This window comes from Sphaeramia orbicularis, chromosome 15, assembly GCF_902148855.1.
Source record: "Sphaeramia orbicularis chromosome 15, fSphaOr1.1, whole genome shotgun sequence".
Taxonomy (NCBI): Eukaryota; Metazoa; Chordata; class Actinopteri; order Kurtiformes; family Apogonidae; genus Sphaeramia; species Sphaeramia orbicularis.
This window is the reverse complement of record NC_043971.1, coordinates 42704267-42776000: the sequence shown is the minus strand read 5'-3', so window position 1 is coordinate 42776000 and position 71734 is coordinate 42704267. Positions and strand designations below refer to the sequence as shown.

Below are 71734 nucleotides of genomic sequence, written 5' to 3'. Positions count from 1 at the left end.
CCATTCAGCCGAGTGTATTTACTTCAACCCCGTTTATGGAAATGACTTCAAAAATGCTCCAAACATAGCTAATGAATTTTGTGTAAAACTAGCATGATGTGTTGTCTGTCTGTTGCATCTAGTCATTAGTGTGGCTGCTACAGTTTAGATTTCAGTGAATTTGTTATAGTTTTGATGTGCAGCATGAGAGAGGGGAATACTTCAGTAGTCTAACTGTGATGAGATGAATTACTGTTCCTGTCTTCACAGATAAGAGATTGTTTCTTTATTGGAAAAAGATTGGACATGTTTGATGATTGGATCAATGTTCTCATCAAATTAGGGGGGTTATTCCAATAACACCAATGTTTATGAAATAGTTGGTAATGTTAGATTAGAGGGGACCATAAGTTCAATCTGTATCTATGATAATAATTTCATTTTTAACTGAGTTTAACTGGTCACTAATATCTGCAATCCACATGTTAACTGATTAATTGAATTGTTCCATTAAAGTCACTGGCATAGAACTGGCAACTGACAGTGTTTTGTGAATAATACATAGCCAACTGGCAGCATGTGTAAATAAATAAATAAATAAATAAAATAAAATAAAATAAAATAAAATAAAATAAAATAAAATAAAATAAAATAAAAATAAATAAATAAAAACGAAGGGCCCATCAACAGAACCCTGTGGAACTCCACATTTTCAGCGGTGTGGGATGAGTTCCACTTTCTGCACATACTGAGATGAATGCTGAATGGAATCAACCTGAACAGTTTTCTACTTTTGAAGAAATTTAGATAAAATAATACCACCAATTTTGCTGAAACATGCTCAACAACAGCTTTTTGTCACAAAAAGCAAATGAAAATGGGTAGAAAATGCAGAAAATGATTCTTATGTACTGGAATGCCTCTAATAAAGTATAAGTCTGGTTGACTTTTCCAGTGTTAGGACATTTAATGGGGGAGCATGTGCAATAGGAAGGGCATATGTGTAAGATTTTTTACAATATTTATTGGATGGAGTGTACAACATTGCGTGTGAAGCATCTGTGGAATACTGGTACATATGTTTTTGGTATAAATGGATCTGACTGTTATTTAATGCAACTGTAGACTGGCCAAGATTTTTCTTTCCTTAGGGAGACACTAAAGCTCAGTCTAATCTTGTAAATGTACTTTTTACTTTGTATTTCCCCAATTCAGTAAAAAAATGAGGAAGTACATAACCAGCATTTAGTTTTCTTAACCCATAAAGACCCAGAACTATTTTTAGTGATGACTTTTCTTCATATTTAACCATTGCCATGTGATTTATCACCATTTATTGTAATAGGCCTGTTATTCATTGCATTTTTTTCAGTGAAAATCAAGTATTTTCCCATATTTGATTTACTGACCATGTAGCTGTTAAGAAAAGCTCAGAGAAATTTAAAAGTTTGTTATACCGATAACCTTTATAACCTATTATAAGTTGAAAGAAACACTACTTTTTCAGCCAAATATATCATCAATTCTACATAAAAAACAATCATCTACTACCACTGGGATTTTTCGAACTACATGGGTTTTACTGATGAATTAATATTGCAGAAAATGAAGCTGTTTCCATATCCACCTCAGAGACTATGGATGCATCCAAAAAAGGCGTCTGAAGCTGCTTACCTGAATTATTTGACCGTATCGACAGGATTAGTGGTTAAAAAGTTAAAACATTTTGGATCAGTACATACTTTTGGGTCTTTGAGGGTTAAAACTAATAGTGCTGCAAAGCTTCGAGTTGACATCTTTTTTCCCAGATACTGGTTTAGTTAACTGCACTTGCATTTTGTTCACAGCCTACATTATCCTGTCACTGTATCTGTTACTTTTCCTGAATCTCTATTCCACCAAACTAGACGAAAACTAAACTACCTCATTAAAAGCTAATGGTCAAAATACCAAAAATGAGGCCCTGGTTGTTGAATAAAAATGGGACATCTTCTTTAACAAATTCTAGATGTGTTGCGCACTGCATCACTGGCCAGAAACACACAAATATTTCCACACACACACATCTAAATACGCAAACACACACGACTCAAGACACTCCTACTGCCCACACACTGGCACTCACACAGACAGAGGCGCACACGTGCACACACACAAGCAGGCACATGCACAAACACACACTCCAGTCTTCACCAGCAGATCTCTGAGCTGGGAGCTTATATAAGGGAGAGTGGGAGGCTGAGAGCTATTTCAGGACCAGAAAAGATCTAAGTGTGTGTGTGTGTGTGTGTGTGTGTGTGTATGTGCATTTTTACTGTACCCATATGGATTTGTATGTGTGCTGATGTGAATGTTGGACTGTGGCGAGGACGATGAGGACTCTGATTCAGTGCGTTTCATAACGAGTCAAGTTTGAAGTGAAGTTCGGTTCAGAACCTCTGGCAGCTCAGAGAGTCTCTGTGCCTACGATGCGTTCAGTCACACCCCGGAGCTGCCCGTCCACACACAGATTAAAGGCAGAGATCCCACAGAGCTGCGTAGCCGCTGGAAACTGCCTACATGTTTACTTGTTGTCGATGCAGACATGCCAAGCGCGCCCGGATGTTGTGGCAGCGGCATCCTTTCTCTCCAAACCCTGATAAGAGCCTTTCCAAACTCACTGTTTAATTGCAGTCTTCTCCCAAAAAAAGCCCACTGAACCTCCTGTGATTCCAAAGTTTTAAAAGGTCATTACTTTCAACTGAGGAAACAGTCAGCAGTAAGCAACCACAGCATGTTTACTGTGTTATCTGGGGAAACTGCCTCCTAACATACAAGAGCTGCTGAGCCTTTTTGGGCTGATTTTTGTGCCTTTTGTTGAAATAAAGTTAAAACTGCCCATAAATGTACTTGGTGTCTGTCAGACTACTGGATGTAAATCACAGACTAAAAACAGTAAATGTCACCACCATGATGTCACCTTCCACTTGTGCCCCATGGGATTTGATTTCAGAAAAAATAGAAAAGCAATCGGATAGCGCAGACCTCCACCAAGGCGGATCAGCCCCCCCACCCAATCACCTACAAAATGTAATCATTTGTTCCTTGTGCCAGTATCAACATTTCCTGAAAATTTCATCAAAATCCTTCCATAACTTTTTGAGTTATCTTGCTAACAGACAGACAGATAAACAAACCCTGATGAAAACAACCTCCTTGGTGGAGGTAAAAAGGCATGACAGCCAACAACCAAAGACAGATCATTTTCTGATGCCATTTGCCATCATCCTTTCTTGCTTCAACATGACCAGCTGTGCTGTGATTTTCACCTCTTTTAACACTTTTTAACACCTAACTCTTGAAGACCAAGGTGAAATATGTTAAGGAAACACTTGTTTTGGTGTTAGTGATACGCAGTCCACTGAGCTGTTTCACATAAAACTAGATGCTAATTTACCATTTAATACTGGAAACGGAGACTTTCTCAGCTCATAAAATGATCTTTTAAGGTGATAAACATCATATGATGACACAAGTCAATCAGAATTTAAAAAAAATTGAACACCATTCATATTTTCTCTGAAGTTAGGTCCCATGGGGCAGAACAAGAGTGGCAAAACTTCACCTTTCTATCAGGCACACCTCTGTGATACTGTCACAATTGTGGTCATCTCCACCCTGGCTGCTTCCCAACCAGCATGTCCATGTGGGCCCCTGAAGGGTTCCATTTGGGCTGCATATAAGGGTCCTATTTGAGTTTGTCTGCAGTTTCCATGGTGGCCCCACATGTGTTTGACCATATCAGAATCAGAATCAGAGATCTGAATATCTCACATTATTTATTCTTCACTATTTATCCCACAATATATATCTTTCATGTCATTTGCAATACTTCTCGTGTTATTTGCACTTCTTAAATTCTGTTTTACAAATATCTTAGTTTGCAATACTTTTTATTTTTTAATGTAAATAACTGTGCCTTTATTTATATTTGTTGTTGTTTTACTGATATTTATTGTCTGTCTGTAAATTCTTGCACTGAACCTGAAAGCTTTACTTCAATTTCGTTCTACTTGGTACAATGACAATAAAGAGATTCTGATTCTGATTTTGATTCTGATTCTGATATGGGCAAACACATGTGGGGCCACCATGGAAACTGTGGACAAACCCACATGGGACCCTTATATGCAGCCCAAATGGAACCCTTCTGGGGCCCACATGGACATGCTGGCTGGGTTAAAACCAGAAATGTCCATATGTGGACAAGTAGGTGGAACTGAGGAAGAGCAAGAGGAGAAACTCACCAAGCTACAAGTAACACTAACTGAGACACTGGTCACTCTACCAGCAAGGAAATGACATGTTAATCCAAACCAAAGCTGACGTACTGTCACAGTTACATATTGTTAGCCTCATAACGTAATTGCCTAAGTCATATTTTTGGCCAAATTGTGATATCTGAATAAAATGAAGCAGCAGTTTTAGGAGAGCAAAGTTGCATATATCTACAATGCAGATATCACAATTCGGCCAAATGTGACTCTGGCAATTATTCTGTGAGGCTAATGATATGTCAGCTTTGTGTATCATAAAGACTACACACAAATTAGCAGGTTAGCTGATATATATTACAATATAGTACACTACACAGCCAGTTAGAATAATTTTAAATGTTTAGTGTGTTTGATTTAGGGAGATATACGAGGCTCTAATTCCAGAAACAAACTGTAATTCCAGTCTGGTACTGTACAGTCATGCAAAATAAGAATCACTGTTGCCTCAGAAAGAACCATTTATATTTACAAATGGTGTTTGTATTAGCAAATCCACCATGTTATACTGACAGCTCAATACAGTAGAGCAGAACAGACTTTCTATTGTTTTATGATGAGTTGCATTCATCATTAAAATGGATTACTGTCACCTAGTATGTGTCTGAGTGTGGACCACAGTTCATATCCCCTTAACTAAAAAGTCAGTACAGACAAAACAAACACTGGTTCCAATCAGGGCCATTTGCATTTTTTGTGGCCACGACAGGGAAGGAACAAAACAATGTTCAGTTATTTGCACTCTGCAACTTCAGCACTAGATTTTACTAAATGTCATACACTGAAGCGTTACTGCAATAAATGGGGTTTTATGACGTACTTCTATGTAGTTATTGTATTATCTGCAACAGATCGCAATCAATGAACTGGTTTACATACACACTAATTCTCCAATCATTATCCATTTTCTGGAGTTATCAGATTATTCAGGTGATCATGTAAACAGCATAATCTGATCTGCTTTATCAGATAACAGCAGTAATCGGATTATGAGAAATCAGATTAACACACCTGGATTTCTCCTCAATACTATGATATCATCCTGCATGTATACAGGTTAATCTGATTAATTTCTTTTTTTTTTTAATTCGCACATGTGCAAAAACAATTAAAAAATGGTAGAAAACGGACATAGCATAGTCAAATGTGAGCAGCAGACAGTAACAGGAAGTTTGAGTCGAACATCACTATATGTAAGTACTTCGAAAGAAATCCGATAATGGACTGGAGCGTCTAAACCAGGGTTTTCAGTTATTGCATTTCTGAAGTGCATGTAAATGCATCAGATCTGATTATTACAATTATCTGATTACTGCCAGTTATCGGAATTTTATGGTCATGTCAACAGGCTCATTGTCAGCTCAGGTGTAATCTAAACTCTGTTTATAACATTTACCCTCTTCCTTTGGTATTGTTACTTCCGCCAGGAGGTATTGTGATCACTTTGCTTTGTGTGTTTGCGTGTTTGTTTGTTAGCAAGATAAATCAAAAAGTTATGGACAGATTTTCATGAAATTTTCAGGAAATGTTGATACAGGCACAAGGAACAAATGATTAAATTTTGGTGGTGATGGGGGGGGGGGGGGGGGGGCACACCTGTCTTGGCGGAGGTCTGTGCTCTCCGAGTGTTTTTCTTGTATTTTCTTGGAAGGAGTGCAGTGATTTATGTCGAAAATGAAAAACGAATATGGGTTTTATCTCCTGTATCTTGTCAAGTGGATGACAATCAAAATGGCATCTTGGACGCCTCACATGGTCCTGACACAAAGTCTAGCATGTATATGTGATCCTGAAAAACTGCAGACGACACTCTTCAGTCTATTTTACCTGCAGTTTTCTTTGAGGTATTGACGATGTATAATACCAACCCATGAATACTACATCCTATGCTGGCTGGGAGTTTGCCATTTTTTTGGGCTATTCCTACCCATAACCCTCTGCAACAGATGATGAATAATGAGGGACGAAGTTTGATACGATATGACAAAGTGGGATGTGTCGGTGGTGCGTATACTGTATGAACCAGTGCTCACTTTGTAAGGACAGCTATAGCACATTCTGAGGTAAAGTAGATGATCTGGAGCACAGCCTTAGTGTTTCTAGAGAGAATATGAAGTGGAATGGAACCAGGATTTTTTTGGAGCCATTTATAGCCAACTCTTACTTTAATTTCAAGTCCTGGTTGTTACTCCTCAGTGTAGACGGCGACCTGCCTCTTGATGACAGTCTGCTGGGACAGGCTCCAGCCTCTTCATGACCCTGCACTGACGAGGATGTAGAAAAATAGATGGCTGGGCTGTTGTAAGTGAATTGCATGAGTGAATGTGACTGTTTTTTTTTAATTTGTCAGTAACATCATGGTTGTTTTACTGAACAAACTAGAACGAGAAGCAGGATAACAAAGCACGTTTTTATCTGAAATCTGATTTTTCACACTTTGGAGGAAAGAGTATCCTCAGCTTGATGAGGGGCTGACTGCAACAGTGAAGGGTAGCTGAAGGGCTGTGCTGACATAAGCATACAGATCTAAGGTTTGTCCTTGTTAGTGTGATTTAGCCTGTCTGTGGGTTCTGGAGAGCCAGCCTGTGAAGTGTGAAGGCATAGGCGGTTCTCGCCTCCATCACCAAATCATCTGCATCAGCTTGTTCATGCAACTGCATTTCCTCAGTTACATTTTTAAGATTAATTTACTTTGCCATGCATGTAATAAAAATATCGCTTTACATAATAACATTTTCCAAACCTAGGTTAAAGTAGAACCAACACTAACATAATGAGGAAGAGTAACTGTCACATCTGTCCCCAGATGTTAGTCTGGTTTTGTCTGTCTTGTTCGTCTTGTCTGTCATTTCCTGTTTTATTTTGTTAAGTTCTCCTCATGTGTCATGTCTGGTGTCTTTGCTTCCTGTCCCTAATCTGTGTCACCTGTGTGATTACCTGTCCCCGCCCTGATTTGTTCCACCTGTGTCTCATTGTCTTCCCTCCCTCTTGTGTATTTAAGCCCTGTGTTTCCCCTTGTCTGTTGCCAGTTCGTATTTGCCTCTGTGCTTTACTTACCAGTGTTTTTTGGATCCTGTCTGTCTGTCTGCCTGTTTTTGACCCGGTTTGCCTTCCCTGACACCTGCTTTTTGCCTAACCCTTGTCTGTGCCTCAGCCTCCAACGATTCTACATGTGTTCGACCAATTCGCCTGTTTAACGGTACGTGAGCTAGCCTGTTCCCCATGTTCTTTTGCCTTTCTGTATGCCTGCCCGTGTATGACCTGGTTCTGCTACTGACTTCCCTCTGCTTTCCCCTGGTCGGACTCCCGACGTGTTTTACTGTTCCCAGACTGTGGGTTTTCGTCTCCGGTCCGGTTCACTAACCCTGAGAAGAACCCGGGACTCTGTGTTCTCAAGATTCTGTTCAATATCACAATCAGAGAATTGTCAGTTAACTGCGTGTTTAATAAACACTGAACTTTTACGTCTGTCTCTGGGTCTTGCATGTGGGTTCAGTTTTCGTACTCAGATCATCACAGTAACGAAAGGCGTGGTATACGATATTCTGTTCATGCTTTCTTTTCTTATATTTATCATTAGTAGGTCTTACGAATTTTATTGTTTTTTTTGTTTTTTGTTTTTTTTTGTAGTTTTTTTTTGTAGTTTTGTTTGTTTGTTTTCTCTCTCTTCCGCCCAGTTTACTCAGTTGTGGTTGTAGTTACTGTTACCATTATAATTATCTCCATGGTTATTACTGTTTGTATTGTTGATACTTCCTTGTGAGGGTCTTCGCCACCTTCTTCTCTCTTGCTCTCTCCCCTTCACCCCACCCCCCATGTCAGGTCCGGCATCGAAATGTGGTTCAACAAAACTCATAATAAACAGCAGAATATCAAGAGCAGCTTCATATACTTTATGAAGTTTTCCTTGGCAAAGCAAATTTGTTCAGCACCAAAAGGCAGCCAGACTACCGTTCTGCTGTTAGGATGCTGGACAAGACAAGTAGAAAAAAATAAATAAAAAGAGTAACAAAAGGCTACTAACATGTAATTTCCAACAAATCATCCAAATCATGGTCAGTTTCTGTAACTCTGTTGGATGTTGTTTATAAAAGAATGGCGTATGATGTGAGCGATGCTAACAAACCACTGCCTCTGAGCAGAACACCGACTCACAATACACACTGTGAACATGAAGGACACATGAATAGTTTATTGAATGGCCGACCATGAACCATTAAACTTCCTGTAAAATCATATCTTTAAAGGTTCAGTGTGTGTTCTATATTGTAATGTTTAGTGGTGAAGTGGCAGAATGCTTCAGTCTCCGCTAAACTGGCTCAAAGTCCCTGATTAGGCACAGTGTTTGGTTTGTCTGTTCTGCGCTGTTTTTCTCTCAAACCCTCCAACAGTAGAAGGTGGACGTCACCCAAAATAAAACAGTGAGCAGAAGAAGACAGACTCTGTACTGAAACACTGCAGAAACATGGTGGAGGTGACCAACGCCCGTGCAGATGGAAACAGCTCATTCTAAAAATCAGGGTAAATAATTTTATGAAAATGGCTTGCACTATAGACCATTTGGATGTTAGTAAACAGTGATGGTGTATTTTGTGGGCGGGGCCTAACTGGTGAGAGAGAGTGACAGTTGTGGTGTTAACAGTACATGGAGGCTGGTGTCAGGAGTGCGAAAATCAGGAGAGAAACAGAGAAATGGAAGATACAGAGGCCTTCTCTGATTATTTTAATGATCTGCCAACGAGAGACACGGTGCCTAACAAAAATAAGTTGACCATTAGCAGCGGGGGGAGGTGGTTTCCTGATCCATGCTCACTGTCGGCTCAGTGGGTCACAGAGCCAACTGAATGTCCAAAACTACAGTCACTGGACATATGTTTATATCTGGTTGAAAAACCCAGCGTCCTCGATCTCTTCTCCTTGGCTTACCAAATAAGTGTACAGGAGGTCCTCGGGTTACGAACGAGTTCCGTTCCTATGCTGGCGATGTAACCCGAATTTCCGCGTAAGTTGGAATTAACCCTTTAATACCCCCTAAATACCCCTTAAATCTTTAAATAAATATCCAAATACACGTATTATACTTCATATTAATAAAATAAAATAAATTAAAATTAAAAAAATAAGATACTGTGGGCGACACGGTGGTGCAGTGGTTAGCACTCGTGCCTCACAGCAAGAAGGTCCTGGGTTTGATTCCAACACCAGTCGACGGCGGGTGGGACCTTTCTGTGTGGAGTTTGCATGTTCTCCCCGTGTCTGCATGGGTTCTCTCTGGGTACTCCGGCTTCCTCCAACCATCCAAAGACATGCACTGATAGGTTAATTGGTTAATCTAAATTGCCCATAGGTGTGACTGTGAGAGTGATTGTTTGTCTCTATATGTTCAGCCCTGCGATGAACTGGCGACTTGTCCAGGGTGTACCCCGCCTTCGCCCCTATGTAGCTGGGATAGGCTCCAAGCGACCCCCGTGACCCTAGTGAGGATAAAGCGGGTTCAGAAAATGAATGAATGAAAGATACTGTACTTACCATCACTGCTGAGAGGTGGCTGGAGAAGAAGGAGGAGAGGCTGTGAGAGCTGCTGCTGGGGAATCCGGATTATCTGGAGGGGTAGCAGGTGCAGGATCTTCTGTAGATGTTGAAGGTACGGGTTCTACTGGCCTCTCCACCTTGGTGATGTACTTGGAGATGTCCGTCTGGAAGGAAATCTTCCTCTTTTCCTCCCAGATCTCACGGTAGCACTGTACACTGTCCATCACTCCCCTTGAAGCTTTCGAAAATCGTTCCATATTGGGATCCTCTGCCTCGAATCGTGCCATAGCCTGTTCTGGAAGTGAAAAGGCCACAGCTAAGGCGGACGAGACTCAGGCGTCGTAAAGTCGAAACAGCGGAGGTCAAGTACCGCGTAACCCGAGGACCTCCTGTATTAGTAATAAACATAATAGGAAACTGTATAATATTTTAACATTCTGTGCCCGAAAGAATATACTCCTACACTGGACTTCTAATAAACCCCCTACTATTTCTGGATGGAGGAAGCTAAAGTATTGGAGCACATTCCGCTTGACTTTTTGACATGCTTGGCACATTCTGTCATGCGTCGTCGCTTGTGTTGATTTAGTTTAGGGTTTTTGTTTTGTCTCTTCCTGTTTCATTTTGGTGATGGTGGTCATTTTCCTGTTTTTGTCTGCACTCTGTCTTGTCACTGTCTTCCCTAATTCCCTCATTGCTTGCACCTGGTGTTCCTCCTGTGATTACCCACACCTGAATGTGATTCCTCCTTCCCCTATATCAGGGGTCACCAATCCTGGTCCTCGAGGGCCGGTATCCTGCATGTTTTAGATGTTTCCCTCTTCCAGCACACCTGACGGTCGTTATCAGACTTCTGCAGAGCTTAATGATAGGCTTATCATTTGAATCAGGTGTGTTGGAAGAGGGATACATCTAAAACATGCAGGACAGTAACCCTCGAGGACCAGGATTGGTGACCCCTGGTATAGCACATTTCAGCAACAAGGCAATTCAAGGTGCTTCACACAGGACATTGAAATACAATGACAAGGGAAAAAGAAACACATTTAAAACATTGTAAAAGAAACATGTAAAAGGTGATTAAAACAGCGTGTAAAACTCAAAAATATAAAAACACACATAATAAAGTAAGAATTGCAGGACAGAGTTTTGAAAGAGAATATAAAATTTAAAAAGTCAAAAGCCTTTTAGTCAAAGGCAGCAGTGAACAGGTGAGTCTTTAACCTGGACTTAAAAGAACTCAGACTCTCAGCAGACCTGATATTTTCTGGTAGTTTGTTCCAGATATACAGAGCATAGAAACTGAACACTGATTCTCCATGTTTAGTTCTGACTTGTGGAACACAGAGCAGACCTGCACCAGATGGCCTGAGTGGTCTGGATGGTTCATACTGGACTAGAAGGTCTCTGATGTTTTTTGGGCCTGAACCATTCAGTGCTTTGTATACTAGCAAGAGAATTTTAAAGGCTTCATTTCAAACTGTTTGTTGTATTTACTTTTCATGCTAATATGTATCAAAGACATTCACCGGCTGGAAAATAAGAGAAAAGTTAGATTTTTTTTAAGTCTTTGACAGAACCAGTAAAAAAAAAAAAAATTAAAAAAAAAAAATCCAAAAACAAGAGCCACCTGGAGGGCATCATCTACTACTGTGAAACTATCCATCTCCCGTTTGTGTTATCAAATATGGACTAATGTTAACATTCTCAGAGGGGGAAAAAATGCACAAAAACTTCTCTAAACAGTCATTTAATGAGCACAGGTATGAATTTGTTCTCAGTGATGGATGTCTTATTTTGAGAATAAGGCTTTTTAAATTATTCAGCGAAGAGATAATGAGCAGACATCCCACACAGGGCCATGAAAACAACTCGCACAAGCCTGGCAGTCACTGGCGCACTGTCGGTAATGAAACCACATTACTCAAGTGAGCAGGGAAATAAGCGGAAGAGTTGAAAAGGTTACACCGACGTGTTTCTCTCATCGCAATGTTTTCTTGAGGGTAGAATCAGCAGCGGAGATGGAATAAAACCACCAGTGGGGATCGATGAAAACAGGTCCTCTAAGTTTGCTGGCGGTCTCCTCAGATCTTTACATAACCTCCAGCTTATTGGGTTTATTTACCCCTAAGACCCAACAACATGAAAGAGGTGTTTTAACATTGATTTATGATAGATTCGTACATAAGAGTGAGCATGAAAATATGGTTCAAATATGCACCTGAGTTAGACCTTTTCCAATGCCTCCACCAAGGAACGGCAGAGGTCATGATGTCATTGGGGTTTGTTTGTTTGTCTGTTAGCAAGATAACTGAAAAACTTATGGACAGATTTTGATGAAATTTTCAGGAAATGTTGATACTGGCACAAGGAACAAATGATTAAATTTTGGTGGTGATCAAGTGATCATGTGGATGCTCATAAAAGCTTAGATTAAAATTGACAGTTATATCAAAAACAGAGAAAACTGAAAAAAAAAAGTGACTTTTTCAGGAAAATGTATCCATATAACGACAAACGTATCATATTTGATAAATGAGTTTTGAAGCCCTCTACATGATCAATGTGATATTTTTTTTCTTGAAAAATCTGATGTATACAATTAGATACATGCAATATACAGATAATCCACCAGGGGGAGGAATTCACCAGAGGCCTTTCCAGTGACACTACAAGACTGTCATTAATGAGGAAGGAGGCAGAACTTTGCCAGTTTTGAAAAGGGATTATCAAGTTGTTAGACATTTTTGTGTTGTATTATGTTTTTGTTCGTTCAAAAATAAAAAAATAAAAATTTGAGCATTGAGACCTGATGTATCAAATATGATACAAAATTGAAACTCATACGTGGAAATTGATACTTAAAAAGAAAATTTTTTTGGTTGTTCAGAAGGACCAATAAAGGCTCCAGTTTCAAAGAACTGGAATTTTCTGTCAATGATTTAATGGTTCAGGCTTTACAGGGTTAAAATGAACATAATCTATGAGTCCATCCCCTCTCATTTGTCCGACTCCATGGGTTTTACTGGTGAATCAGTGTTGTAGAAGATGGCAGTGCTTCCACGTTCACTATGTAGCCTCTGAACTTCCAAATGGGTCATATCTGGTGACCATGAAAAGATGACAAACTACATTTTACACCAATTATTTACATCACAGGTGTTAAACATGCGGCCAGGGGGCCAAATCCGGCCCGCCAAAGGGTCCAGTGCGGCCCCTGGGATGAATTTGTGAAATGCAAAAATTATACTAAAGATATTAATCATTTTAGTTCAGGTTCCACATACAGACCATTTTAATCTCCAGTGGTCAGATCAGTAAAATACTATCATAATAACCTATAAATACTCACAACTCCAAATTTTTGTCTTTGCAAATGCAAACATTTTCATGTCATTTTACTGTATTAAACTAAAACAAACTAAATTTTCACAAAAACCCAAACAACCTCAACAAGTATGAACATTTTGAAATGCCTGAAGTGGAAGTTTAACAATATTCTGCCTGTTATTAAATGTTTTGTGAATTTGTTGATCCACTGTGATCTGTAAGTTGTAATTTACATGTGTAAATGATAAACTGAGACAGAATATTGTTAAAATTGCACTTAGTTTTCTTAAGAAATTTTCATTTGTTCATGCTATTCACATTGTTTTAAAGGATAGTTGTTACTTTTAAACATTTTCATTGCATAATTTTACTTTTTTTGCTCTAAAACATACAGGAAATTTTGGAGTTAACATTATTTATATATTATTATGTTGTTATTTTATTGGTCCGGCCCACTTCAAATCAAATTTAGTTGAATGTGGCCCCTGAACTAAAATGAGTTTGACACCCCTGATTTACATGTATTGACAGGATTAGTGGATCAGCAGGTATTAAACAGTTTACGTCAGTAGATGGGTTTAGTCGTTGGTGGCTGTTTGGGTTTTTATGAGTTAATAGAGTATTCTGATTTGACCTGCCCTGCACCACCTACTCATGCATGTGATGATATATTGCATTCAGAATCACTCTGACATCATTGAACTCTGCTAAATATTGTGCCATTGTTGAAATCCACCTCCTCTCTTCTTCACGTGCACAGTTCCATTGACGTCATAGCTGGATGTTTCAACAAGATGATGCACCTTGAAACACATCCATGTTGAAACTGTCAGTAATCTAGTTTTATTTTTTTCTTGTAATAATAACCCAAAAAAGTCCTTTGCATTTGTTTGCATCTGTCTGATGAAGCCACACCTTTCGAAACATAAAAAAAATAATTTCTGCAAATATTTCATATTTGAGGTTATGTAAAATTTGAAGGGTGTCCGATAACTTCTTTCCACCACTCTACACCCGTTGCTCCCTTACCAGTATGAGTATCACTCACCTGTTCTGTGATAACTTCTCCAACCTGCCCCATGATCATACACTGACCCCAAAAGACCTGAAATATGTAGGTCAACATTGCCGTCCAAATCTGATGCTTTGACCCCAGTTTGACCTTTAAAATGAAGGTCAAGGTCGAGGCCCGAACAAGAGCTTCCCAAGTTGCACCAAACATGAGATCGGACGATTTTAGTGAAGAGCGATAACGTTGACACAGCTGGACAGACGGACACACAGACGGACGCTGCAGCCAATGAGGTTGCAGCATCCGTTCGTTGAGTTGCCTCTTGGGGAAATCCTCTGACATTAAATCCAATCTTCATTTTACAGCTGTGGTGTAAAGTTTGGGAGTGACACCAAACTTTGCTGCAGTATTTTCCACGTTTCTGAGGTACACTGAAGGACAATTCTAATTATTTTGTCATTTCCAACCTCCTTCCAGAATGATTCTCAAATAAATCACACTTAACTGAAGAGTACATTTGTGTCGCTGCCAAAACGTTTGACCGTGACTGTTAGGTTTCAGGTGTTTCTTGTGAAAAGAGCCACAATGTCAGAACAGTTTATGATTGAGAGGATGCAGCTGAAATAAGTGTTAAATGTACTTCTAAAACATGTTATTTTGGAATTTGCACTATTAGTACTTTGTGGGTTAAACAATATTTCATTATATTCAAAGGTCCAGGGTGTAAGATTTGCATGGATTTGGGATTATCTTACCATCAGTGTTTAATCATCTGAAAGTGTGTCTTTTATTACTGTAGAATGAGTTTTGTTTTTTTTTATCCGCCTTCATTGAGTCTGTGTTGTTTACACCTCAGAACACACTTTGTCGTCCTCATAGTTACCGATCCTGGCGAGGCATACCGTCTGTGGCCACCATAGGGGATGGCGAGGGGTGTATTTGGTTGATTGCAATCAGTCACACATTGATGTCATACATACCTCGTACTTGCATATTTGGATATTTCTACTTTCACTTAATTTTACTTTCATTTCAACGGTATCTTCTTCTCACTACTTTTTTGTTTCTTTAAATTGTTTTCAGATGCTGTCGAGTTCAACACAACTATTTTACTGCAGTGAAATCTATTTAAATGTGCTTTGTAGCGAGTATGTTGTCTGTACATTTTCCTTTTATTTTGACAGATTTTACAATCAAGTATTTGCAATTTGTACAAGATCCTTATCTGTATTTAGGAAAATTTGGTTTTTTTTTATTGTTCAATCGCTAAAATGCCAGAAAATAATAGGCATTTAACAAATTATACTTAACAGAATACAACAAATGCTTATTTATATGGAAGCTAAAAATAATCTGAATATTTAAAAAAAAAGAGATTCAATCATAAATCCTTGTAAAAATAATATGCAGGCCTCAGATATAATATTCACCACATCAGGCCACACTAAGATCAAGATGTGCAGCTGTGGAAGCACGTCAGCATATTTTTACACTCCGGTTTTAAATCCTGATGATTGATTTCGAGTGGATAAACTGTCAGATAAATGCATGTCATGGAAGATTAAACATGTTTTTTTTTTCCCTGCAAGCTGAAAAAGGCAGCTCCTCCAGTGAAACATACACATGATGAACACAACTGAGGAGGTTTTCTTTTTTTTTAATCATAAATCACTGATTTACAAAACTGACAATCATGTGACACTGATGAGGCTGATGTGACAACCTCAACCTCTTGATTGAAATACTAAGACAAAACCATCGCTCCTGTCAGATCTGTGTGGTGGATGGCCCTTGTGTGAATTTGCTGTTTCTATTTGTACGTCTCTACTCCTCAGCCACTCCAGAGGCGTTTTCTTTAGTGTTGCAGCAAAACATCTGCGGCCGCAGTTTGTTTCCACGTGTCGTTGCCATGACAACTCATAAATGGTTGTCAAAGCTACTTGGGTTTGGCTCTTCGCGATGGCGCATCTGTCTGTCCAGCATCTGTCAACGCTGATCAGTGTCTCTCTCTCTCGGCTGTGGTTGTTCTGCTCTCTGTGTGGTTCCTGGTACGGTCGTCATGGTGATCTGGTGTTCAGCACCTGGACGGTTTTGCGGCCGTAGTGCCAGTAGCTGTAGCCTGATGCTGTTGTTGTCACTGCTGTAACATACCTGCAGAAGAACAGGTTTCATATATCACATAAAACATCTGCAACTGATCTATCCATCAGAATGAACAGAGATGATGTTTACTTTCAGAATTATTTTCATGGTTTTTTTAGCCTCCAACAATGTTATGTTTGAACTGGCATTTGAATGTCAAATCTAACATCCACAGCTTTGGTTCCGTCATCTTGACACAGGCTGTCTACATCCTGTACACTGATTTTTTTTCAAATGCTGACCTTAACATACTTGAGCCACTGCCTTCTATGCTCCATGAACTCTAGTAATTTTTTAGTGACAGTATATGGTGGAAAATGCTACGGAGGATCCAACTGCTTGCTGCTTACATTTGATTTTGGTTTAATGCTCTTTTTGTCTTTTTGAGACACTTTTATTATTGTAAATGCATCATGTAACGGTGGCTCCACTTATTAATTTATCATTTTCTTACTATTATTATTTTAAGAACACAAGTGCAAACAATTCTCTTTGAGAACATGTCATGAAATCCGTCTTTTCTTCCGTGGTGAATGAAGCTCAGTGATGTGCTGTATTTAATCAAATATTCACCAAAGCCTTCATTTCTCTGCAGGAGGTGCCAGACCTTTATTTGAAGGAGGTTTTTATTAGAGAAACACTTTTATTTCTAATTCCCTCTATATGTAATAAGTAAAATGGGTCATATTTATGTGAAACCTTGTTTGGTTCTGCTCCTTAAAAGTACTACATTACACTTTTAATACAAATCCAACACCTTCTGACCATTTTAAAATAAAAGCTCTTCTACACTTAAGTGGCGAGAAACCATTCCATTGATTTATTCATCTGCATTTTTCCATTGTTAACTGAGCTTTTACTATAATATAAATCTTTCCTTCATGTGACATTTGCAAATTTACAAATAACCTCAAGTATTCAGGCACACACCTACAGTAACTGAAATCAGACAATAACATTTTAGATGAGTGATGTAGAAGGACAAAGAGTTGAAAATAGCTGGATTATTGTGTTGAAATTATTAAATTGAACTTGGAAAGGGGAACACTGTGCTAAATTGAGAGCACTGTACTAGACAGACAACAGAGGTTTATCCTTATTAGTTTTTACCCAGTCTGTTTCTGACGCCTGCTCATTTTGAACCCATCCCTGGCTATGATGAGAGACCAGGACAGGAACTGATTCTCAGGTTTAATTTGAGGAAATACAGTATGTTCGTGTACACAGTATGGCAGTTCAACTGTCTACTAAGGTAGACCTGCACAGAAATGTAGGTTACTGTGACACAACCAAATGTTTGTCCTGAGTCTAATCTGTTCTGCAGCTCACTCTGCTTTAGACTGAGTGAGTCAGTGCTCTTGACCTGGACAGGTCTCTGATGGTACAAACATCATTTATGTGCTTGACAGAGATGAAACCATTTGCAGTCACAACCACTCCGAAAATGCATTTTATATGCTTTAACCACTATGGTGAACAATAGAGAAGGACATTATGGATATTAAGATCAAGTGGCTAAATCGGGGTGTATGCAGATGTGTTTTACCATAAACACTGTAGGAAAACGCTGTCTGTGTACTGGAAGACTGGAGCAGCCAGAGACGCTGCAACCAGAAAGAGCTGGATGGCTGTGTTCACCTGCAGAAAAAAGAAAACCACACAATTCAGAAGGAAAACAAGCACTAGAAATCACTGAACATTTGGCCTTTTATTGTTTTTCTGAAGAAATCAGAACCTGTCACAATTAACTGCAGATCTTCTGTCTCTGTCGACAAAACAGGCCTTTTCAGTTGGTAAAAGCTGACACTGTCACTACACAGGTTCATTTAAGTGAAACAATACTGCCACCTTCAAACTCAATGTAAAAGTTACAGCTAGAGGACACCATTTTCACTTTTTTACCACAGATTGTTATTTTACCAGTGCTTTCAGATGCAAGTGTGTTTTAAGGTTGCAAAATATTTGGGAAAAAAAATTGGTTTTGGAAAAAGAAGAGGAATTTTCACTGGATGTCTCGAAGCTCCATTTGGAAAGAGTGAGTTCTTCTAGAATGATTAAAGCTGCCACTCCTTGAATGTGTACACGTCTATTCATATGGGTGTTTTCCTTATGTTTATGGAAGAGCTGAACCAGTGGGCATTAGGGGTTCACTTGAACAAGAAATAATCAAAAATATTCAATTTCTTATTACCATATCTATTTCAGAGGACAACACACCATCCAGGGAGCTTAAAAACCTCCTGAAGAAACTCATCTACAACAGTCCGGTGAAAGTCATTTCATTATTTTGGTGCTTTCCATATTGATTTGACTGTGCCAAAGCCTTATAATGATAAAGAAAACCCTGGATTATGTTCTGTGCTCTAAGGTTACATTTCTGCTAGAACTCCACTTCAGAAGAGAAATGTACAAAATATCCACAGATCAGAACACACGGTGAGTGGGTGGTGCTTTGTGTGGCTTACCTTGCTGAAGAGAGTGGGTTTGAGCTGTGCTGTTGTGTAGCAGGGGTTAAAAAACTTACTAAGGGTCACCTATGAGGAAAAAAGAAAAAGATTAATCATAACTCTGTTAATTTATTCCCAAATATATGATATGGATGCCATCCAAATAATAATGCTCATGTGAACACAGACAAAAACATTACTACAGCAGAATTTGGACCAAATGTTTTGATGTTTTAGTGTCTGTGTAACTGCTAATTTCTAGTGGATTTAATTGTGTGTGTGGGTGTTTGTATTGTGAGTCTCACCGGGGAAGGAACAGTCTTGTATCTGACCCAGAAGACAGCGGCAATCAAACCAATATCTCTGGAAATCACTAGAGCTGTGAGAAGAACTACAACACAGGATATGAAATGTTAGATGAACAACAAATGAACTAAAACCATACGTAGATAAATCCACAGCTTTTACCTGGTATAAGTTGAGCATAGGTGAGACTGACGTATAAAATACTGATGAGAATCTTGTCAGCCAATGGGTCGAGAGCGCTGCCCAGTGCTGACTTCTGATTGGGCCATGTTCTGGCTATGTAACCGTCCAGCTGAGACATGGAGAAACAAGAGATAAGGATATTTTTACCAATACATTAAGGTTCTGAAAGATGAATTTGTCAAGTTTTAATATGACAAATTTCAAACAAGAAACCCTTAAAATGATAAACATCAACTCCCACTGTTTCCATGAAGTGCTTAAAGACAACAGTATGAACTCAGTACTAAATGTGTATAAGTTTTTAATGTATGTTCAAACTGCAGAGTTCCTACACATTCAATACTTGTGACGTTGTGTGTAAAGGAGAATGGTATGATCATGCTTTTGCCTTTGCATAAGGCCAACATTTTCCATCACTTTGATGATGAAGAACTGTGAACACTGTTAATATCCAGCTTCCTTTTTGTTTTCCCATTTAGAATCCAACCAGGCTTTATAGCTGGAAAAAATGAGAAGACTCAGAACATTTCTGTTTCCACAAACAGCTGGAAAACATAGGGATAAGAACTGCCAGATTTCTGATAATATCACTATTGAAGCTGCTTTTTGGTTTAGTTCTTCAAAGATTCTATTATTATTTCTTGATCAAATTTCTGTCTGGAATGAAGCAGCCTTTTATTACACTATAGAGCATGAGATGCCAGTTCTAGGTAACGTTTACTGTAAACCACACTGTGCAGAATGAATCTAATAAAGCTGGGCATAACATCAAAGTACACTGAATGATGAGCAACATAATGAACGATTATGCCCTGTCAAGTCAATATACATTAATAAAATCTCATCAGCATGCATCAACCATCAGCTCAGTTACAATGGTAAACAATGAATCAAAGCCAAAAACCTACAGCGCAAAACAAAACAAAAAAATCAAAGGAGGAGGATTCACAAAAGGTGGCCTGTATTTTTGTATCTTTGCTGAAGTCATATTGGTTGGTTTGTAAAAATAGTAGCAGTCACACTTTAACACTGTCAGGAACTGGACCCGAGATGTCTGTGGTCACAAAGTCCTAAACACTGGTCTTACAAAACACCAAGAACCATTCAAACATGTCATCATGTTTTACTATGCTTCAGAGAGTAAATAGTGGCTTCTCCATTGGACATCTGTACAAAACTTTACCAATATTTACTAAATGTGGAAAAACAGAAGTGCGTAATGTCGGTTTTTCCATTAAATCATAAATGCGATGATCTGTTTATTATCATGGGATAACACAAGAAGTCATTCCATACACATGGCAACGAACATAAATATCATATTGATTTACCGATATATTCATTATTATTATTATTATTATTATTATTATTATTACCCCTCTATCCTGTACTAATTTCAAATATGATTCAGTTTCCTGGTGTGTCCACACACACACACACCGCACCATGTTTGTTTTAAAACTCTTCTTCTTCGCTTACTGTAACATCCATCAACATCCATTTTTTGTTTTTGTGTTCACGTGACTACAGTTGCAGAAAAAGGTCTTTCCATTGCAGTTTTGCGCGATATACCAATTTCACTACGCCCGAAAAACCACCTCTTACCAGCTCAAACATTTTTCATTGAAAAATGAGAGTTTTGGCGAAAGTGTAGTTTTTCCATTAGGTAAATTTTTATGCGCAAGTTACATTTGCGCAATTTGAGGGTCAATGGAAAAACGACAGTTGACACTCATGTTATGCATTATGACATTTAACATTGTACTGATGTTTTCACCTTCACTTGAAATGATCATTCTACAGACACTATCACTGTTCCCATCCCTCTTTGTGATATGAAAACATGCTATGGTTTAATTATGTATTTCTGTCATGACGCCTCCTTTTTGACATTTTCTGACAGCGCTGATGAAAAATTTTGACATCATTATTTTGCTGTCAGAAAAACATGTGACATGGATAAGCTCTGGAGAAAACAATTTAAATGGAGTGGACATTTGGGAGCTACTTCTGAATTCTCATCCATAAATATGCGCTTGTCTAGGCTGACTCACCAGAAGTAGTCTGTTAGAATGACTGTTTTCAAAGTCACCCTCACTACATGAAAAAAACTGCCGAGCTCCAGCTACACACTGAAAATACCACATTTTGATAAAGATTTGGATCATCCAGTAATGAAGACCTGCTCCTTTTTTAGTGATGTCTTCTTTTGCTGGGATTCATCCATTTTAATGCCTCACCATAACAAGTCCCCCTTCCTTTGAGACTCTCTGCAAAGACACTGCAACAGGATCCTTGGCACCACCCAAGACCACAGTGCATATGAATAATGAGAACGGTAAAACAACGTAAAAGGGCTTGCATGTGTGTTACCAGGTCAGTGGCTCCTGCCAGCGTAAACAGAGCCAGACTGAGGTGAAAATGCTGCTCGATGATCAGGTAACCCAGGAATGGAGCCAAGACAATCCGACAGACACATAATAGGTTTGGGATCGTCCATGGGTTCTCATACTGCAACAAAACAGGGAAAATACGTGTTATTTTGTAAAGTGGACGAGTCATTGAACCATCTGCAGCTCAATCAGTCTAACCAAATGGACATAACTAACTAATATTCTTGCTTCTCATGGCAAGAATGGCAAACGTAATTGGTCAAAACTACCAAATAAATTAACTGATTTTATTATGGATTCATGAAAACTACACTGAGATGAGCTCCACCAGGGAAAACTGCACTGAATAAATCAAATTTGTTTTTATAAGTGATGTTAGGTTCACTTAGTTACAATATAGTTTATCTTTGACAGAGACAGACATCTGCCTCCAACATAAAATACAGCTAGAAAGATTCATCTTTTTGTTTTTAAACACTGTTTTGGTTTTAGCATCTCAAATGCAAAGTCTCCTACAATTTCTTTGTACACTATATAATAGCTACTCTTTACATTTTCATGCACAATATTAGTGCAACTCAAAGACGACTGATTTTGAGACGCTTCCATTGAAAATTGTTATTGGGCCTGGCCAAACGAAAGTGAACATCAGGGTCAATTTCTTTTTTCTCTAATACAATACTTTTGATTACTCAGCATGAAATACTTATATCTCTAGTTTCTAAAACTGTGTTTATTTTATTTGTACCTGAATTACAACTGGATATATAAGAAAATATATGAGAATACAGTGTAAATTAAGAACAGTAAAGGTTGTATATGAATGTATACAGCATGAATTCAGAATGTAAATAGCAATGTGTAAATAAATATGTTCAAAATATATGCCTGTCTAATCTTATATTTCATAATAATCAAATACTATACTGATTTGGAATGTTATTTGTTATTTAAAAAAAAAAAAAAAAAAAAAAAACAGCAGACAGATGTGTGTTAAATATAGTTATAAAACATGTTGTCAAAGACTGATAATTTTATCAGTATCTTAATAAAATCTTTGGTTATTATTATGGTGCATCACTGTTACAGCCCCTGGACTGAAGAAACACCTCACTCTGTTACTTTTTTGGATTCTCACTCTGTTACCATGAACTAATGTCTTTTAAAACTAAAATAAAAATTACACCAGTTTCATAGAATGTACACTCATATATTAAGAAAAGTGTGGTATGCTAAATATTTGCACTTTCTTTGAGGAACAGCACTTTTTGGTATTTTTTCCAAACCTTGAATAACTGCTGGATGTTTTTCCTCACTCCGTTACTCTGTCAATGATGATCAATTCATGTTTTCATTTAATATTTGGTTATTATTCCTTAATGGCATGTTAATGTACTTGCTCAGACCTACAATTTGAGCTATCATGGTTGCTGCTAAATTAATTTTTAAAAACAGATATGGAATGATTAGTATTGCTGCACAGTGCTTTCTCACTGTTACTCGCTAGGCCAGGCCCTATTGTGCTAAATATTGTGTGTGTGACTAGTACAACTCACCAACAACTGTATCTATTTATAACACTACATATTGACTTAAGGTTGAGAGGGTTGAGACTACCGACCTTCTACCCCTTAGAGCCTATCCACCTCACTGAATAATTCCACTGCATTGTGAATACATTCAAAGACACATAAATGAATATGTTATAAATCCATTGCCCTTCGAAAACATTCTCATAGGACTTAGATTCATGATTTTAACATCAGTTGTTTTCAGGCTGCTTGTGGTGGAGTCGTTTCTATTGCTACAGGGTGGGGAAGCAAAATTTACAATGAACATTTAGTTGTTTTTTCTCAGCAGGCACTACGTCAATTGTTTTGAAACCAAACATATATTGATGTCATAATCATACCTAACACTATTATCCATACCTTTTCAGAAACTTTTGCCCATATGAGTAATCAGGAAAGTAAACGTCAAAGAGTGTGTGATTTGCTGAATGCACTCGTCACACCAAAGGAGATTTCAAAAATAGTTGGAGTGTCCATAAAGACTGTTTATAATGGAAAGAAGAGAATGACTATGAGCAAAACTATTAAGAGAAAGTCTGGAAGATACTATTAAAGAAGAATGGGAAAAGTTGTCATCCGAATATTTGAAGAACACTTGCACAAGTTTCAGGAAGCGTGTGAAGGCAGTTATTGAGAAAGAAGGAGGACACATAGAATAAAAACATTTTCTATTATGTCAATTTTCTTGTGGCAAATAAATTCTCATGACTTTCAACAAACTAATTGGTCATACACTGTCTTTCAATCCCTGCCTCAAAATATTGTAAATTTTGCTTCCCCACCCTGTATATACAGTATTAACAGGTCTGATATGAGAAAAGAATGAGTCAAAGTGAAAAACCCAAATCTGGTTCTGAGAGCTGATCGAATATGGCATTTTGAGAAATTAGAAGAAAAGAAAACATGCACTCTATTCTGGATCAACATAAAATGTATCATGTTGATAGATATTTTTATGCAACATGTACAGGACTATCTTCGTAGCAATAACCGCCACACAAATGTCAAAAATATGTCCTGTTTGCCATTTAAAATGCTGGCTAAATCTGGACCAGATCATAATCTAGACCATCATCTAGGAGGCCCAAGATCTCGGAGAGATGTTGTGTAAAATGTTCAAGTCAAAATGAGTTGTAGTTTTTCAGTTAATGGTGCAACCAGGCAGAAATATTTGCAATACCCTTGAGAGATGTCTTGCTTAAAAATTAACCTTATGTTGCATTAAAATTTGTTTCGCCCATCACTAGAGAAGGACCCACTGTCTTTACAGAGCTTTTGCATCAGTAATGAATGTATTTTGTCCTTGTTAGCTGTAGACTTCCAAAAATATATGGACACTTTTGTTATTTTAAGTCAATTGATGAGGCTTTTAGAGTAAGGTTGTTACAGTGTGTCAGTAAATGGTCTGATCAGTTAGTTACCAGTGAGCACTTTCTAAACATTTAAAACCAGTTTAACACCTACACCTCAGAGGGGGACCAGGAGCCCCACTTCATGACAGACTGCACTATATTTGGCCACAAATCCCATTTATAAAGACAATGTTCCACATCTCACCTGTGAGTTTAAATGAATTAATGTCAGCTTAATGTCACTCACATTTTAATTCAATTTTCATAAAATCTGCAATATATACTCATGTCTATCCACTTCTGTTATACAAATGTTAATCTTTAGACATGTACCTTTAAAAAATTAGCAATTGATGCATTTTACAATTTGCTTACTGTTTTATTTAAACTGAGCCTAAACCAAAAAAAGTCCTACATCACATAGGCTACATTTCTACGCAATACACTTAAGTTGGAGTCCCCTGATTTCAGATACAGTTTTATGGATTTCATGCATATTTTGTGACATGAGTGCTGGTTGAGTCGTTATTCACCTTTCGTTTTACTTTTTATCAGTAGAAGAAAATACTATTTAATGTTTAGCAGGTCTGATATACAATAAATCCGGGGTGTCAAACTCATTTTAGTTCAGGGGCCACATTCAGCTAAATCTGATCTGCAGTGGGCCAGACCAGTGAAATAATAACATAATAATAAATACATAATGTCAACTCCAAACTTTTCTCTGTTTTACAGTGAAAAAAGCAAAATTACATTATGAAAAGGTTTACATCTACAAACTAACCCTTCAAACAATGTGAATAACATGAACTGAAAAAAATGTAATTTTGACACTATTATGCTTCAGTTTATCATTTCCACATGTACATTATAATTTACAGATCACAGTGGATCTACAAATACACAAAACATTTAGTAACAGGTGGAATATTATTAAAATTGCACTTCTCTTAAGACATTTCAGGTTGTTCATATTTGTTCAGGTTATTCAGATTTTTTGCGGAATTATACTTTGTTTTAGTGTAAATACATACAAATATTTACATTTATAAAGAGAAAAATAGGACCAATGACCCTGTAGCTCACCGGCCAAATTAAAAGCTTTGGGAAATGTATCCAGATGCCATTTATTATCATCCAGTTATGTGTATTTATTATATTACAGAAATAGTGCATGTTTTGGTCATATTCCAATCAGATCTGTAAAAAATTCAAATTCCAACTTGATACCATTGATACTTACAGATTCAATCCACTTCCTATCTCTTATAATGGGAACATTTTTCAAAGTCGCACCAAATCCAGAATCAGATCCGCATCCAAATAATTTCAATACCTCGTGTTGACATCATCATACAGAAGCTGTATACCAAGTTTGAAGTCAATCAGAACTGTAGTTTCGGAGAAGAAGACGATTGAAATTTTTTCCCCATAACAGCCCATGTTAAATTTTCCGCAAGTTTCCAGATCCAGAAGAAGATCCTGATCAGCATGTGGCCATTATGCTTTGGTCATCTCCCCATCAGGGCTGGACTGTAGAAATTTACACTTGATATCATTTATATTTACTGAGTTATTGCATCGATCCACTTCCTATCTGTTATAATGGGGAAATTTTTCAAAGTCGCACCAAATCCAGAATCAGATCCGGAGCCAAATAATTTCACTAACTTTTGTTGACATCATCATAAAGAAGCTGTATACCAAGTTTGAAGTCAATCGGAATTGTAGTTTCGGAGAAGAAGACGATTGAAATTTTTGTAACGGACGACAGACGCCGCATGATGACAATAGCTTACGGCCTGTTGGCCGGTAAGCTAAAAATTTGGAGTTGTGAGTATTTATAGGTTATTATGAGACTGAATTGGTCTGAATGTGGAACCTGAACTAAAAGGACTGTTAATATCTTAGTGTAATTTTTGCATTTCACAAATTCATCCCAAGGGCCGGACTGGACCCTTTGACGGGCCGGATTTGGTCCCCGGGCCGCATGTTTGACACCTGTGCTATAAATGAACGACCCTATGTTACATATATTGTAATGATAATACTCATATGAAAATACACAGTTTCAAATCACATTAAACCCCTTCAACATTATCAAGATTCAAAATGCATTCATCATTCCAGTAAACAGAATACACAGCTCCGGTAAGTAGCCCCTGCACCCTGAACCCTTTGGCCCACATTGAGCCTGTTGGTCTGGTCCACAGTCTGCTTTAGCCCACTCAGCTCCTGTCCACTGTAAACAGGACTAAAGTGTCCACAGCCCATCACTCACCAGTTCTTTAAACTTGAACAGTCCCTGTCCCGGTACCACAGTGTCCCCACTCCGGTCTTTGGGCTCTACCTTAGAACTCTCCTTTGACTCCTCGGTGTTTCCACTACACAGCCCTCGCGCTCCAGGTGGCAGTAAAGACAGGTAAGCGGCCGCCGACCTCTCGTGACCTCCCCGGTAGGAGAGTAGGTCTCCTTGCGCGTGCCGGGACGCCGGTTTGACGCACTGGAAGACCCCACTCCAGCATCCGACCCGGGTGTCCGTACCTTTCACTCCCAAGAGCCACGAGCTGCTCACCGGGGGCTGTTTCAACCTCGCGCACCCGTTGACAGGTGTGTGCCTGTGCCGCCATGATACAGGCTCCAGTAGACACACACCCGTACTCCGCGCGACTACCTCACGCCGAACAGTTACGGCCTTTCGACACAACAACGCGGAAACTCTCTGAAAACACATCATTATCACAGTCCTGGTGAGACCCCGTTACCGACCCGCTGGTCTCGTGCCCTGAGTCCCTGTTTTCATCGTTAAGTTAGAGATTTTGACGGTCAGAACCGACAGGACTGGAGCTCGAGCCAGCAGGCTGCCATGTTGCCGTAAAGCGATCCTGCAGACGACGTCGTAAAACGGCCGGCGAGCCTCTAAAGGATTTTCTCCTGGTCTGTGCTGTACTCAAACATGACTCTGGAGCGTTCATTTTTCAAGACACCTTTCATATGGAAAATTTGATAAGACAAAGAAACTCTCAAATTAACGGAAGTTACATGAAAAGTATTTTTGTTCACAGAATTCCACTAATTTACAATGTAGAGCTCGGTAATACATATGTTGTGTATCCATGTTTACATGTTGTGAAGGAAGAACTAGTACATGCACAACGTACTCAATTAGAAAATACTCCAGAATATACAAATGGAATACTGTTTACACGACACATCAAACTTGGTGGAATGTTGCAGTCTGCAGTGTAAATTTAATGAATATGGGGAGAGACAAAAACCACACACATGTATAATAAATGCCAGACATTTATTCATAAATAGATATACAGTATGTCTCATGAAAGTTTTGGGTTTAAATGTTCAGAACTCAATCAAATATAAAGATTTTTCTTTTCTCTCTGATGTTCATTCACTTACCCCTTTTAAATGTTTTTACTGCCTAAATATATGTACATGTGATACAATATATGGAGTAAACCCTGTTTTCACTATACTACAAAAATGACATGTTGTCCAACTTCAGTCGCACAGATAAAGCAACATCAGCCAATTGGTTTTAGTTCCTGTTTTTTGTAGGAAGTGTATGGTTCGTTCATGTGGCATTGGTTACTGTGAGGATGTGCAGAATGTGGTTTCAGTAGTTTGAAAATACAGTGTGGCAGCTGTTGTGTTACAGTTCATTACTTGCTTAAAAGGATGCACAGATGTCTGTTGGTTGGTGGTTTGGTGCAATTGAAAGTACTTTCACTTTTAAATGCTCTTCTTTTTCCATGTACAGACAGTGCACACACCAAGCTGAATGGTGCTCGTATGTTCTTAGACGGTCTGCAGCTGGTACAATTTGGGTCCTTTTTTCAGCAGGAAACCTTGTTCATTTAGGGAACACACCAGACCTTCAAAGTCCATAACCTGTATAATAAATAAAAACAGATGTTGGTTAGTCTCACAGGCACTTTAAATTACTTTCTCACTTGCAGTAGTTCAACATTTGTTCATATTTTTTTGTCTTTTTTTCTAAAGCACTTGGAAAATAACTCTGTAAATTTAGACTCCTGAACTGTTTTTAAATGTACATGCATCACAGCAAAGGCTCTTTTTCTCTTTTCTTCCTCATCATTTCTTGTTCTATATTACATTTATGTTTCAACAGTTCATTTTTTTGCTTCATTTCTCAATGTGCACTAACCCACTTTCTGACTGCATACCTTGCTGCTGCCTTAAATTAAAACAGGTGCTTTTGTCCCACTAATGGTGTGTGAAATTATGTTTATAGCTGTATGTGTGAAAATCCACCCCACTGTGTTGTCTTTTTTTGGTATCTACTGAATGTCTAACTCAGTGCATGTTAGAGCTTTCACCTTTATGTTCAGTTTTTCAGCCACAGAACGCATTGCATGAATGTCAAACTGCTTCTGACTGGTCCTCTGAGCATGTGTGTGCAGGGCGTTGATCAGTCGCTTTCCAGCGCTACGTTGACTCATGCCTGAGCCAAGCTGAGAGCGCTCAAAGTCCAGATTGCCCAGACCATCTGAGTATGTATCGACCAGACTGAAAAACACAACCACACACCCACGAAGATCATTTACTTCCACTGACTATACTCGAAATGCCATTTGCTTTGGATTATGTGTTACAAATCATCTTCCTAAATTCTTTTACATTTACCTCTTCAACAGTACGATATTATACACACTATGGAATCTGTCATTTTACCTGTATTTCATTATTTCAATTACATCCTCAGCATCACTCTTGGAGGCTGTTTCTCTCAGGTCCAGTCTGGCTCTTGCCTACAAAAAAATGACACATTCAAAGGCATAAATAATGAGACAAGAGTATGAAAATAACTTGGTTTGTTTGCTCATCATAAATAGACCACCATATAATTTGGGCAACAATTTATTTGATCCTTATAATGTCTGAAAATGAACTTGAAACAGGGTGCATTATCTGGCAGAGCTCAGGCTAACAGCAGTGCTGTTTAACAGACTCATAGCTCCATCTGCTGTTGTAGAGGGAGAATTACTCAGGATATTTGTGAGAAAATATTAGCTCTAGTGTAATTGAGCCAAAAGTCTAGACATTTTTTGTTTTATCTTTGTACGGTATACATAAGATGACATTTTAAGTCCCCTGGTAGGTTACAATTACAACAAACTCCTAAACAACCCCTCCAACCTCTACACAGTTAAAAACAACCCCACAAAAAACAGCATGCTAGTATAACCCAAAGTGTTTGAGTTCCATGAGAAACAAATGTAGTGTAGATGTAACGTGGAATACTGAGAACATTATGGAACAGAAATAGGAAATCAATAAGATCCAGGACTGATACCACTGATAATGTGTGATGTATGACTGTCAAAGAAACACAATGGTACCTCAGTGAGTCTAATTAAAGACTCCAGTTGTCGTGTGGTGATAGGTGTGGCATCTGCAGACTGAGCTTGGGATCTCAGTGACAGGTAGAAGGCCTGAAGGGTTTGAGCTGCTTCAGGAGACAATGATGGATGAACGTACTGACGAGCGTAGCTGATGTACTTCCGTAATAAGCATGCTGGAATGGGGTCTACAATTTCCCCTGCAGGAACCTTTAAACACACACAGACACAAATCTGATGAATGTTATTCTAACAGATCAAGGTTTTATGTTTGTCTCTTCATCACGTAGAACCACTTTTACCTGCAGACGTTCAGACAGAGGCATGTCCGAGTGTTCCAGCAGGACGGAGGTTTCTAATGCACTGTTGGTTCTGGTAACTATGGCACTAGTAGCTGTGCATTTCCCTGCTCTGTTTGCCATGACATACTCGGACAGGTGGCGGTCATGTGACTCATCAGGGATGTCCAGGAGGAGGAAGACAACATCAAAGCGAGAAAGTAGAGCAGAACCCATTCTAAAAGCAACAATACTCAAATCTATCAATCAATCACATTTTATTTACATAGCGTCACATCATAAAAAAAGTTATCTCATGACACTTTACGTTTAGAGCTGGTCTAAACCAGACTCTTAAGCCAATTTATAGAATCCCAACAGAATCCTCCAGGAGGAAACAGCTGGTGACAGTGGCAAGGAAAAATGTCCATTTAACAGGCAGAAACCTGGAGCAAACCCCGACTCTTAGAGGATAACCGTCTGTCTTGACCAGCTGGGGTTAAAGAGAGAGGGTAAAGGAAGAGAAAGAGAGAGAGAGATTGGGAGTTGGAGAAGTGGGAAGACACGTACATACAATACTACAGAAATTAAGTAGAAATTTGTGCAACTGGTACTTGTTGCACATGCGCCCCTTGTATCTCCAAATTTTTATAGACAGAGAAACATTACAGTTCTGTGTATACACATGGAGAAGCCTGGAGTGTGTTTTTGTGTAGATGTGTGTGAATAAAGGGGAGACACTTTTTGGTGGAGAATAGAAACCGTTTGTGGAGGAAATGAATGATTTCAGTAAAATCCTACAAAATATTCAAATCCAGTCTGTTTGCAGAGACATTTCTGTAACATTGATTTAGGTGATTACAGTAAAGGAAAAGGTGATCTAAGGAGACACTGACTAATAAAAAAAAATGATCATTTTAAATTGTCATAAGTGCAACATAGGTTCAGACAGACTTTTTGTGAATTAAACTGGAAATAAACTATATAGCTATATATATAGTCAGGGGAAAAATTATTAGACCACCCTGGTTTTCTTCAGTTTCTTGTTCATGTTAATGCCTGGTACAACTAAAGGTGCTTTTGTTCGGACAAATATAATGATAACAACAAAAACAGCTCATAAGAGCTTAATTTCAGAGCTGATATCCAGCCATTTTCCATGTTTTCTTGATAATAACCAAAATCACTTAAGTTCTTACGTCAGTAGCTACGGCATTGTACTGCTAAAAACAGTGCATTTAGGCATTCCATGTTTTTTTTTCTGTCTGTTTTAGTCACATGATACACACAGGAGTTAGTATTTGATTGCAAAACCATTGTTTTTAATGACTTTTGATGGTCTAATGTTTTTTTCCCGCGACTGTATTCATTATTCATCTTCAGAAGCACTTCATCCTTGAGAGGGTCACTGGGTGCTGGAGCCTGTCTCAGCTACCTATGGGTGAAGGCGGGGCACACCCTGGACGTGTCGCCAGTTCATTGCAGGGCTGACATTTAGAGACGAACAACCAGTCACTCTCACATTCACACCTATTAGGCTAGTGCATGTTTTTGGATGGTGGGAGGAAACCGGAGTACGTGAGAGAACCAGCGCAAACAGTGGAATTGAACCCAAGACCTTAATGTGAGGCAACAGTGCTATCCACTGCATCCCCGTGTCACCCACTATAAGACATGAGTCATTTACATATGTCCCTCTCCATACATTGAGTTTTGAAAACAAAGATCCTTCGCCATTCCAAAATGCCACAGTCAAAGCAACCACCTGTTCCAACTTCTGCATCTTTAGTAAATCTCAGTAGCTGGTTTTGAATGACACAAGAGGGTTTTACTTTTATTACATTACCTCTAACAGTGTTTTGGATGTTTTAGATATTCTCTGGTAAATTGAGAAATGCTGAGTGAAACTTACTTGAGGTTTTCAGAGACGGTCTTGCCTCTGTTGTAATGTCCCCCGATGGGATTGGCAGCAGCTATGACTGAGGTTCGAGCAGGCAGAGAGGAAACTATTCCAGCTTTGGCCAGACTCACAGACTGCTGCTCCATGGCTTCTAACAGAGCCTGCTGCTGGTTCCCCAACTTATCAAACTCATCAATGCAGCACAGACCTAAAGACAATTAGACATAAAGGGAAATATATTTAAAAAGACCTGACTGTTTTTAAATACAGATTTACATGCTCACAGACCCAAAAAGCTGTGAGAGGTCGCAGGTGGTGGTGGTGGGCATGTATTTGGTGTTCACTGTTTCTAATATATTCTATAGTTCAGTTTGATAGATGCCTGTGGTTCTATCAAAACCTCAAAAACTGAAAAATTAAAAGGTGGTTTCAGTAAAGGAGTCAGAGGAAAATGGCAGATATTTTACACTGGGGATCTACAGGTTTTTATTCCAGTACTGCAGTTCTTCTGTTAACATTTTTAGGGCACAAAAAATAAAAAGGCCATTGAGAATCATTGTTTGTGTTGTCTGTTCTGGGTTTTTCATTTTAGGCGATAATAACTTTAGTCCACATTAAAACATACTAGGTAATCGTGACACACCTTAAGGTTGGACACCACCTGCTATAAAACAGAAAGGAGGTCAAGTCGTCCTCCTTTCATAGATGAGGACATGCTCCCTCTGTAGTAGAGCCACACAATTAATCAAATTATGTCAGCCTGTGCAATTAAATAATTTCAAAAAAACTGCAATTTAGTATCCATGAACAGGATAATTTATTCTCTGCTCATGGACAGTCTGTTTATTGGCTACACCTATGACTTATTAGTTTCTGTTTAGAGAGTGCAGCCTGTGCAGTATTTGGTCACATGACTAGTAGGCATCTAGACCATCAAGAATGGACATCAGTGTGCAGGACAAACATATTTAACTTTCTGAACTAATTGCACAGCCCTACCCTGTACATATAAATAACTAATTTTAAGATCCCAAAACCACAGTGGCGATTACACACCAATGAAAACAATATCTAAGACCGGGGTGTCAAAAATACGGACCACAGGCCAAAACAGATGTAGCACAGGGTCCAATTTGGCCCGCAGGATGAATTTGTGCAAAAAATGACAATGACAACATTAGACATCAAGGTGTCAAACTTGTTTTAGTTCAGGGGCCTGATGTGATCTCAAATAAAATAATAGTATAATAACGTATAAGTCATGACAACTCCAAATTTATACCGTGGTTTAATGTGAAAAAAGTAAAATTACATTATGAAAATATTTACATTTATATACAATAAAATGTGAATAACTTTAACATTTTTAAGGAAAAATAAGTGCAATTCTAAAAATATTCTGCATGGTAGTAAATGTTTTGTGCATTTGTAAATCCACTATGATCTCAAAGTTGTGTTAATAATAACCTGAGATGTGATATTGTTGAAATTGCACTTTTTTTTTCTTCATAAATTTCAGGTTGTTCAGGTCATTCATGTTTTCATAATGTAATTTTACTTTTTTCAAAATTATTTCTAGGTTAGTATGCTTATTATTTTGCTGGTCCGGCCCACTTGAAATCCAACAGGGCTAAATGTGGCCCCTGAACTAAAATTAGTTTGATACCTCTGATCTAAGATCTTAAAAACTGAACCTTTAAGGCCTACTTTACTGATAGAGCTAGAGAAACCCTGTTCCTGAGCAGTCAGTTTGCAGTCTACGTGCAATATGGATAAAAATCAACATCTCATTCCTACCTTGGTCTGCCAATACCAAGGCACCAGCCTCCAGAGCGTAGTCCCCTGTGCCTGAGTCCCGGGATAACGTCACTGTTAGCCCTGAAGAAATAAGAGCTCATTATTAACTTTCCAAACTGAATAAGTGTCTATCCAAAGACTAATTACCAGACTGACTGACACTGTTAACACACAGACTGTGGTCAGTTTACAGAGACTTACCTGTGGTGCTGGTGCTGTTCCCACATACGTAAATTCCTCTGGGGGCCACATTACACACTGCCTAGACACAAAAAACAGTAACACAGAGCATTGTTTTAATACAAAGGCATCTTCAACAAGTAATAACAGAAAGGAGAAGTCCCACATTGGTTGTTGCCCCTGGACCTTTATATAAAAAGAAATAAACAAATTCTGTTAATGGAAAGACAAGTAATGTTTTGACCCCATCTAAACAATATGATCATTTACATATATGATGTTTGTAAATTTAAGACACTTAAACAAGTCAAGAAAGTTGCAGTTTGTTGTAAAGCTGATGAAGTACGGGACTGTGAAAGTACTTAAATAGAACAGTTACACACCCGCTACATACACGTACGTTGTGTAACTGTCTCCTCCTGTTCTGTTCTGAGTCACTGAACATGTCTCTGTTTCTTCAACATGACCAAACGTACATTGTCATAGAGCATATATCACCTCATTCTTCCAGAACAAGGTGGAAAAGTATTAAAACAGGTGGAAATCATAGTAACAGTCATTTTGGTTTTGGTGATCACATGATAGAAGGGATACAGTCCACTGAAAAACTAGAGCCCACACAACTAGATGTTACTTTAGTGCATAATGTACATGTCAGTGATGTCATAATACAAACAGGAACAGGCAGTTATCATTCTCTCACCACTGACCTCAGTTCTTATTTTTTCCAAAACAGGACCAATGTCCCTGTATCTCACCAGCATGTTCTTCAAAGAATCAATAATAACTTGAATTTGTGAGGTTGTCAGGTTCTGGTGCTATGTTGGAGTCCTGTGGTCTTGATGCAGGAGATCAATCTCCCAATAGAAGTGGGTGGTACTTTCACTCTAGGAGAACTCAACTAATTAAATAGAAGTCCATATATGACTTCATATCAGTGCTCAGTAGTAAGTATACTGATATCTGTAACCATTTCAGTGTTATAACCCATCAAAATATGTTCCATTATAAGTAAAGGTAAATTCTTAATACTTCAAAAATTCTTTAAAAATTCAAAAATCTAAATTTCTGAAAACTGTGAACAAAGTTTGTCGACATTGTCCCAAGGAGGTTACATATAACATTTGAAATGAATCTGATCAGTAATGTCGTCAGAAAAGATATTGATGAAGACAATGATGATGATGGACACAGTGCCTTCACAATAACTCATGGCCTCACCTATCTAGTGAGCCTAAAAAAAAGAATCACAAATCAACAGTAAAAAGACTATATTTGGTTGACAACTATAATATGTATATCTGCTTTCATTGAAAGGACAATATAGTTGAAAAAAAGTCATGATTAGAGCATGTTTTTGCTTTTAAAGTCAATTAAGGCCTCAGATTCATGAGTTCCGCACCTTTTATCTCTCAGGAACATAAAACCTGCATTAACAGACAACAATAAATAACTGCTTCCAGAGTTTCTAGTGACTCAGTGTTACCTGTAACATCTGACTCTTTCCCAGTCCAGGGTCTCCCACCATCAGGATGTGAGGGTCTCCTCTGACTGGGACGCTGTTCTTATCTATGTTTTTCTGTCGGCCTCCAAACAACGCCAAGACTAGAGCAGCTTTCACCAGCTGAGGGAACACCAGAATGAAAATGATGTGAAACTAGATGGAAAAATGCCATGTTTAACAGGTAAATGAAAGAAATCCACTCAGATACATTCAGATACTCTTTAAAATTGTTATTTTCTGTCTTTCATACTGTGATAACCTCACTCACCAGATGGCCATAGATGGCAGGGCATAAAGAGCTGAAAGGCAAGGAGAGAAAGTACACATGGGTATGAGACAAACTTAATGGTCCCATGAGGTTGTGTAATGTTCATAACACAACCTCATGGGACCAGCCAGATTTGCTGCTACTTGGTCCTTAATTAATTAATCTGTCAGTCCTGAAGGTTGTGTCAGTAAGTACAATTTTTTTCTGAAATCTACAGTTTCAGTAGATTCTGTTAACCATTTTATAACTTCTGAAAATGAATAAACATTATGTGCGCGCGCTTGAAAACCCTCAGCCTGACTTATCAGGTGCACTTCTGCCACCTAGTGGCCTGACTTATCAGTACATGCCAAAGTCTTTGGACAGACGGACAACCAACTGATGACAATACCCTGTGGCTAGTGTGGCCAAGGATAAAAATGTATCCAAGCTGTCCATGAAGACTCAACTGTATTCAAAGCTGTTTGGCATCATACTGTAAATAACAGTGCTGCACACTTCTCCACTCCACTAATATTCATTTTCCATGGGTGAGTATCTGTGTAAACCTGGCATTTTAGAGAATGTGACTCACTGCACTAGGAGTCTGAGCAGGTCCGGCTGTGACTGGATCTCCTGGATCGCATACAGCTCCTTCAGACTGAACTCCTCCCCCCCTGAACGATCCTCAAAACATCTCACTGACCCTTGACCTTCAGCCTTTGACTGCTGACCTAAACATTCAATGGAAAAAAAAAAAAAAAAAATCAAGGTGTTACCTGAAAATAAAACAGTAAAATCTAGCTTTATCAGTTCAGATGCTGGTGTCCTACCTTTGGTGTTACTGACTGAAGTGGCTTCAATGTACAGGAGGAACATACACTGGTCCTTATTCCCCTTGTGAGTTCCTGTGTTCAGAAAAACAAGTAGGTGGCTAATGTTGAGACAGGAGATGATTTTCTATCTATTTTATTTTATTTTTTTTTATTATTAATAAAGTCTTTACATACACTTTACATAGCTTGTGTTGTGTTTTTACTTGCACTGTTGAATATACACACAAAACTACTAGAATATTTTACATACTTCATATATTACTACATATTTCATACATTTTTACAGTATGTTTAAAGTATTCTTTCACTCTGGTTACACATACCATCCTTGGTCACTCGAACTATCCCTGTCACAGTGACAGTGTCTCCAGGGACGCAGCTGTCACAGAGGTCAGAGGTCAGGTGACACTCCACAGTGCGAGGGATTCGTCCAGCCTCCCTCTGTTCTCCGCCGATCAACTCCTGGACCCTGCAGAAGCATGGAAACACTCATTCTTCCCCAAGCATTCTCCTTTCTACTTTTCTGGACAAAAGTTGTTATGACAGACGGTATAAGACAAGGGGTCACAGGTACTGTGACGTCACCCATTGGTTTGAGCACCACCATTCTCAAACCTCGAATTTTCATTTCAGCTGATGCAGTCTTGGGTTTCCTGGAGCCAGTCATGACCATAATTGGACAAGAGGGGGCAGAGATGGGATTACTCACCAAGCTAATACTGACTTACTGAAAATATCAACCACACTTTCAACACACTAACAAAATGTATTAAATGCCATCAAATAATTTGATATACAAGTTGTGTTTGATGATGGTAATGTCAACTTTTCAGAATTTACCTAACAAGCACACTAACTACCAGACCAATCATATTAATCACATCCTTGAAAATTATTGCCAAACAATCATTTTTTGTGGAAATACATTGTGACCTTACTTAATGATCTGCCAGTCAACAGTCTGTGTTAGAGGTGAACTCCGGCAGGGGTCAAAAGAATGGCTGCGACACTCTGGCTGGAGACACTAAGAGAGAAGGAAGGTATACATTACAAATAATAAAGCAGAGCTAAGGGTAGTCCACAGAGTGAACAACTGCTGTAAACGGTTTATCCTAACGTTTTTAAAATGAGACCATGTGATGAATGATAGAAACACACACGATCAATCAGAACATATATGAATTTAAAAGGCATGCCACTGTTATTTATCTTATTAAGAACATGAATAATAAAGAAGATGTGCTGCACAGTCACAGTGCTCAGCCACTACAATAATATGTAAATAAGTGCGGTGGAGTGAAGTTTCATTTTTTCTGATTGAGTTGTGGATAATTGTTATGCATCTACTGAGACAAACAGCAACATTTTTTGTTGAAGCACTTTGTGTGGCATATTTATATTTGTGTTTTTATTGCTGACCCTGCATCGTCATTTCATTCTGCATTATGTCTCTGATGTAATTTACCTGAATGTCAATAAAAGTGATCTGAATCTGAATTATGAAACTTGTTTTTTTTTTTCAATGTCTATGGACTGAGCTTTTGTGGATAAAAAGACAGAAATGTGTCTGGAATTTTCACCAAGTTTACGTCCTTTAACAAGCCATCAGTAGTCATTTTTGGGCTCAGACAAGGCTGTGGCAGTGCTCTCATTGGGATAGTTACAGTTCTTGTTCTTGCTGTGAATGTCTTTTGAATCTTACTCAAAACAGTATGCACAGTATATCATATTTATTTATCATTGTGATAAATACATGTGTGCATGTGCACCTTTGGGGGAGTGGCGTATTTCCCATGCTGCAGAGGCAAAGACTGAATGTGAGAGCAGCCCAGACACCTGAAGGCCATCCGAGTACACTGAGGTCTGATGTTGCTCACTCTGACGACGGTGCCCCTCACACACACCAGCCGACCAAACACACTGGCACGCAACATCCTCAGTGGAGTCAGAGGTTCATAATTATACAGCCTTTAAAGTAAGACAGGAAGAACATTCAGGATATTAGTTAATCATGTAAACCTCTCTTCAGTCTTTGCCAACGATTAAGGTTCGAGTTTCGAGTGAAAAAAAAAAAAGCTCCTGTTTCACCTTGCACTGATGTGAGGGATATTGATGATTGGTGTGGCTACAGGAAGCTCCTCCCCTTGAAGCTCTGCCGCCTGCTTCTCCAAATCTGTAGTCAAGACCTGAGCAGACATGAACAGAACAGGCATCAGTGTGTCATCTGATCTCAGTGCAGGTCTTTGCCTCTTACCTTCTCTCTTTCTTGGGTAGATTCAATAGATGCTGGAAAGCATGCAAAAAATAAATAACTATCACCATGACAAGTTAAGCCATTTTCTTTTTACAGTCTCAAATCATAAAGGTTTCTTCAGAGATCATTACACTCTGTATCATAGGTATTACCACATAATCCTAAACCTGAACCTAAGGCAGAAGAGAACACCTAGCTCTCAGAGATTCTAAAAGACTAAACAGGTAAACTTTAGTTGATGATAAACTGCCACAAAAATTATTTTGAGAAAAGATTTAGCTCTTTCTGATAATTTTATGCACATATTATGGCAAAAGTCTAGAATACTTTACACGGTAAAGTATTTGCAAACAGTATACCTAATGAAGAAGAATTATGGGCAATGAACACCTGTACACATACAAAAAAAACTTGTATTTGTTTGCCTCTGAGACTTTGTTAATAAAAATTTAATAAAATACTTTTTGACTTCATAACTAACAATAGCTGGCAACCACGGCCTGTAGTTTTGACAAACTGTAACACTGTGTAAATATTGTAGGTGCACAACCTGTGTTGGGTACCTGGTGAATAGCCACTCCCAAACAGTTGAAGATCAACTCTGGCTGTTCCCTCAGGTCAGTGTTTAGTTCTGGAAGCGCTTCCTGCACCACCTTGTCTCCTGTCAGGTCAGTGTAATCCACCAGCACACTGCCTTGACGCTCAATCTCATCCTGCACATCAATACATTTGTCTACATTAGTCTTGTATGTGAGACATGGATTAGGAAACATTCATGGATATCAACATCAGACATGTAATGATCAAAATACCTGGGACAACAATCCAAAACAGAAAGAGAAACTGAAAACTGTGTCCTAAAGCATATTTATTGATATAAAGTGAAAAACAAAGTAAAATGTAAACTTAAATGAAACATACTGTTATCTCATACCACTACCGACAGTTATGAAGTAGTCATAATTCTAAATCACAAAACCTAAGATATTAGCATTGAAAATAACATTAAAGAATGAATTGATGAACACACTGATTGACTGCAGGTCAGTAAATACAAAAACTATAATAAACTAAAGACTGACAGACTGACCTTGTCATAAAGGTGAATCTTGGAAGAGAAATATTTCTCAAAGACCTTGATTTTCTCCACAGAGGGTGAGCTCTCTATGAATCCTGCACAGACACAAAGACAAATCCCTAAACTCATGAAACATTAACTGTGAGCATTTGTCACTGTAAGTGTAGATTTAAAGATAACAAACGCATACCTTCTGTGAAGTAGAGTGCCCATCCTTTGTAGGGACATAATATGTCTAAAGTGGACTGACAAAGAACTGCAAAGGCAGACAAGAAGTTAAGTTATTTCCTACGGAGATTAAGGTCCTTCAACATCTCCAAGCCTCTTCCGTGCAGCTTCTACCAGACTGTGGTGGCTGGTGTCCTGTTTTTTGGTGTGGTGTGTTGGGGGGAGGGGGCTCGCATTTCAGACAGAAACAGACTGAACAAACTCATTAAGAAAGCAGGCTGCATCATTGGGATGGGACTGGACACAGTTCAGCAGGTCGCTAGGGTGAGAATGCTCAGGAAGTTGAACTCTATTTTGAGTAATGCATTTCACCCACTTCACCACCTTAAGGTGTTCAGGGAGAGCACCTTCAGCCACAGACTGATTCCCCCTCACTCCAGGACTGAACACAGCAGGAGGTCCTTCCTGTCGGCTGCTATTAAACTTTTTAATATCGCTGTGCGATAAATTATTGTATTCTGTGCATACTGTAGGTGTTTTGTTTTGTTGTATTACTTTACATTACTTTTATTGTACATATTATATATCTTTTATTCTGTTTTTAACACTTTAACATTCCATTGTTGGTTGTATGTAGAATGTCTGTTGTGATGGGTTACTGTGTTTTTTGTACAGCTGTCGTAAACAAACAATTTCCTGCAAAGGATCAATAAAGTATCTATCTATCTATCTATTTATCTATCTATCTATCTACACTATATTGCCAAAAGTATTGGCTCACCCATCCAAATAATCAGAATCAGGTGTTCCAATCACTTCCATGGCCACAGGTGTATAAAATCAAGCACCTAGGCATGCAGACTGCTTTTACAAACATTTGTGAAAGAATGGGTCACTCTCAGGAGTAGGGCTGCACGATTTTGGCAAAAAAAAAAAAATCCCGATTTTTTCCTCTAAAAACTCGATTTTCGATTTCTATTTCGATTTTTGGGTATAACTAGAAAAGACAACAGAAGTCAGCATGTCGTTTTCATGAGCAGTCCACAATGCAAGCCACTGCTCCGACCTCAAAGCTGTGATGGGATCACGTGATGAACCCACAGTTTTGTTTTGTTTTTTCTCTTCATTAAATCTTTAAAATGAAGTAGAGTACACAAACAATGTATACAACAAGAAAATAACATAAGTTTGTCAGGGGGAATACACTACAATAAAATGTCCAAATCAGAGCAAATACTTATGTTTTTTATAGCCTTTTTGTTTCCACATTTATCTAACAGCTTTAAATAAAGTTCAACATCTTACAAAATATAAATAATATTTGGTTTTGTGTTAAAGAACTTACATTTGTGAATGAAAAATTAGGCAAGTAAGAGGACTAAATTAATTATTTAAAAAAAAAAAGAGTTTTGTTTTTTTTCCCCTTTTTGGGGTACCTGGGCCCACAGCAGTGATACCAGTGTCAGTCAGTGACAGGCATCAGTCGTGCGTGCGTGGACCACGTTAATATGAGTGATCCACATGCGGTTCTATTTAAACTGAGGGATCCGTGCGTGGAACAGACCGACCCAGGACACACTGGAGGGATTCTATCTGTGGAGCTGGGGGATGTGTGTGGGCACAGGGCTGTGTGGGCTCCTCTGCTGAGGCTGATGACCCCGAGACCCAGACCCGGTTCGGAAGAAGACAGTACGGTACGGATCCGGGACAACGGAAGATGAGTGATCCCCATCTCGCTATATTTCAATTGCGGGATCCCTGCGTGAAGCCACGGCTTATATTGCTATAAGTACTGCGGGTTCATTAACAGATTTAACGTCTGTGGTCATTACACGGACTTCTGTGACAGACCGCTGTCACAGGAAGAGCCTACGGTAGCCCGCGGGCGCGCGGCCCGGAGGCAGAAGAAAGATGAAATCGATTTTACGATTTCCCTTTTTTAAAAATCGTCCTAATTAAAAAATCCGATTTCGATTTAAAATCGATTAATCGTGCAGCCCTACTCAGGAGCTCAGTGAATTCCAGTGTGGAACTGTGATAGGATGCCACCTGTGCAACAAATCCAGTCGTGAAATTTCCTGGCTCCTAAATATTCCACAGTCAACTGTCAGCTGTATTATAAGAAAGTGGAAGTGTTTGGGAACGACAGCAACTCAGCCTCCAAGTGGTAGGCCACGTAAACTGACGTAGCAGGGTCAGTGGATGCTGAGGCGCATAGTGCGAAGAGGTCGCCAACTTTCTGCGGAGTCAATCGCTCCAGACCTCCAAACTTCATGTGGCCTTCAGATGAGCTCCAGAACAGTGCGCAGAGAGCTTCATGGAATGGGTTTCCATGGCTGAGCAGCTGCATCCAAGCCATACATCACCAAGTGCAATGCAAAGCACCGGATGCAGTGGTGTAAAGCACGCCGCCATTGGACTCTAGAGGTGGTGGAGGTGCGTTCTCTGGAGTGACCAATCGTGCTTCTCCATCTGCCAATCTGATGAACGGGTCTGGGTTTGGCGGTCGCCAGGAGAACCATACTTGTCGGACCGCATTGTGCCAAGTGTAAAGTTTGGTGGAGGGGGGATTATGGTGTGGGGTTATTTTTCAGGAGCTGGGGTTGGCCCCTTAGTTCCAGTGAAAGGAACTGTGAATGCTTCAGCATACCAAGACATTTTGGACAATTCCATGCTCCCAACTTTGTGGGAACAGTTTGGAGCTGGCCCCTTCCTCTTCCAACATGACTGTGCACCAGTGTACAAAGCAAGGTCCATAAAGACATGGACGACAGAGTCTGGTGTGGATGAACTGGACTGGCCTGCACACAGTCCTGACCTCAACCCCACAGAACACCTTTGGGATGAATTAGAGCGGAGACTGAGAGCCAGGCCTTCTGTCCAACATCAGTGTGTGACCTCACAAATGTGCTTCTGGAAGAATGGTCAAAAATTCCCATGAACACACTCCTAAACCTTGTGGACAGCCTTCCCAGAAGAGTTGAAGCTGTTACAGCTGCAAAGGGTGGACCGACGTCATACTGAACCCCATAGACTAGGAATAGGATGTCATTCATATGCAAGTCAAGGCAGGTGAGCAAATACTTTTGGCAATATAGTGTATCTATCTAAGTTTGTTCACTGTGTCCTCAATTTTTTTAATGTATTGGCTAAAATCTTGTTTAAAAAAAAGTTACATTTATGTGAAATTTCCACAGATAATGGATAATTCTGTAGTGACTCACGTTAATGTCTGAGAGCATGTAATGGATTTTTTGTTTTGTTTTTGGATGCTACGATATATTGGCCGACATTTACTGACATTGCATTGTGTTACATTTAAAGGTTTGTCATAAATGCTTATGCTTAAATCTGTGTTCAGTCAAAGACAATGTGACGAAGAACTGAAAGACTTTAAAATAGTAGGCCTAACTACTAATGGAGATGTCTATAATGGAGATTTCTCCATTAAGGGGGAATAAATAATGACATGTGAAAGAAGCTCTCACCTTGAATTCTCAAAAAAAGTTATTTATGAAAATCCATGACATGAACTGGGAACACAAGGGGGGTTGGTATGGTAATTCAAAATGTCTTCTTTCATACTGTTATGAATATCTTATTGATATAGTTGTTTTGTTTTGAGGAAACTATTCACACTTTTGATAAATGAATTTGTACAGCTAACCTCTCTGAGAATTCATGGTATGGTTCCCTGAGCCACCTTTCCCTCTTCCTCCTCCTCTTGAGGCTGGTCCTGCAGATCCTCCTCTCCACGATCCACCTCTCCATCCCCCTGCACCTCCTCTATCTCTCCATGCACCTCCTCCTCTCCATCCCCCTCCCCCTCCTCTCCATCCTCCTCCCCCTCCTCTCCATCCTCCACTTCCACCCCTCCATGAACCTCTCCTAGATTCTTCCCCGCTCATCCGTCCTATGACACAGACAGAAAAAAGAAAGAGAGCAAATTAAAGCAACAAGAACGGCTGAGTTCACATGAAGGCAGTGAAATTAATGACATTTAGCAGCGGAAAAAAGGATGTTCATTTAACATGGAGGCAAATACATATCTTACATTAAAATACTGAAAACTATTTTTGCAATATTTGAACTTGCATACATATATTTGATTAGTTATTTATATATATATTACTCAGTTTCAACAGTAACAACTGAGTTACTCGTCCAATTAATACTATGACCACTTTTAAATGCTTAATACTGTGCTTTATCTTCGTTTACAATAACGTCACTGACAAAAGCAAGTCATTATCGTCCCGGTTATAGCAAAACATTTTACAAAGTTAACATAACAATTATAAGTAGACTGTGACTTTCGACACATACGTGACCTGTTACAGAACTATTTACTCTAAATACTAAATGACTGTCTCCGTTAACGAGTTAGCCAACTAGTTAGCTAACTGTACGTGTCTGTTTTCTCATAATGAACTGTGCTGATCTACATTGTAGGTTTTAGCTAAATTACCGTTTTCGAAGATAAAACACTCACGGAAAACCACCGAAAAGGCACACGGTTTAAGGATATAACCCTGTTACTTTGCGCGGCACTAAAAATTAAACTGTAAATTTAACAGTTACTGTGATTTCACAGCAATATTTACACCGACGGACACGTCACTTTTCCCTCCACTCATGTTAAACACAGCTTGCTCGCGGCTCCTCTAGTCACGTGACACATAAGGACCAGTCTAATATACGGCTGGGTGAGGGGTGTTTCGGCACAAAACACCGTAGTAACTTACTCTAAAACAATTAAAAGTGATACATGTGCTTTTATTTTGTATTTACTACGTAGTGTCTTGACTTTATTAGCGTAATCGATCACTAAATGGGTATCGTGTTGGTGTTGATATATCCATACCACAGATCAACCCTCCCGCCACTATCCTGGAGTTACAGTATGTCCACAAGGCCCTTCTCAGACTAGAGCCGCCCCTTTTAGTACAGCCCCCAAACAAGAGCCAAGACTACTGGTAAGCAAACTGCCAGAAATACTTGTGTGCATAAGATAGAAATGCGTGCATATTATTCTATCGTTGTAAACAAAACAAAAAAAAAAAAAAAGGAAATAAGTAAAATATTTGTAAACTTTAGAATTCAGTCATACATAAAATGTATTGTGTGTATTTTAACTGTCACAATACCAATAAATAAGATTTGACAACAAGAATTATGAACACGAAATGCAACTTTACAATTGTGCTTTCTTCATTACGAATACAAATTCACCAACGTGACTCTACTGTCAAAAATACATCACTATGTCACAGGTATAATTTATTGAGCAGAGGATACAGAAATTCAAAGAAAATACCATTTTATATATATTTTTTTTAATTCTAAAAAACAAAATCCACTGGCAAATTTGTTCACATTTGGTGTGGAGAGGGGACACTTGGACTGGATGACAGAAGGACAGGATAGACACAACACCACATTTTTTTTTTTTTTTTTTTTTTATAGAGCACTTTTCACAGACAGAATCACAAAGTGCTATACCAATTCAAATCAGAATCAAATCAAGTCTACAGAGACCCAACAGAATCCTTCAGGAGCAAACACTTGTGATTGGTGACAGTGGCAAGGAAAAACTTCCCTTTAACGGGCAGAAACCTCGAGCAGACCCAGACTCCTGAAGGATAGTTGTCTGCCTTGACCAGTTGGGGTTAAGGGAGGAGAAAAGAGAGAGCGATAGAGATATAGAGAGACTGAGGAGGGGGGGCACATGGAGTACTTTATGATGAATACATAAAGCTGTAATCAATTTGTGGTGGCCCTGGGTCAGGTGGGAGACTAAAAAGCCTTTTTGAACAGGAGGGTTTTGAGGTGTTTCTTAAAGCTTTCTACAGAGTCCATGGACCGTAGGTGTAGAGGCAGGTCATTCCATAGACGTGGTGCCACAGCTTTAAAAGACCTGTCACCGCGTGTGCTAAAACAGGTGCGTGGAACCATCAGCAGGTGCTGTCCTGAAGACCTCAAGCTATGAGTCGAGCTGTAGGGCTGGATCAGGGAAGCAATGTATGCAGGGGCCTGGCCATGTAGAGCCCGGAAAGTTAGCACAAGAATTTTGAAATGAAGACGATATAGAACAAGGAGCCAGTGGAGAGATTTAAGGATGGGAGTGATGTGGGTTCTCCTGTTTGTGCGGGTCAGGAGCCTGGCAGCAGAGTTCTGGACAAACTGTAGACGGGCCAGCTCCTTCTTGTTTAAGCATGTAAACAGGCTGTTGCAGTAGTCTAAGCGAGAAGACACAAAAGCATGAACGATCATCTCGAGCTCACTGATGGACACCATAGATCTGAGTTTGGAGATGTTGCGTAGTTGGAAGAAACAGTTTTTAACTAGGTGTATAGAGTAGAATTCTAAAGACATGTCCTGGCCAAAGATGACACCCAGATTCCTCAGTTTGGTCTTTACCGAGGAACTCAGGTCTCCAAGGTGATGTTTGATCCCTGGGATTGCAATGTCCGGGTCAATAATGAGGGTCTCTGTTTTGCTGGAGTTCAGCTGGAGGCTGTTATCATTTAGCCACTGCTTCAGCTCTGACAAGCAGTTTAGACATTCACACAAGACAAAGACGAGGACAGACACGGTTGCTTCCTGTTCAGTGTTGGAGAAACCGATGAGAAACCGATGACCGGTCAACATCAGGACACACGATGATCCAGGGCTGAATCTTGGATAAATCTGTCTTAAATTGCTATAGTCTGAGCAGCTTTATCAATGGCAGTTTATAATTTTGATGATGTTTTTCTTTTTTGATCACAGGTTTTTTAAATTTACTGTGATTTTTCCTTTTCTACTTTCTCACCGTTTTGGCATGGAGTGGAGGGTTTGAGGGGAAGGGCTATGATTCTGGGGTGGCTGCTGGAGAATCCATGCCAGTGCCTTGATATGCACCCGCTGTCTCTCTAAGGAGGCTTTCACACAGCATAATTGAGTCTGCACCGTAATTGGATATGTTCACACCTTTCCTGCAGATGTTGTGTTGCCCGAGTATGAATAGGTGTTACAGGGCCAAAACAGTAGGTGGTGGTGTGGAAGGAATTCTGTGGCTATCCTACAAACACGGATCTCAGAAGAAGACAAACCCTTACCTATCTGTTAGCCTGTTTGAGGCTAAAGAGTGACCTTCATTGTCCCTGATATATCACTGAGTGGTTCAGTCGTTAAGGCGAGCCCTCGCCCCATGGATCCAAGGCTTTTTCAGGAGACAACAGGAGTGCCGTCTATAGTCTTGTGGTGATTAACCCACTTCCATTATTGGAGTGGTGATTAGGTCACTTCTGGATTTGGGCACAGATAGTATTCACATGTCAATGGACTGTGCTGGAGTACGGGCAGTCCAGATCCAGGACTACCTTCTCAACTGGACTCGGGCACAGTACTCAAGCACAGAACGGTTGCATTCACATGGACTTTGGGGTCCAGCGTACTTGGATATGGACTCAAGTACACTGTGTAAAAACACCCTCCTAGCGCTTCCCCTCAAACCCTCCCCTCCATGCCGAAAAGGTGACAGAAAGATGAGATGCTGACATCAAATTCACCATCAGTTATACTATGTTAATTAAGATTTGTTATGGTGAATGTAATGTCTTCTTTTTCAGAGTACCTGGGGCTGATAAGGTGGAATTTATTTGGCCACATTCATCTCATGACCTGGGAAGATGGAGAGATGCAAGTGGAATGTCAGACGCAGCAATTTAAGAAAAAGTGCTGTTAAAAGACTTAGCTGGTGGTTTCAGCCTTTAAATAGAAAGAATAGTTCATAGAATGATTATAGTGCAGCCTGTACAGGTATTGTTATTTTACCAGTGAAGATGAATATATTGAGTCTTATGATGCAGTTAGTTATGATGATGAAGGGAATAAGTTTCCCACAGAGGATTTAGGAGATGGTTTGAGAATGTGGACAACACATTTTAGCATCTCTTTGATTGCTTTGTCTGCATTGTTGTCCATACTGAAAATCCATCACCCACGCTTGCCAAAAGATGCAAGATCCTTACTCAAACCACAGAAAGTGTCAAGTGTAGGTAACTTAGCTGGTGGATCATATCATTATTTTGGTATACAAATGTCAAAATATTTGAGAGACTGTCATCAGTTGTCCCAAATCATCATAGTTTCAAATTACAGTGAATATTGATTGCCTTCCACTGTTTAAAACCTCAGCAATTCAGTTCTGGCCTATTTTGGCAATACTTCAAGGATACTGTTGGAAATCAGTGGTGGTTGCTCTTTTCTGTGGGAATTCAAAGCCAAAGCCATTGTCTGAATACTTAAGAGATCTGGTCTCAGAGTTGACAATTTTGAGCAGTGGGTTTGTTGTTAGTGGTAAGACTTTTTACCACAATGTGTGTTCAGTAATTTGTGATGCTCCCACCAGAGCCTTTGTCAAGGGTATAAAGTAGCACAATGGATGGAAGGAATATGCAAAGAGGGAAGGGAGCTCCTGCCATTTCTGCGTCGGCGTCTGTACCAGCTGCCGCTGCCAGGTGGCTGTGCAAACCTCCTTTTCCCACAATGCATGGCGCGATAAAATTCCGAAGATGCCCGAGTTACCTACCGGCTCTGTTTGTAAACACATGGTTTGTTTATGGTGGATGGCACTTCGAAATTGCTCACCATGAGGGAAGAGATTCAGGTGAGTAATCACAGAAAGACTTACAGATTCATGATACTAAGGATATGACTGAGGTTTTACAGATTTGAGGAAAAATTGGTCGTGAAAGTCTCCCGCACCTTTAAGGACTGATTTATCTTTTGCCAACATAGAGGATGAAGATCACCATGTGGAACATTCTCCTCTGTCAGAAACATCTGTTCCTCTGGTCTCTGGTTTTCCACATGACTACATGCATTTAGTTTGTTTGGGTGTGGTACGTCATTTATTGGACTTATGGATGGGCAGTTGTGGTCCCTTGCGTTCCCATATTTCATCTAGCCAAGCATCCCACATCTCAAAGGAATTAATTGCTCTGAAGGGCTACATCCCTTCAGAGTTTGCCGGGAGGCCAAGAGCTCTTGCTGAGCGCTTCAGATGGAGAGCAACAGAACTTCAACAATTTCTACTCTACACTGGACCAGTAGTTTTGAGCAATGTGTTGCCAGCTGAGATGTACAAAAATTTTATGTTGTTGTTTGTAGGGATTTGCTTATTAGCAAGTCCTAAATATTGCCAGTTGTTAAATGATTTTGCCAAACAACTGCTTGCATAATTTGCTGAGCATTTTGGGAAACTGTACGGTCAGTGCTTTATGGTTTACAATATACATGGGTTGACTCACCTCAGTGATGATGTCAAGGTACATCATTTGGATCTAATATCAGGCTTCCCATTTGAAAATTGCTTGAAAGATCTTTAAAAAATGGTTAGGAAACCTAGCTTTCCATTGCAACAAGTGATAAGAAGACTGTCAGAAGTCATATCTAGAGACCATGAGGCTAATCTGAAATCCCATAAGATTCTGAGAAAGCAGCACTCAGGTGGGCCTGTTCCAGATAACCTGCAGGGAATACAAAATCAGTCTAAAGAGCTGGTTACGGACAGCTTTGTTCTAAAAACTTCTGCAAGGAACTGCTGTGTAAAAATGAACAAGAACATATTTTTGGTTGAAAACATTACTGTCACTGAGGAAGTGGAATATGTCATCTGTAAGTGTTACACAGATATTGCAAAGTTCTTTAACTATCAAATTGACTCTAGAGAATTAGGAATTTATTTCGTGTCACATTTGTCTTCAGATCTGTTGTGTTTTAAGTTAAAGAGTGAGGTGGAGAAGTGTGTCTGGTTACCATTTGGGAAAGGTTTTGTCGTTATTCCACTCCTGCATGCAGACCCATCCAAGATTGTAGTGCAGAGGGACAACATTAGAAAAATTGTTGGTGCTGGTGATGACTATAGGGATTGATCAGATTTTTAATGCAGTGATGCTTGAATAGTTTTTAATAGCACTGATAGTCTCCAGACATAACAATTAAAGAATTCCAAGTTGCTCATGCAAAATCACTAAGGTATGTATCCCTTTAATATTGTAGGCAAAGACAATTCTTCTGTAATATATACCTATTGTTTAATATTTGAAAACTGAATGAAATACTTTTTATGCATACTTATTTTTCTATAAAAACATAAGATAAAAATTATATCTACAGATCAAATTTTTGTCTAACAATCATCTTCATTTTCTTCTCAAGGCCATGTATCATATTGTAGAATTTGTGGACACGAATGAAGTAGAAGTTGTCCCATCATCGTAGGATTCAGATGGACACTGCTTGTGGCCAGAGAGATACAAGCTGGAGGACATTAAACAGGCTACATGCAACATGGAACAACCTCAGGACACGTGGAGGTCATTTCGAATTAGGAAGTTATATACAGACGGTATGTATGTATTAAGTTTGTAGTGGGAAATGTTTGATTTGTCAAATCATATTTAATTTTTTTTTCTTGTTTATAGCAAACTACAACATTGCCTGCCCAAAACTTCCTCAAGCAGAAGCTCAGACTGATATCCAGTCTGCTGAAGAAAATGAAATGCCAAAGAGGATCAAGAGGAAAAGAATGTGAGAATTAAAGAGGAATTTCATTATCTCTAATTGGTTCTTAATTGACAAAGAAATGTCTGCGGTAAATAAAATTAAAACAAGGCATGTTAGAGCTAATAATGTTACGACGCATAATGTTACAAAACAAATGTTATAAAAACTTGTAATGTTATAACTGGTCAATAATGTTACAAAGTGCTGAGCGCATAATGCATATTCTGTGAGAAATACTTGGTGGATTTCTCACAGAATATGCACTCTGCCTCATACACCCTCAACTGAGATGGTGCTTTCCTAGCTGACCTTCTGCTTTCTGAGGAGTCCTTGGTTTCTTCTGCTGTACTCTGCTTGGCAATGATAGCATCGAGGTGTTTTTTCATAATGAAGATGCTTCGACATCTCCTGTGGTAGGTCACAGCTGGTATGACATCATCGGGCAATCTCTTTGCAGTGTCTAAGATTGGTGCATATTGTCTGATTTCGGCAGCTCTCTGCAAGGTTTTCCAGGAGTTGATGTCCTTTGGTGGTATCAGTTGCGAGTCTTCATCTCTTCCAGAGTGGAAGAATCGATGAAGGCGTGCCCACTTGGGTGCTGTGCCACTCATCCCTGAGTCCATTTTCAGTTAGGTCCTCAGAAAGCAGAAGGTCAGCTAGGTAAGCACCATCTCAGTCGAAGGTGTATGAGGCAGAGTGCATATTCTGTGAGAAATCCAGCAAGTACTTGAAAGGAGAAAAGATCAGAGAGCCTCTGACCCAGTGTGCTGAACCGCGTGCTGATGACAAAGTCCGGAAAGCTGCTGTTAGTAAACTGGATAACAGGATGCTTGCCATCATCAGCAGAGAACTGGTGGCAGCAGAAGGCCATTTCAAGCAAGGTTTTCCAGGAGTTGATGTCCTTTGGCAATATCAGTTGTGAGTCTTCATCTTCTCCAGAGTGGATCAGGCATTTAAGGCGTGCCACTTGGGTGCTGTGCCACTCATCCCTGAGTCCATTTTCAGTTAGGCCCTAGCATCCAGACCTGCAAAGACACCAAAATACCTTATGTGTTATTTTCTTGTCTGTTTGCATTGGGATTGGCACTATAACATGAGCTCTTATGTATGGTACATTAGTTTTCTGCTTCATAGCTGTGTCATTATTAAACTGCTGTCTTTGTTGTGATCACTCCAGAACTTTCATTTGCTCTGTATGAAATTCATCAAGGTTATAATAGTTTTGGATTTTTAATTATAGTTTAGTTTTAATTAGTTTTGACTTTTTTTTCTCTAATTCAGTTAGTTTTAATTAGTTTTTAGAGCAGGTTTGTTAGTTTTTATTAGTTATCGTTTTTTTCTGAATGCTTAGTTTTAGTTTAGTTTTATTAGTTTTAGTTATTTCATATATTTTATCTTCCTCACCATCCTATTCAAAGAAATTAGTGAGGTGTGATGGCGTTAGTACAGGCACAGAATCCAAATGCAGAACTCAGAGGCGGAATATAAACTTCAATGGATTTATTAGTCACAAACAAATAGAAGATAGTAATGAGTGACACAATCTTGAGGATAATAGGTGTAGATTTCCTCTTCGGATTCGTCCTCCGGGCTGAGGACGTTAATCCCTTTCTCCGTACGGTTACCGGGGCCTTTTTCCCGACTAGGGAAAAGCAGCGGGAGGTCAGGGACGGAAACAGGTCATACACAGGTAAGCTATCAAACAGGCGACAGGACATAAGGGTTGGGCAAAAACTCACGTACCAGAAGTCAGGCATTGTGATCAGAACCGGGTATCAGATGAGGCAGACAAAACCGACAGGGAGCAGGCAGTAGGCAAAAACCGGGTAAGCAAAACGGGTCAAAAACAGGAATCAAAAACAGACAGACAAGATCAGAACGCTGGTAAGTACTGCAAGAGTAACAAACTGGCATCTGATCAGGGGAAGAGACTGAGTTTAAATACACAAAAGGGAGGGACGACAACTAGACACAGGTGGCACAAATCAGGGCGGAGACAGGTAATCAGGGGAAAGGTGAACACAATCCAGGAAGGGAAGTAAAGACGACAGACAAGACACATGAGGGGAAACTTAACAAAATAAAACAGGAAGTGACAAACAAACATGAAAGACAGACAAGACCAGACTAGCGTCTGGCTGCAGGCATGACAGTGAGGTGCGAATCAGTGGGTTACTCTGGACACTTTATTTGGGGGTCAGGTTAGGGCAGCTCATTGACTGAGCAGAGACACAAACACATGTACAGTACAATGTATAAATTCCCTAGAGCAGGTTGGGGGAGGGTGCGATCCAAACACAATGTCACTTACGTGAAAACAATGCGAAGATGTGCAAAGCGTGAGAGGAGATGCACAAAGCAGCCAGCAGTTTAACCAGATAGAAACATATATAAACCAGATAGAAACATATATAAACCAGATAACCAGCAGTTAAACCAGATAGAAACATATAGAAACCACAGAGAAACATATATAAACCACTTATAAACATATATAACGTAGTCCAGGGGTCGGCAACCTGCGGCTCCGGAGCCGCATGCGGCTCTTCAGCCTCTTTGTCGTGGCTCCCTTTACTGCGGTCAAGCCAGCCGCGATTCTCCTCTGTATGGTCAAGCCAGCCGCTAGCGTTTTTCTTGTGCGCGACTTATTCGACAATTACAGTAGATGAGCTGCATGGAGCGAATGTGCCTTCCAGACAACAAAAGAATTTTGTTGTACTCATTTCTGCTCTACGTTAAAGATGCAGACGGATACGGACGGAGGGTTCTGTCTGTCCTTTGTATATTACTCACATAATTCTGTCCATTTTCCGTGAGAATATGGAGCAGTACAACTGGGAACTGCGGAGGCAGTGTTGAGTTTTGAAGAGAATAATTTTCATAAATAGCGATACTTTTCATAGAGCAACTGAATGAGTATAAGTACTGTGTACTTTTGGGGTAATCCTACAACAGATTCCATTCCAAGCTACAAAAGTGTTTGTTTTCATCTGAAATAGGCTTTAAGACTAAATTCAATGATGAATAAAATTATGATTTCCAATAAGTACCTCATGAATTTTTTGCATTTGGTATTAGTACTTCATACTATTAGCAAAAATACTATGAACTACTTTTACTGTGTACTTTTGAAGTAATCATACTGAAAAATCCCTTCCAAGCTCCAAAAATGTTTTTCATCTGAAGTAGGCTTTAAGACTAAATTCAATGATGAATTTTTTTTTTTTTTCCAATGAGTACCTCGTGAATTTAGTATTTTTGGTATTAGTAATTCATATACTATTAGCACAAATAGTATGAAATATTTTTACTGTGTACTTTTAGAGTAATCATACTCCAGAATCCATTCCACACTACACTTCTGTTTGTTGTACTCAGTGGTTGTAACAGATAAAATGTAAAAAAGATTAAAACTTTTAAAAGTTCATAAGCTCTTATTTTTTGCGGCTCCAGACTATTTTTTTTTTGGCGGAAGAGGGGGCAAAATGGCTCTTTTGATAATAAAGGTTGCAGACCCCTGACCTAGTCCATTAGCAGTAAACCTCATCTTAGCAGATATGTCATATCTTAATCATCTCCAGTTCCATTATTAGCTAGCTTTACTTCATTTCAGTTCAGCTAGCTGTAGCTAGTAACATCAAACATTTTTTAACATTCTAACAGGTTCCATACCTCTGTAATTGGATTAGTTTTCATCCTCCTCTTCTCTCCTCTTCTAAACTGTGCAGTTAAGGCCTTGGAAGGCCTTTTCATGGTGATAAACTCTCCAGTTTTTACCTGGATGCTAGTTCAACACTGATGCTGTCATTTAGCTCCGCTCTGTCTCTGTCACTCACACACACACAGTGCGCAAAAAAAACCCAACAAAAAACAAACAAAAAAAACCCCCGACTCCATGTATCATTAAAGTAAATCCCATACAGGACTGTGCTGCTGTGTCCCAGCTTTAGTCTGTATGTTCCAGGTAGAGCGGGGACCAGAAGACGACTGGAAACCAGTGACCAGACATGACAGACTGTGAAGTGTCGTATGGTGCTGCTAGCTAAAACTGCTGGAGCGAAAAAAAAAAAAATCCATTTGATATCAATTGACATTGACAAAGATGAAAACGAAGGGAATTTTATCCATAATTTTTATACGTTTTAGTTAGTTTTGTAAGCTCACAATACAGTTTCAGTTAGTTATCGTTTTTTTCTTTTAATTAGAATTTTTATTTATTTCAGTTAACGAAAATGTTTTTTTCAATTTTAGTTTTCGTCATTTCATTCGTTTTCGTTAACGATAATAACCTTGGTATGAAAAGAGAATTTATCATCACTTCACTTATTTCAATCTTAACTATGTCTTGACTAAGTCTTAAATAAACATTGATATTTACTTGCCTCGGATGTGGTGCTCGAATGGAATGAAAACACATATACTATTTTATGAAAGAAACAATCAATTGTAACATCTTCCTATAAAATCTGAAAAGTAGAAGCATGATGTAATGTTACAACCTAATCTTGGACCAATTCCACCAGCATTTTTACAGGAAAAGGTGGAATAATTCAGAAATACCACCATACGCCATTAAGCATAATGATGACATTTTTTGGAGAAAAAGAGGTACCATATAATCATGACTAAGCTACTCGTTTGGAAAGGCTATCATGGTTTAATACACCTATTTAACAACATGGCACCACAAAGGTTTTGCCCCCTTTGGTGGTACCACTACCTGGCCTGGCCCATGGACTAATAGTACTTTGCCTCGTATCTGTCTTCATCCTCCAAGCCAAACGATTTGTAAACTGGTTCTGCCTCTGGTCCCATTACAGCTCACTCCTTTCACCTGTTACTCATCAGTCTCACACACCTGTCCTCATCGCCCACACACTGTTGATGTTCTCTTTTTTCTGCTCTCCTTGTCAGTTTGCTTCTTGTTACCATGAGTAACTGGGAGGTTTTCTGTGTTACATGTGGAGACGGGTTTTCTGCTGGATAGAAATTGAGTCTGAACTCTGAACGATTCTTGGTGTGAACATCCTCTTGATGTCTTGAATGCACCAAATTTGAACATCATTTATATATACAAGATTATTTAAAATTTTGACCAAATGTATGTATGAAAATGTTTAATTCAGCATTCAAAATACATTTTAATAATGGTATTGTACACTTTCACAGTGCAAGACCATTATTAAAATATGTTTTGAATGCTGTATTAAACATTTTCATCCATAATAATTAGGACAATTAATTTGCTCACATTTTAAATAATCTTGTATATATAAATAATGTTCAAATTTGGTTCATGTAAGACACTGAGAGGATGTCCTCACTGACCATTTTTGATTCATATTTTAACATTATACACACACGTCCTGTCTGTTGTGCTGAATTTTGCTCCCTGCTGAAAACTGCATCCCCAGCCGTGGGTGATGTAGTTTTCGGCAGTATCTGTTTTGGTTTTTTTTTGTTATATATTTTGTGTTGTGTATCGAAGATTGAACTTTTAAAAGTTTTACATACCTTACAGTTTGCACATTCTTTCATATTAAACAGATACAAAAACTGCAATATTGTCCTCTTCAGGGCTAACTTAGGAAGGGGGACCAGTTTTCGGCAGGGAGTAAAATTCAGCACAACAAACCTATTAATGAAGCTCATTTAGCCAATGATGATCCTTTGAGTCGTTGTCCGTCCCAGCCAGGCCTGACATTGATGAAATGGGTCCGTCTTCTGCTGTGATGCAGGAACAGCTGAAAAATTCTGAAATGTTTTTCAAACTTAGTGTTTTTCACATTTGATTCCGCTCCAGGGGGAGGATGTGGTTATTATTTAGTTATTTGGAAGGAATAGGCCTATTTGCTCTCACACTAATAAATCTGAACTAAAGGCAATTGGCAACAAAGCAGCTGGGCTCAGACTCCAGGTTCATGAAACAAACCTTTCTAAACATAGATCTTCAACTTCATTCTTTGGTTTTGGCAGAAGTCCTGTACGCATAATAAAACTCACTGAAATACACCTTGCTCTTTGTAGGAGTTGTCTTTATTACACAAATCTCTACAGCACACAGACAGACAACAGACAGTCAAAACACAGTAAAGAGGTATTAGTTAAATTTAGATATTTTATTTAACCATAGTTAAGTGAAACTGGGGGTATAATCCAAATAACAGATCACTTTACAGTGCAATACCGACAGCAGGTCACAGGGTTTGGCACCATTTATAGACACAAAGACAAAATTCAGAGACAAATAAGACATCAACACCATAGAAACCACACACAAACAACACTGTTCATTAACAGAGGAAATAAGAGACGAGGACTGTTGAATTGTATGTGTGGCCCTGCGCTACTCTCAAGAGATTGCAAAATTATCTCTTTGTTAATTAAATAATAAGATTTACATAATGGATTTAGAATACTCCAGTGGTCCCTTTTGTGGCAAAACACTGAAACATCTCAAACAAAACTTAAAATGTTTAGTGCAGGTAAAGTAAGCTTTACAGCAAACAACTGTGCTCCATCTCATCTTCTAACACAGTACAATAATGACCATGTTAGTGCTGACCTCGTATCAGACATGATCACTCACATGCAGTTAGATCTTCCCTACAGACACATCTGTATTTGCTTAGTAGTGCCACGTAAAGCTGGAATGATAGAAATGTATGTATAGTTAGTTTTTTAATATTTGTATTTATTTCTACCTTGATAGTAAAACATTATGCATTATTTTATATATGAAGATACTTTTCACTTCCAGTCTGCATTGTTTTGCTGATGCTGACAGTCTGTATAAACAGTCTGTAAATAGAACCTGCATTATTCTGGCTAACTGTGCGCAAGACAGCAGCCAATACTTGTTTTTGGTGCATCTGACATATCTATAATTTACTTTGACATCAAACCTAGGAAAATACAGCCATACTTTAAATCGTATGTTTCTGAAAAAGGACTAAACAAGGCAAAAATCATGATATGATATAAAATCAAATCAAAAGTAAAGTGTCTGTTGCTCAGATTTTCAAGCCTTCAGTGATTATCATGAATACTGCTTCTTTAAATTCATTTATACCTTCATTATATCTAAACTTATTTACGATCTCTTAAGAGTTGCATCGCCTTTACTGTCTAACGTCCCTTCACTGTGTGCGTATATATGAGGTTGCCTTTGTCAACGATCTACAGAATACTCGTCAATCCACGAATAAATTAGGATTTAGGAAAAATAAAACTATTCCCATGGCAGTTGGTTTACTTCTTGGCCTTGCCCTGAGCGGCCACAGCCTCCATGGCTTTGCGCACCGTCTCTTCATCTCCCAGAAACTGCATCGGCTTCACAGGTTTCAGGTTTTTGTCCAGCTCATAGAGGATGGGGATGCCTGTGGGCAGGTTGAGCTCCATGATGGCCTCATCAGACATTCCTACAGGTGACAGAAGATACAAAGACAAGTGTCACTTCCCAAATCATCATTATAGTTTTATTTTTACTTAGTCTTTCATCACGTTATGCAAGAGCACTCTTAGAAAGGATGTATAAATGGCTTAAAATTAGGTTACTGTAATTTTTTCTCTAAATCACTAACAATCTGTTACAACATATTAGAAGACAGGGACAGTAGTGACTTGTTTTGTGCCAAATAATGAGCCCACATTACATTTCCTTTTAGTTAGTCTGAGTTTCCACCAGAAGTATTTACATACACTTGGACACACCGTCTTATTTAAATGACATGATTGAATGAATGAATGTTTTAAGGTATGTCACACTTTTTTTAACTACATAATACCATATGTGTTCATTCATAGTTTTAATGCCTACAGTGAGAATTTACAATGTAAACAGTCATGAAAATAAAGAAAAACCAGGAGTGTCCAAACTTTTGAGTGGTAGTGTCACTGATTATGTAAAGTCCTGTGAGGCAACCTTATATCTATATCTATGTCTATATCTATAGATAGATAGATAGATATAGAGAAAGAGAGAGAGAGATTTCACACAAAAAAAATCATACTCTGAGCTTCCTGTACAAGATCCACTACATGAAAAAATTATGTCAAAATCAAAATTCCATAAATCCTGCTTTCCAGGAAAAATTGACAGAAATAAAAATTCAATTGTACAAGCAATTCTGTGTCATTGAAGTCAATGCAGTGATATTCAATGTAGTTCTTCTGTTTTGATGCTTTGGAAAGCTAGCGTTATTTTCTCCTTTCTTGTTTTAGTTTACAAGTACAATAATCACATGGCTACAGTGGTTCCAGATCAGCATACAGATGTCGTTCCTTAAATCCAAAGCTCTGCATTTGACAACATCTACCCACCTTCCAGGTGCTTCACGATGCCCCTCAGACTGTTTCCATGGGCAGCGATGAGCACCCTCTTCCCCTTTTTGATCTGGGGGGCAATCTCCTCATTCCAGAAAGGCAGTGCCCGGGCAATGGTGTCCTTCAAGCTCTCACAGGAGGGAAGCTGGTCTTCGGTCAGGTCTGCATAGCGGCGATCCTACAGGAAGGACAAGGTCAGTGCCAAATAAATAACACACCAGAAGAAGAAGGAAAAGACATACTGGATCCACCATCCTTGTTATTTTAAGTGGGTGGGTGATTCTGTAAAAAAAAAAAAAAAAAAGTTTAATTTGGATATCCTGTGTTTTTCCTGTCCAGGATCAGGTCATCTGTCTTACTTCCGTATCTGCTTTTTAAATCAACACTAAATCACCCTGGTCCAGATGCAATCTTTTCAAGATGACCTGAAATACGGTCAAAATGGGACAACATGTCAGAAATGTCAGAAGTAGAGAAACTTGTGTTAAAGTGACTGAAAGTGGAAGTACTGATTCAACTTTTAACTTTGCTCCCGTAAAACAGAAAAAAGTTCAGGCTCTGCAGTGTATAATAGTAAGTAGTCCTTTGAAGGAGATTTCTACCAACTGTACAAAACTAACTGAATGTCATGTTACATTAATATTTACAGCTATTGCACAGATTATTGTATGGAAACTAGGGATGTAACGATATGAAAATTTCATATCATGGTTATTGTAACCAAAATTATCACGGTTATCATTATTATCACGGTATTGTTGTAATGTGTTCAAAATGTTCAAAAACTACTTATGCACACACTGAAATAATGTAACCAAGTTGTATTTTGAAAAAAAAAAACAAATAAATAACACACACAATATACTTTCTGTGGCAGAAACATTAAAATATTAACATGTCAACATCAAACATACAAATGTGCATTAAAGATAGCACCTTATGGCCATAAGAGATATCTGCACCAGGGGTGGAAATTAATAGGATTTTGTCAATATTAATGTTATTGTGGATTCTGTTTACCAATCCAATTCCTTATCAAGTCTCCTATCGATTCCTGAGTGTTTTTTTGAGTGGGAAAAAAAGAAGTTGGACAGGTCTCTCTGCTGGATGAGGATCTGAAGCAGCGGGGGCAAGGAGGGTTTTACAGTCGCGCAGACCAGTCCGTGCGTTCGCTCACTGGGACGGACTGGGTCCGCGCACTCGCTCGCTCAGATGGACCCGGGTCCGTGCACACGTAATCGGATGGACCGGGTCCTTGCGGGAGCCATTATCCCCCAAACTCTGGAGCTCTGTACATGCAGGTGCCTTCCACCATGTTTTCAGAGGCCAAACATTACAAACTGCATACGCATGCCTGGAGTGCCGCTGCTTGACCAGGAAACGAAGAGCATCATCATGATTTTCAAAGTGCGGTAATTGAACACGGTTATCACAATAACTAGAATTTAAACGGCAATGCTAACCGTCGGAAATTTTACCGCGGTTTATCATTATACCGGTACATTCCTAATGGAGACTAAATCATCACCTTACCAATTAGAAGATATTTTTATGTCCTACCACACTACTCTAAACACATACTGATGATTTGATTAGAATCATAATTTTTAGTTTGCGCAGTTCATTTTTGAGATTTGATAGCTGAAATCCAAAAAGGTTAATTTATGCATTTATTTATAGTTAGAAATACTAATTGACAACAAGAAAAGCACTCGGAGAGCACAGTCCTCCACCAAGACCGATCTGCCTCCTGTGCATGCGTGCGTGTTTGTTTGTTAGCAAGATAACTCAAAAAGTTATGGATGGATTTTCAGGAAATTTTCAGGAAATGTTGATACTGGCACAAGGAAGCCCCACCCCCACCCCTGATCACCACCAAAATTTAATCATTTCTTCCTAGTGCCAGTATCAACATTTCCTGAAAATTTCCTGAAAATCCATCCATAACTTTTTGAGTTATCTTGCTAACAAACAAACACGCACACACGCATACAAAGCAAAGCGATCAAAATACCTCCTGGCGGAGGTAATAACATTTAATGACACAATTGTCAGGCTGCATTATAACTTAGATATAAACCCTTTAGCCCCTTACACTTAATTTCAATAAAACAAGCTGCTGTGAACTGTCGTCTGTTTCAGTGTCATAAAAGTTGCTGTGAGTATGTGTTTTGTTCCTTTTCTTCAGTGGTTTTGCTTTACTGTGTGTTTTAGGGTCAAAACGGGGTGGAATAACAGAAAAAGGCAGAGAGAAATTGAGGTTGAACTGTGAACTGGAACACACTGAACAACAAGTATTTGAATTTCAGTCCAGTAGTTTTTGTTTTGGGGCTCTTTTTTTTCTAAATCGGTCCAGTTGCTTTTGGCACCTGGTTGAACTCCAAAAAGCAGTTACATGGTTAAAATTCATTAAAAATACAATAAAAAAATAAAGGAAAATCACAACAACGCTGTAAACAACAGTAAAAACAAAAAATGACAAGGAAAACAGTGTAAAAATAAAAAAAAGCCTAAACAGTCTATTTTTATAGTGAGTCAGTCTCACTCACTGTTCTGAGTTTTGACCCTCATTCCGCAGGTGGTGTGGGCTGCACTGAGCATGCTCGGATGTCTTTGGAAAGCACAAGGTCTGTTCTCTCAGCATGTTATAAAATATTTCCTATTGAGAAAAAGGTTGAATTTTCATGAATATTTAAAATAAATCATACATTCAGAACGCTCACCACAAACACGTCAGGGGTTATAGGGTTAATTTAGTAAAGAGTACAACTGTCAACAAATCCTTATGCTTAGTTAAAGTCGTGTTTTCTTGTAAGTTGCAGGTCAGAGAATTAGCTGTTTTGTTGAAATACACCTAATAACACTGTTGCACTAATCATTTATCTGAGTGGGTTTTATAGCCACTATTAGATAACTTAGTCTCCAGAGTAAATGCCTTAGCCTACACAGTTGATCAGTTTGTTCAAACCTTGACTGAACTTTGTACTTGAACTATGGAATCCCTGTTCTTGCCAGTCATATATTAACTCTCCCTTTTACACAATAAGAAGACGCATCAGGCACCAAATAATGGTGAAAAGGCAACCCCACTGCAGGTTGTGCGGCTGTCAAAGTACATTTGCACTGCTGTGTTTGTGAAATCTGTGGATATTTTAGCTGAACCTGCGACAGGGTCACGTTTCTGCTGATTTCACTCATTCATAGTGATACTGTTTGTTTTATGGTCTGACTGCAGACATGAACTCTTTACGTCACATCTCTTTGTTACACAGTTGGCTAATCAAACTAATCAATATGTACACAATTGCTTGTTACTTCACGGCGCTCCTTGTTTGAGTGGAGATAGGGGTATGTTACCTTGCTGATGATGGAGTAGTAGTCATGATCTGGACCCATGGGAGGAGGAGGGATGTCAAAAGAGCGCCTCCAGACCTTCACCTGAGCCTCTCCGTGCTTGGCGGCTGTCTCGGCCTTGTTCAGGCCTGTTAGACCTCCGTAGTGGCGCTCATTGAGACGCCAGGTGCGATGTACAGGGACCCACATCTGGTCAATGCTGTCCAAGACATGCCACAGCGTCCTGATGGCTCGCTTCAGCACAGACGTGTAGCAAATGTCAAACTGGAAGTTGGCATCTGTACATGTCAGAGAGTGAAAAGATGGTTTTACTGGGATATTTGAGTGTAACTTTGGATGAGTGTATCTATTCAAACTTTCATTGTTACAAATCAACAGGGATTTCACATTTCTACAGTAAATATACAATCAAAGTTCAATGAAATAATCCTATATACATAATTTAAAGCTTGGGAGAAACGGCATCAAGAATCTGAAAATGAATCAATAAAATTATTGATTATCATCAATTATTTCATGAATTTTCAGTTGCAATTTATTTGTTCACATTCAGCTAAAACACAAGGAAAATAACTGTTTTGCTGTGTAACTTCACTGCTGCATATTTTAATGTTGAAAAAAGGTTGTGTTGTTATGATTATGTTTAATGTTCTACATCTAGATTTCAGACATGTCTGATGCTTGGAAAGTATCTGTTATGTTTTGAACATAAAGAATAGTTGTTATGTTGGTAATGAATCACATGTGGTGTTTTCAGTTTTAACTCAGAATTTAAGATCCTGAAGTCAAAGAAGCAAATGGTTGTTTTGTACTGAGGAAAAGTGACTTTGTGTTTAGAACTATAAATATTATTAGATATTAAAATCCAAATATTCAACATTAACTCATTACTAATCATCATACAGTAAAAATTAGTAACATTGTGGCACTTAATAAGATTTACATTAGTCTTCCACTTTTCCCTTAATAACACCCTAATTCACACTTATGGAAGTAAGTCAAGACGTTGTACATGTTGTACATCATTTTAACCTTTTTTAGTTTTAACATGTGAACTTTCATCTTTTATTGGTTTATTTATGACTTTATCTTATTTGATTGGTTTTTAGTTGAATGTGTTATCATCTATTGTAGGTCTTATTTAGTCTTGTTTTACTTTATGTAATTTTGGGGGTAACTGTGGCATAGCAGCTTGTGATTAAAGGGTTGCCAGTTAAATTCCCCACACCTGCAGGGAAATTGTAGGCTGATGTGCCCTTGAGCATGGCACTTTCCAGTATGCTGTATTTTATTGTTTTTTACATTGTGTGCTTTTATATTTATTGTTTTTATATTTATATTTATTGCTATTTATTTGTTGCACTTTGGTAAGGGCATCCTGAACCAATTTCACTGTCACATGGAATACAATGACAATAAAGCCTATTCTATTCTATTCTATTCTAACCCCCCATTTGCTCCCAGGTACTTGACATGACAGCCCACTCTCCTAGTCTGCAGTGTGTTGTGTGTCTGTGCATGTTCAGGTGGGTTCAGAGTGTGTTGCATGTCCACATGTATAATATACTGACTATAGATTCCTCTTTACCTCCGAAAGCAGGTATTATGATCACTTTGCTTTGTGTGTTTGTTTGCGTGTTTATTTGTTTGTGTTAGCAACTTTACGGGAAAACTATTCCAACCATCTTTACCAAATTGTACCCACAGATAGGCCTAGGCCCTGGGACGAACCTATTAAATTTTGGGCCAAGTAGGCCAGAGTTCAAGGTCACAGCAAGGTCACAAAATCTCAAATTTTCTTATCTCTCATCATTGAGCAATTTTCAAAAATTAATTAAAAAAATTAAAATCGACTCCGATTAGCCTCCAATTTGATACACCCATAGCTTATAACAATATCTTGTATCTGACACAAAGTTGTCCACATCCACTGTGGAATGTGGACTCTGTCGACATTTCCATTTAACATTGAAAATCCCATTTACGATACGTTTTTCATTATAACTCAACAAATATTGATTAAAATTTAATATAATTTGACATACACATGACTGGTACCAAGCTTCAACTTTTTCTGCTGTATGGAACAACCTTGAAACTTTTTAATTTAAAAGGAAACAGTCGATCCACACATGCACACCGTTTGGGGTGCTTGGCGGAGGTTTGCGTTCTCTGAATACAGGGTGGGGAAGCAAAATTTACAATGGACATTCAGTTGTTTTTTCTCAGCAGGCACTACGTCAGTTGTTTTGAAACCAAACATATACTGATGTCATAATCATACCTAACACTATTATCCATACCTTTTCAGAAACTTTTGCCTATATGAGTAATCAGGAAAGCAAACGTCAAAGAGTGTGTGATTTGCTGAATGCACTCGTCACACCAAAGGAGATTTCAAAAATAGTTGGAGTGTCCATAAAGACTGTTTATAATGGAAAGAAGAGAATGACTATGAGCAAAACTATTAGGAGAAAGTCTGGAAGTGGAGGAAGCAACAAAAAACGTACCAAAGCTTTTATTAAAGCTCTCAAATCCAAAATCCTAAAGGATCCAACCAAATCCATGAGAAAAATGGCAATTGAACTGAAGGTAGACAACAAGACCGTTAGAAATGCAGTAAAATATGATTTGAAGGTTTAAATTCTCATGACTTTCAATAAACTAATTGGTCATACACTGTCTTTCAATCCCTGCCTCAAAATATTGTAAATTTTGCTTTTCCACCCTGTACTTGTTTTCCTTCTTTTATTATTTGTCTCCTAGTGTTTCCATTATTTTAAGTTTTTCTAGTTTTAACAGACATATCTTTGTATATTCTCTTTGTCTTAAATTCCCTATGGGGTTTTATTCTCATCTTTTACAGATTTGATCCACTTTTATGGTCAGATGCTGGCTTTATGTTCTATCTACAACCTGTAACTCTCATTTTGTGCAGCACATTGTGGTTCCTCCTCTGCTTTAAAAGGTGATAATACCACAAGAATAGAATATTGATATTGCAGTTACTTTACAGCTTCCTTACTTATACCAAATACATGCAGGATATGGTCATGCATATATATGTGTGCTGGTGCTCATGGTGAATCTGTGTACCTACATGCATATGGTTCTACAGGGGTTGGACAAAATAATGGAAACACCTAACATTGTGGCATCATAGAAGGTGTTTCCATTATTTTGTCCAACCCCTGTATATAACAGCAGTGCAGCCACAGCAGAGCATCCCTCGTGCACGTTTTCACATCATTGCTGTGACTCAGTCCAAGTGGGCGCTCATTATGTAACTGCGGCAACACACGTTACAGTGAAATGAATGAAGACTCGGTTATATCCGCCCAGTCTCTCACCTTTCAGGGCCTGTCCTCCCCTCTTCGCCTCTTTCTCTCCGGTTTCGCTCAAATCCGCGTCGAACCATCCGCAGAAGCGGTTCTCCTGGTTCCAGTTGCTCTCTCCGTGGCGGATCAGGACTAGTTTGTAGGCGGCCATAACTGAGCCGGCGGATGGTTAAAACTGGAAAAAAAAATGTGTAAAAGGACACAGTAACAAGAGCAGAGGATGAGGATGTCCGGTTCCAGGCTGTGCAGACGGTCCTGTCCACTCGTTGCAAACCGGTGAGACCTTTTATCTCGTGGATTGGTTCCTCCCCTACTTCCGGGTTTTTACAGCCAATCAGGTTCCGCTGTCGTAAATCTCACAGGTTTCGTGACCAATGACAGAGGTGGGAGTAGTGGTCCTGACCTTCATCCTGCGCATTGGACTGACTTGTTGACTTTAATGGACTTTGTGTAAGTGGGTCTCAGGGAAGTGTACTTATTAAAGCAACAAGGGTTTTTGGGGTAAAAAAGACTTCAAGCAGGAAGTACAAGAATCACCAGTATTTTTGATGTAACTGTGGGGGGGGGGGGGGGGGGGGGGGGGGCAGGGCAACCAGAAAGTATGAAATGGCAAGGCAGATTTAGAACAGTGCAATTCATACACAAGACAATTCACTGTTTTACAAAAATGGAAAAGAGACAGGTTAAAAACACACAATTAGAACTAAAACATAATCAATAAAACATAAATAATAACACTGGGTTACAAAAAAAAATGTTTTTTGCAAGTTGTCTAGGTTTTTTCAACTGAATTAGGACCATTTTGCACAGCTAAATCCAAAAATGACATCTGTTTTTCTCAATCAGGTCAGGTTTTTTTGCTAATTTGATTTTGAAAAATTTGATCTTCTCACAAAATTGATGATGTTTTTGTGACTTTATCAGTTGATTTTTTTTTATATAGTTCTCACCCAAAATAGGTTTTAAGAGAAAAAAAATAATTTGATAACTTGATTCCTGTTAGGTACAATGGTGTATTCACTGCAGATGTACCAGAATACGCCAGGCTCATTTTTGCAAGATCTTCTAGTCGAAGCCATTTCATTCACTTGTAATAGTAAAAAAAACATTAATCATAAATTGGCAAAAGTAAAATCTTCAGAACTCGTTTATTGCAAGAAATATGAAAGAATTTTGTATCATATGATGTGAAAATGCCTATAAATGTAAGCAAAAATGTTAAAAAGCCAATATGTAGCATAGTTCAGAAAGTTGACCTGATTGAGCAAAATTAATGTGATTTTTGGATTCAGCACACCAAAATTATCCTAAATCAGCTCAAAAAACTTAAACAATAAATTTGTTGTTGAGCAGTGTAATCAATTAAAACAAAGTAAAAGAGGACAGTGCAGATAGAACCCCTTCAGTTGTTCTATGCACAGTTGAACAGAGCTGTTTTCAGCCTGGACTTAAACATTGTCACAGTAGAGGCCTGTCTCACGTCATCAGGAAGACTGTTCCAGAGTTTAGCTGCATAGAACTGAAACGCAGCTTCACCCTGTTTAGTCCTGACTCTGGGCACCGGCAGAAGACCAGTCCCTGAGGTTCTCAAGGGTCCGAGATGGTTCATATGGGACCAACATGTCAGAGATGTACTTTGGTGCTAGATCATGGAGAGACTTATAAACGAGCAGAGCTGTTTTAAAGTCTATTCTCTGAGCGACAGGAAGGCAGTGCAGAGATCTGAGCGCAGGACTAAATGGAAGACGGGGTTGCATATGAACATAAGAAATGCTTTCAATGATGCTGAAAATGTGAAAATGCATTATAAACTTCAGAAGAGAAATTTCCCTCTTGGTCCAATAACCTGCTCTACCTCCTAGTACTTTAATTCAAATGTGCAATAACTTGTTTTATACCTTCCAGTGCTTTTATTATTATTACTCAGTTCTGATCAGTACTCTATTTTACAAGTGTGTATTTGTGTTTGTCTGTGCAATAACTGTTTTTATGTTTTAACTGTGTTTATGTTTTGTTTCTGTTTTAGCTCATGTCTTTTTTCTTTGGATTCCATGACTCAGGGAAACGCACAAGAATTCCAGTGTACCTATACTGTGACTTATCTGTGTAAATGGCAAATAAATTCTATTCTATTCTATTCTATTCTATTCTATTCTATTCTATTCTAGTCTGGTCTAGTCTTGTCTAGTCTAGTCTAGTCTAAATATACCATGAGTTGCCATATATCTGTGGTTTTACTGTTAAAACACTATCAGTGTCATTTTGGCTACAGTCACACTAAAATCCTAAATCCTCTGTTCTTATATATCTCTCAGATCTGTTTTATTATTTTCTTTTGTAATGTTTTAAAACGTGGACTTACTTCATACTTCAGTGTGTAATGATAATAGTGTTGAACTGAATTACATGAACAAAAGTGATGGAGTTAGATGTGGTCAGATCCTTCCCTTCTGTAAAGGTACAAATACATGCAATGAAAATACCCCACCCCAAGTAAAAGTGCATTCAAAACAATGCTTTTAAACAAAAAAAATGTATTATCAACATGCACTGTACAATAAAAAAGGTCCCTGTCAGTGTTTTACTATGGTGTATGATGTTGGATTGATTTTACTGCTGTGTTCATGTTTGTGCTGCATTATAATATGTAATGACTCCCTCTAATGCAGTGATATTGAATCTCCATTTAAAGTGACATAAAAATCACATGACCTCTAATCTGACTGTTCAGACTGAAATCACAGTGAAAAAGACCAGATCTTATCTGATTCAGAGCCACATGTGAAGGTGGTCCAGATCTGAATTAACCCATAAAGACCCAGTGCTACTTTTGTGGCACTTCCCAAATTAATTTTTCTCCCTATTTAACCTTTCTTAAGTGATTTTTCACCATTTACTATATATCATCCTCTTTATTTTGCATTTATTTCATTGTAAATTATGTATTTTCCTATATTTAATTCACTGATCATGTAGATGTTTGTTAAAGCTCAGAGTAAATTCATATGATATATCAAAACAGAGAAAAATGAAAAAAAAGTGACTATTTCAGCAAATATATCATTAACTGAACATAAACCCAGTGTGTCCGTCTACTGTCATGGATCCAACTCTATGAGTTTTACTGGTGAATCAATGTTGTAGAAGATGACAGTGTTTCCAGGTTCACTACGGAGCCTCTGAACGTCCGAATGGGTCATATCTGATGACCATGAAAAGATGACAACCTGTATTTTACACTGATTATTTACATGGATTGATGGGATTAGTGGATCAACAGTTATTTAACATTTAATATCAGTGAATGATTTTGGTCACTGGTGGGTGTTTGGGTCTTTATGGGTTAAAAAAACATTTATATATGATTTGTGCAATTCACATTATTAAGATAAAACAGATCAAGGCAGACGACCATCCTCCAGGAGTCAGGGTCTGCTCCAGGTTTCTGCTGTTAAAAGGAAGTTTTTTCTCACTGCCATCACCAGGTGCAAGTGTTTGCTCCTGGAGGATTCTGTTGGGTTTCTGTAAATTGGCTTGAGAGTCTGGTTTTGACCAACTTTATATGTAAAATGTCATGAGATAATTTTTGTTATGATTTGGCGCTATATAAATAAAATGTGATTGATTGATTGATTGATTGAGATCTGAGTCACATGTAAGCAAAACAACCAGATTTAGGTCACTTGTGCCTGCTGTGCGAACATAGCCTTTTTGTCATGTGTCTTTTACATTGTTTTAATCTTTTTACATCTTTTAAGTTATTTTTTGTTTTGTTGTGTCTTTAATAATGTGTCTGTTTTGAGCTACATTGTCACCTGGTTGTGCCTCTTATGTAACTGTTCCATATTTAAAACCAAATCCTCTTTTCTGTTCACTGGGTGAGGTCCACATTCATAAACCTTTCCAGTGAACAACACTCTTCACACATTGTATTATTGCGGTATGTTTTCCTCTGCCAAATGATGACCCAACAAAAACCCTTCCATGGCCCATTATGGGTCCTGATACTAGGTTCAGGAAACACAACTTTATAGATATCACCCTAACCCTATAAGGACTATCATAATAACATGCCACCTAGATTTCTTTGTTTTTGTTTTGGGGGGTTTTTGCATTAAGTGTCAGAAAATGTCTTTTTTTTTGCCAGTTCGTTTTTGCACATTTTTCAGGAAGAATTCAACTTTCAATATCTGTCCGCTAATTATCATTAAGTGTGTTATAGCAAAAAATTAAAAATCAGACTTGCATTTAAAAAAAAAAAAAAACATTTATTATGAAAAACTGCTGTAAATGTTCATGTTTTAATCTAAATATTTTACATAACTGTTTTTACATGTGCTCAAACATTTTTGTTTGTCTAGATCATTCTAGTTTCATGTTAGAGCTTCTTTTTTTTTAAAAAATTATTATTATTATCTCTAGGCATTTTCAGCCTGTGTGATTGTCTCTGTTCACTTTCTGTTTATTTGTAGACAGAGCCCCTCATTTCATTGAGAAAAACCTCCATCATCTGCTTCTTTTGCAAACAGTTCATCTCTTTCTGCACTGGCTAGCTCTCTGCCTATAAATAAATAAATGAATAAATATATAAATACACACACACACACACACATTTATACAATATTTCCAGCTATAACACACCTATCAATAAATTATCCAAACTTGTTCAATTTTGTGATAAAGCATCAACCAGCAAATCCAAGTGGGGTTTATTTAACTCAAGAAGAATTTTCATACAGGTATAACTTAATCCTTCAGTTGATTCCAAATACATGGTTTTCCAGAGTAGGAATGGGATAATAAACTGTAACCCCAAGAAAAAACTGAAGTTGTGGCATAAATGTGGTGTAATAAATAGTGTTTATCTCTGAGGTGTAGTATAGCCTAAAAGTAGAAATGTACAACAAATGGAAACACATAACTGTATTATTATTGATGCATACAATGTAAAGATTTCATTGCCTCATTACTTTTGTTGAGTTTAGTATACAGCCGTATTCCAAAGATTTATCTGCGATGTAAAGAGTAAGTAATTATTGGTACTAACAGTTATTGTGTTGGAAACAGGCCTGGGCTTAATGAGAGAAGACTGAAGGAAGTCAGAGGATTTGGGTCCAGGTTTTGTCCCATAATCTGATTTTTTTTGCATCAGTTTGTAGATTTTGGGCAAATCACATTATAATTTCACTAGTGCGTTGACCTGTGGGGAACCGTGGGTTCCAGATGTGGTAGTTTTTATGCTGGGGAGAGCTGACTTTTGGGAAAAATATTAGTCTATAATTTGTACTGACGTAAAATTGTTTGGTAAATCATTCTTTAGAATTTAAACAACAATTAAAATATTTGTACTGATATCTAGGGACTGACATTAGGAAATGCATCATTCCTGTTTTTTACTTAATTTCCCATCATGCAGCGTGGTACTGCGCTTCCCGTCAACCGTCACGGGCATAGTAACGTGATTACATGGCAGTTGTATTCCAAAATGACTAATACAGTGGTTTCCCAACCTTTTTTGGCTCATGACCCCATTTTAACATCATGTAACAGTTTGCTATACTATGTTGCAAATAAACATTAATTTTAGATGACATTTAGTCTATATAATTTATATTACTATGGACGGAGGCAGAAAAGCCAGGTGTAGATTACTGCACACGTGAGAATTTTATTTTCCTTGGTCAGGATATGTACAGTCAGTCCAGCTTGGATTTACAAGGCTGACAATTAGTACTGAACAAACAATAACTCAAACTATGAATTATGAAAGAGCTGCAGCATCTGAAACTGACCACAATGAACATTTAACAGATAAACAGTACCACAGTGCTTCAGTTTCAGCTTCAGACTTTGTCATGTCTTTTATGGATTGGGATTGTCTCTCTCAACTCACAATATATTTTTCATTAGTAAATTTTTATTTTTATTTTTTTTAATCAATTACTAGAAATTTCAGGTGACCCCATTTGAATTCCAGACA

General features: G+C 38.6%; 3 protein-coding genes across 3 annotated transcripts; all 3 read right to left on the bottom strand.

The window, feature by feature from the left end:
- Nucleotides 1-15803: 15803 nt before the first annotated feature.
- On the bottom strand, nucleotides 15804-27461 carry crls1 (cardiolipin synthase 1). The gene is made up of 7 exons (XM_030155682.1): nucleotides 26842-27461; nucleotides 21618-21755; nucleotides 19224-19353; nucleotides 19061-19146; nucleotides 18774-18842; nucleotides 17855-17946; nucleotides 15804-16317 (listed from the first exon to the last, which is right to left on the bottom strand). Exons 1-7 carry the CDS (start codon nucleotides 27295-27297, stop codon nucleotides 16224-16226), a joined length of 1065 nt encoding a protein of 354 aa, XP_030011542.1. The 5' UTR covers nucleotides 27298-27461; the 3' UTR covers nucleotides 15804-16223.
- A 671-nt stretch (nucleotides 27462-28132) lies between these two features.
- On the bottom strand, nucleotides 28133-44820 carry mcm8 (minichromosome maintenance 8 homologous recombination repair factor). The gene is made up of 21 exons (XM_030155681.1): nucleotides 44652-44820; nucleotides 43851-44096; nucleotides 40206-40271; nucleotides 40028-40110; nucleotides 39501-39650; nucleotides 38772-38869; nucleotides 38453-38651; nucleotides 37622-37707; nucleotides 37007-37152; nucleotides 36681-36755; nucleotides 36443-36581; nucleotides 35869-35899; nucleotides 35583-35720; nucleotides 34118-34178; nucleotides 33917-33997; nucleotides 32132-32327; nucleotides 30244-30457; nucleotides 29942-30151; nucleotides 29274-29350; nucleotides 28919-29108; nucleotides 28133-28469 (listed from the first exon to the last, which is right to left on the bottom strand). Exons 2-21 carry the CDS (start codon nucleotides 44089-44091, stop codon nucleotides 28377-28379), a joined length of 2574 nt encoding a protein of 857 aa, XP_030011541.1. The 5' UTR covers nucleotides 44092-44096; nucleotides 44652-44820; the 3' UTR covers nucleotides 28133-28376.
- An 11934-nt stretch (nucleotides 44821-56754) lies between these two features.
- LOC115434022 (phosphoglycerate mutase 1) lies at nucleotides 56755-66038 on the bottom strand. Its single transcript, XM_030155683.1, has 4 exons — nucleotides 65767-66038; nucleotides 62420-62694; nucleotides 59060-59240; nucleotides 56755-58158 (listed from the first exon to the last, which is right to left on the bottom strand). The coding sequence occupies exons 1-4, from the start codon at nucleotides 65903-65905 to the stop codon at nucleotides 57989-57991; spliced, it is 765 nt and encodes a 254-aa protein (XP_030011543.1). The 5' UTR covers nucleotides 65906-66038; the 3' UTR covers nucleotides 56755-57988.
- Nucleotides 66039-71734: the final 5696 nt, after the last annotated feature.

Excerpts from the sequence above, each read along its gene's own strand:
- LOC115434022 (XM_030155683.1), bottom strand. The coding sequence starts at position 65,905 with ATGGCCGCCTACAAACTAGTCCTGATCCGCCACGGAGAGAGCAACTGG. Across the intron at positions 62,695-65,766 it reads GGGAGGACAGGCCCTGAAAG|ATGCCAACTTCCAGTTTGAC; the intron begins GTGAGAGACTGG and ends TGACATGTACAG. Across the intron at positions 58,159-59,059 it reads CATCGTGAAGCACCTGGAAG|GAATGTCTGATGAGGCCATC; the intron begins GTGGGTAGATGT and ends TGTCACCTGTAG.
- crls1 (XM_030155682.1), bottom strand. The coding sequence starts at position 27,297 with ATGATGTGTTTTCAGAGAGTTTCCGCGTTGTTGTGTCGAAAGGCCGTA. Across the intron at positions 19,354-21,617 it reads TGGCAGGAGCCACTGACCTG|CTGGACGGTTACATAGCCAG; the intron begins GTAACACACATG and ends TCCATGTCTCAG. Across the intron at positions 19,147-19,223 it reads CTATGCTCAACTTATACCAG|TTCTTCTCACAGCTCTAGTG; the intron begins GTAAAAGCTGTG and ends CCTGTGTTGTAG.
- mcm8 (XM_030155681.1), bottom strand. The coding sequence starts at position 44,091 with ATGAGCGGGGAAGAATCTAGGAGAGGTTCATGGAGGGGTGGAAGTGGA. Across the intron at positions 39,651-40,027 it reads AGATTCACCTTTATGACAAG|GATGAGATTGAGCGTCAAGG; the intron begins GTCAGTCTGTCA and ends ATTGATGTGCAG. Across the intron at positions 29,109-29,273 it reads ATTGAAATAATGAAATACAG|TCTGGTCGATACATACTCAG; the intron begins GTAAAATGACAG and ends TGTGTTTTTCAG.